At 45.7% G+C, this 72,089-nt stretch overlaps 1 protein-coding gene across 7 annotated transcripts; it reads left to right on the top strand.

Moving 5' to 3' along the window:
* The first annotated feature begins 21,670 nt into the window (after positions 1–21,670).
* LOC115166003 (solute carrier organic anion transporter family member 4A1) lies at positions 21,671–65,318 on the top strand. 7 transcript variants are annotated; one of them, XM_029719596.1, is made up of 14 exons: positions 37,654–37,747; positions 44,636–44,877; positions 52,440–52,510; positions 53,117–54,192; positions 55,441–55,531; positions 55,872–55,993; positions 56,121–56,232; positions 56,603–56,757; positions 56,999–57,269; positions 57,993–58,155; positions 62,652–62,830; positions 62,951–63,015; positions 63,119–63,267; positions 63,455–65,318. In XM_029719596.1, exons 4-14 carry the CDS (start codon positions 53,364–53,366, stop codon positions 63,632–63,634), a joined length of 2,316 nt encoding a protein of 771 aa, XP_029575456.1. In that variant the 5' UTR covers positions 37,654–37,747; positions 44,636–44,877; positions 52,440–52,510; positions 53,117–53,363; the 3' UTR covers positions 63,635–65,318. The 7 variants fall into 7 exon arrangements, with proteins under 7 accessions (XP_029575459.1, XP_029575457.1, XP_029575460.1 ...); XM_029719597.1 differs by lacking the exons at positions 37,654–37,747; positions 44,636–44,877 and adding an exon at positions 30,973–31,247; XM_029719593.1 differs by lacking the exon at positions 44,636–44,877.
* Positions 65,319–72,089: the final 6,771 nt, after the last annotated feature.

The raw sequence follows: 72,089 nt of genomic DNA, 5'->3' as shown, positions 1-72,089 counted from the left end.
CATGTGTTATTTCATAGTTTTGATGTCTTCACTATTATTCTACAATGTAGAAAATAGTAAAAAATAAAGAAAAACCCTTGAATGAGTAGGTGTGTCCAAACTTTTGACTGGTACTCTACATATTGTTTTATACGAGGCACTTTGTTGATGAGTAGCCTAGTGGTTAGAGCATTGGACTAGTAACCAAAAGGATGCAAGTACAAATCCCCGAGCTGACAAGGTACAAATCTGTCCTTCTGCCCCTGAACAAGGCAGTTAACCCACTGTTCCTAGGCCGTCATTGAAAATAAGAAATTGTTCTTAATAACTGACTTGCCTAGTTAAATAAATAAAGTAATGTAACCAACCATAGCAGCGTCGACGATTATGTTTACCTCCCAGCGTCCCCTGCCTACTTCTTTTTCCCAGCAGTGCTGTCCAGAGCTGAACTTACTGTCACTCATTGTGTGTGGTATGCTCTCATTGTATGTGATATAAAATTTATGGACTATATTGTGCTGATTTAGCTGATGTAGCATTTCTAGGAGTACAAAATACACTGCATCTGTCATGGGAGTTTTTGACTATCTTTTGTAGTGCCAGTCTCTCTGGGAGAGGTTTCACGACCTGCAGCATCTGCAGCATGTAGTTGAATGAAAATAAACTCCATTCATTCCCTCCTGTGGATACTCTGCATTTTAGACGACAACCAGAGGAACCAGAGAAATATGTGGAGAGAGGTGATTACACCTTAAAAAATAGCAGCATTGTGTCCGTGTAACAGCTACCTCCCAAAGGCTTGGCAGGACACAGTGGAGACACCTCCATCAAAAGGAGTGTGGCTTAGCTGGACAGGTCAGGCCACATCATCGGAGTCTCGTTTCACATTTGATGACGCTCCACTGTTTGTGAAACACTTGGAAAGCATTCGAAATAGCAATACACTGAAAGTACACACGTCAACATGATATCATACTCTGCAATGTCTGACAAATACAGATTCCGAAATAAATGTCTCATGACAATAGTAATAAGTTGTGAATAAAGTTTCACTATCATTAAATGGAAACCAGCCAAGTTATCCCTTTAACTACCTGATCCAAACAGAGGACGAGTTAGAAGACACATGATCTGGATGCATGAAAGAAAACAAGCTAAAAACAAGCACAACGAAAAGCATAACATCCAGCATCACTGCAAATTAAAATTCTAACAATTACATGGCAATTAACAATTACTCCTCCCCCTTTCAGAGTGAGGAGTTTGAAACAAATGAGAACACACTAAAACAATCCGTATAGTGCAAATACCTTCCAATAGTCAACACGAGTTTGTGATATTCATCTTTATCATTACAATTGATACCTTTGCTGTAAAACCTGCTGAGGATCTCATCATTATTGTCACTTGAGTTCAAACCCATTTGATGCGCAGGAATGAGATCCTCAGCGGCATGGACCGCCCATGTCTCCAAAAACGCAGCCATTGGCTTAACATTATTGTTTAGCTCGCTATCCATATTGAAAATAAGGAACGTTTCACGAATTCAAAAACGAAACAGTACAATTTTGTATCTTTATGTCTCCAAAACTATCATTGTCCTATTCACAGTATCTAGGAAGAGCAGGCCACAGTAAATCAACAGTTCAGCGGCAAACTCAAATAAGTCCAAATCCCACAATTCTGCAGTGGGCTTATGTGCCAAACAGAAAGAAGGGCCGCAGTGTCCATGTACGGCTTCCATTAGGTCGGGAGAGCTAAGTGTTTTTAAATGTTACAGTTAAATATTCAATGTTATGTCTATGTCCTCTTTCGTTGGCCTAGTCGTGTTAAATATTTTTAGAATGTACAGTTTTTCAAATTTGATTCAGAAGGAATTGTTCTTTAAATGTTGGTGAATGGAACCTGGAAGAAAATAATACAATTACGTTTCCCTGCGGTAAAACACATCACGTCAGGGTCACCATTATGTAGTTGAATGCAAATGATGTTGAATATGATAAATAATAAATGACATTCATCAATCTGACTTCAATATTATGTGAATAAATGCAACAGGCCCTGTACGTCTCTGGTGGATCAAGTCAAGGTAGCAAGCTTTGCATCACCTCTCAGTATGACTACAATGAACATGTGTCTATCTTTCACTGTTATTGAATTTAATTCATGTGGACACAGAGGTATATCACTTGAAAGTATTAATTCAAATTACAAACAACCATAAATACATTAATTTATATTGACATCCTAAAAAGTGGCACTATTCACTGCACTTCTCCCTAACCTTAAAAATCAACCATATTCATTTCACATTAAAACAATCTAATAAATACACCTGACCAGCCGTAGGGGGCACAAGGGGAAGTGGAGTGGTTTCTCTTACTTAGACAACCTTGTCCAAATTAAAACCTTCAACTGCTTTTTATTAAAGCTTTTTCTACTTTTTCTTTGCTTGATCTCCAAGGGGAGGCTATTCCATAGACAAATGCCTGTATAGAAAAACGTGCTCCTCGCAGTACTGTTTACTGTTGGGATTTATGCAATTAATAAGATGCTAGATACAAATTGCTAATCCTGACGACCAATGTTGTAGCATTCATGTATTGAGTCAAGTAGTTCAGGGATGTCAAGGTGGAACCCAAGCATATGCTATGTGTAGTGTAAATTATATTTACCAATAGACCTACTAAATTATGAAGGTATAGTCAAATAATTACTCTGTAAAACAAGGAATGCATTTACTCATTTCAACTAATAGAATGTATTAGTTACCACTTGTTAACACTAAAACAAGTACATAAAATACATTATACATTACAGAATAACATAGAATAACTGACTATCAACTAAATAAGACCTAACGAGATAACGTGTCTTCAGTTCAACATAATCTCTAAGAGAAATAACTAAACTCAGCAAAACAAATAAACATCCTCTCACTGTCAACTGCGTTTATTTTCAGCAAACTTAACATGTAAATATTTGTATGAACATAACAAGATTCAACAACTGAGACATAAACTGAACAAGTTCCACAGACATGTGACAAACAGAAATTTAATAATGTGTCCCTGAACAAAGGGGGGGTCAAAATCTAGAGTAACAGTCAGTATCTGGTGTGGCCACCAGCTGCATTAAGTATTGCAGTGCATCTCTTCCTCATGGACTGCACCAGATTTGCCAGTTCTTGCTGTGAGATGTTACCCCACTCTTCCACCAAGGCACCTGCAAGTTCCTGGACATTTCTGGGGGGAATGGCCCTAGCCCTCACCCTCCGATCTAACAGGTCCCAGACGTGCTCAATGGGATTGAGATCAGGGCTCTTTGGTGACCATGGCAGAACACTGACATTCCTGTCTTGCAGGAAATCACGCACAGAACGAGCAGTATGGCTGGTGGCATTGTCATGCTGGAGGGTCATGTCAGGATGAGCCAGCAGGAAGGGTACCACGTGAGGGAGGAGGATGTCTTCCCTGTAACGCACAGCATTGAGATTGCCTGCAATGACAACAAGCTCAGTCCGATGATGCTTACAAATTATCTTAGAAAGACAGGGTCCTGAAAAAGGGCCGTTTCTTTTTTTGCTGAGTTTATGTGTGTGATACACACAGGAGCTTGCTAACAAGTTCTCAAAGTATGATAGCTAACAAGTTCTCAAAGCCAGATTCTAATCTAATCAACTCAATTTAAATGATAGGAGTGCACCCCTGTGTCGCTCCCTTTTTGAACTATCCACCGTCTGACGAACAGAATAACACAGTTTCCCTGTAACAATAAATCTATAGCACTTACAGCACAATAGAACACATTCATAGCTCTCGATGAACTCATGAAACAATCCAAACATGAAAATGTGATTCACAGTAACATTAGTTAGTTTCATCAGACTTCACACCTCTCATTTTACATTTAAATTTTAGTCATTTCGCAGACGCTCTTATCCAGAGAGACTTACAGTAGTGAATGCATACATTTCATACATTCTTTTTCCATATTGGCCCCCTGTGGGAATCGAACCCACAACCCTGGCGTTGCAAACACCATGCTCTACCAACTGAGCCGCATGGGCGTCAGTGACCCCGGACTTCTGTGGGAACGTCTTATCCCCGAGATTGCCACGTATAAGGTGTGGCTCTCTCCAGTGAGATGCAACTACATGGCCTTCCATCTAAACAATGTATTGAGTCCAAACGCTGGGCCTCAGCGCCTGCAAGTACCACCTTCAAATTTTTTCACTACACCCTCTCATGTTCTCCATGGCTTCCCTTTCTTTCTCCTGCCACTCCTTTTTTTTATCTCTTCTTCCCTCTTCTTTAGAAAATGGTGCATCTCCTCAAACTGGATGCTGATTTGAGTCATTAGCTGACAGGACTCTTGAGTCTTGTTTTCTGTCATTTATTCTTCCTGTTGTTTGGTCAGGTGCTCTATGGAGCTATTGTCACAGAGTGAGGAACTGAATTGCCTCCTCTAGTTCCTCCTGGCCACGGCTGTCTCTTTGATACGTTTAAACATCTTCTCATGATGCTTCTCCCCATTCATGCATATGACGCAAACCAACTGTTGGTCTGTTGCACAAGTCAGTCTCCTTGTAAGAGAAACAATTATGAGAATAACAATATGTTAAGTCTTTCCAGAACATCCCCATAGAACACTGGAGAAATGTAATTACCAAATTCAAGAAGCGAATGAAAGGATAAAAAAGGCTGTTTTGTAAAAGGCTTTAATTGAAATGAATAGGAATCTCTGGATCAATGGACAATTTTCGATTTATTTAGGCTGAGCTTTCAGTGGTCAGACCTTCATCAGGCTTTTATTACCTTAACTTATCAATCCAATTTAGTTACAAAACTCACCCCTCTTCCCATTATGGACTGCTACCTTTTTTGTCTTATCTTGTTAACCTTTTTCGGCCATGCTCTTCAGAACATGGTTTTTTGAGAGGTTTCCCTCAGCTGTTGGGATTGTAGCGCGGCAATGAGGACAAAGTTTCTGTGTTCTCCGAAAGTTTGTAAAGCATTGTCTGCAGAATGAGAGACTGCAGGAAAGGCTAAATGGCAGGGCCGGCTCTGGCCTTTTGGGGGCCCTAAGCGAGATTTAGTTTTGGTTCCCCCCAAGAAAGGAGGGGTCGGGGAGCTCCCTAGTGGCCGGGGCCCTAAGCAACTGCTTATGTTGTATATGCCTGGAGCCAGCCCTGTTAACTGGATCAATGAAGAAAGACATGCAGAACAGGTTAGTTCCTCCATGTATGCGGCACAGGCCATCTCTCTCAGCTGATCCTTACCTAAACCTGGGTCAGAATAAGGAAATAGTCTCTCAAGCCACAATTAATTCATTTCCTTATGCTACTTCTCATTTTATGACTGTATAACTGATTAAGTAGATCAGCTGATGTTATGAAGCACTTTTACTTCTGCAAATTACCACAGTTTGGTTTGCTACCCAACATATCAGTATGAATTATTACACTCTCCTCTCAAGGAAGTATGATAATGTCACAATCATCAAACCAATTTGGAATCAATGGATTTATCTTTGCACAATAGCCTACTGTATGTGGTAACGAATAATCTGACATCTGCCAGGAATCTTCCAAGATCTTCAATTACTGGCAACAGCATACAGAAGTGCAACATCACACTCTAGTGGTAAACATGTAACATGTAAACATGTAGTAAATGTGACTTCAGAGAGAGTAGCTGAGGTTGTTACACAGCAAACATACAGTATAAGCTAAATACTTCACATTTTTCTGTCCTGGCCCTAAGACATGATTGATGTAACTTATTTGTATCTTCAGTTTGCCCCTTTCATGTACCAACCTATAGGTATTTTTAATGACATTGTGCACATCAACTGCACACTCAATTTAGGTTATCAAATCTAATCAAACTTTATTTGTCACATGCGCTGAATACAACAATGCAGTTTCAAGAAAGAGTTAAGAAAATATTTACCAAATACACTAAAGTGAAAAATAATAAAAAGTAACACAATAAAATAACAATTACGAGGCTATATACAGGGAGTACCGAGTCAGTGTGCAGGGGTACAGGTTAGTTGAGGTAATTTGTACATGTAGGTGGGGGTGAAGTGACTATGCATAGATAATAAACAGCGAGTAGCAGCAGTGTAAAAAACAAATGGCGGGGTGTCAATGTAAATAATCCAGTGGCCATTTGATTAATTGTTCAGCAGTCTTATGGCTTGGGGGTAGAAGCTGTTAAGGAGCCTTTTGGTCCTAGAGTTGGCGCTCTGGTACCACTTGCCGTGCGGTATCAGAGAAAACAGTCTATGGCTTGGAGTCTTGGGGCTTTCCTCTGACACCGCCTAGTATATCTGTCCTGGATGGCAGGAAGCTTGGCCCCAGTGATGTACTGGGCCATAAGCACTACCCTTCTGTCGTGCCTTACGGTCAGATGTCGAGCAGTTACCATACCAGGTGGTGATGCAACCGGTCAAGATGCTCTCGATGGTGCAGCTGTAGAACTTTTTGAGGATTTGGGGACCCATGCCAAATCTTTGCAGTCTCCTGAGGGGGAAAAGGTGTTGTTGTGCCCTCTTCACAACTGTCTTGGTGTGTTTGGACCATGATAGTTTGTTGGTGATGTGGACACCAAGGAACTTGAAACTCTCGACCCACTCCGCTGCAGCCCCCTTGATGTTAATGGAGGCTTGTTCGGCCCGCCTTTTCCTGTAGTCCGAGAATATCATTGTTGGGGATCAGGCCTACCACTGTTGTGTCGTCAGCAAACTTAATGATGGTGTTGGAGTCGTTTGGCCACGCAGTTGTGGGTGAACACAGAGTACAGGAGGGGACTAAGCAAACATCCCTGAGGGGCCACAGTGTTGAGGATCAGTTTAGCAGTCGTTTATGCAGGATTATACACTAAGTATACAAAACATTAAGAACACCTGCTCTTTCCATGACATAGACTGACCAGGTGAATCCAGGTGAAAGCTATGATCCCTTATTGATGCCACATGTTAAATTCACTTCAATCAGTATAGATGAAGGGGAGGAGACAGGTTAAAGAAGGATTTTTAAGCCTTGAGACAATTGAGACAAGGGTAAATGGTCAAGACAAAAAATGTAAGTGCCTTTGAACATGGTATGGTAGTAGATGCCAGGTGTAATGGTTTGTGTCAAGAACTGCAGGGTTTTTCAAGCTCAACAGTTTCCCATGTGTATCAAGAATGGTCCACCACCCAAAGCCAGATTCATCCAACTTGACACAACTGTGGGAGGCATAGACAACACTAATGCAAAGGGTAAAATAATATAGAACACCACACATTTTATATGAATACTTATCTGTTATCGCCGAAGTCTGAGACTGCCATTATTAGCACCCCATAATGAGAAGAGAGGGGTGAGTTTTGAAACTAAATTGGATTGATAAGTTAAGGTAATGAAAGCCTGATGAAGGTCTGACGACCGAAAGCTCAGCCTAAATATGTTGAAAATTGTCCATTGATCCTGAGTGTACAGAGATTCCATTTAATTTCAAGTAAATACTCAAGGCATAGACACCAGTAATACAAAGTTAGAGTAAAATAATATACCATTTTATTTGTCAAGTTCTTTGCCGACAAGTTACAATATGTGCAAGTGAGGAAGATGACAAACCCTTGTGAAAAGCCTCTAATCATCTAAATCATAAATTCTTAATTATAAAAAGTCAACAAGTATCATACAATTTGGTATACAGTCAGATCCATAATTATTGGCACCCTTGATAAAGATGAGCAAAAAAAGTCTGTGTATAATACTAATACTGAGATAAGTATTATACATTCCTGTCACAGTTGACTTGGACTGGTGTAAGGCGGAATCAGATGCAGGAGACAGGTGCTGGAGTTGAGTGTCCCTTTTAATAATTTGACACACAAAAAACAAAACCCCGAGGCACAGGGCGCTACAGACAGACTGCCTGGGAAAAACGCATTCCCGATATGGCGAACAAACTATAAATATTAGCGGCACAAAAAGGCACGGGGCGCAGCCCGGTAAATTCTCTCCTCCTTAAACTGTCAGATAACAAACCCGTAATAAAAACACGGACCACCGTCCTGAGTGGACAATCAACAATCCCGCACAAAATCCCAACTGAAAACACACCTTAAATAAATCCCCACTAATGACAACACAAAACAGGTGCGGAACAGACAGACAAAACTAAACGACAGAAACAACGATCGATGGCAGCTAATAGGCCGGCGACGACGACCGCCGAGCGCCGCCCGACCGAGGAGGGGCGCCACTTTTGTTGGATCCTGTGACAGTACCCCTCCCCTGACCCGGAGGGCGGAGGCGCCGGCCGATCCGGTCGGCGACGGTGGAAGTCCAGCAGCATAGAGGGATCCAGAACGTCCGCCGCCGGAACCCAGCACCTCTCCTCCGGACCGTACCCCTCCCAGCCCACGAGGTACTGCAGGCCCCCTACCCGACGTCGGGAGTCCAGGATGGCTCGGACTGTGTACGCCGGGCTCCCCCCGATGTCCAGGGGGGGCGGGGGGGCCTCCAGCACCTCACTGTCCTGCAGCGGACCAGCTACCACCGGCCTGAGGAGAGACACATGAAACGAGGGGTTAATACGGTAATACGAAGGAAGTTGTAACCTGTAACACACCTCGTTTATCCTCCTCAGGACTTTAAACGGCCCCACAAACCGCGGACCCAGCTTCCGGCAGGGCAGGCGGAGAGGCAGGTTCCGGGTCGAGAGCCAGACTCTATCCCCCGGGTTAAACACGGGGGCGTCACTGCGGTGGCGGTCAGCGCTCTCCTTGTGCCGTTCGCTCGCCCTCCTTAAACATTCCTGGACCGCGTTCCAGGTCTCCTGAGAGCGCTTGACCCATGCCTCCACCGCAGGAGCCTCCGTCTGGCTCTGTTGCCATGGCACCAGGACCGGCTGATACCCCAGCACCACCTGGAAGGGTGACAGATTAGTGGAGGAGTGGCGCTGAGAGTTCTGGGCCATCTCGGCCCATGGCACGAACTGCGCCCACTCCCCTGGCCGGTCCTGGCAATACGACCGCAGGAACCTGCCCACATCCTGGTTTATGCGCTCTACCTGCCCATCGGGTGGAACCCCGAGGTCAGGCGGATCGAGATCCCCAGCCTCTCCATAAACGATTTCCACACCCTGGACGTAAACTGGGGACCCCGATCAGATACGATGTCCTCGGGCACCCCATAGTGCCGGAAGACGTGAGTGAACAGGGCCTCCGCGGTTTGCAGGGCCGTAGGAAGACCGGGCAAAGGGAGCAGACGGCAGGACTTAGAGAACCTGTCCACAACGACCAGGATCGCCGTGTTCCCCTGAGACGGCGGGAGATCCGTAAGGAAATCCACCGAGAGGTGAGTCCAGGGCCGCTGTGGAACAGGGAGGGGCTGTAATTTCCCTCGAGGTAGGTGCCTAGGAGCCTTACACTGAGCGCATACTGAACAGGACGAGACATAACGCCGGACATCCTCAGCCAAGGTGGGCCACCAGTACCTCCCCTTCAGGCCCCGCACTGTCCGTTCCACCCCAGGATGACCCGAGGAGGGTAGAGTATGGGACCATCGGATCAGGCGATCGCGAACATCAAGCGGAACGTATTTCAGGCCCACGGGACACTGCGGCGGAGTAGGTTCTGACCGACCCGCCCGCTCGATGTCCGCATCCACCTCCCATACCACCGGTGCCACCAGACAGGAGGCGGGAAGTATGGGAGTAGGATCGATGGTCCGCTCCTCGGTGTCGTAGAGACGTGACAGTGCGTCAGCCTTCCGGTTCCGGGAACCTGGAATGTACGAGAGAGTGAAGTTAAACCTCGTAAAAAACATGGCCCACCTCGCCTGACGGGGATTAAGCCTCCTCGCTGCCCGAATATACTCCAGGTTACGGTGGTCGGTCCAGATGAGAAAAGGGTGACGTGCCCCTCAAGCCAATGTCTCCACACCGTCAAAGCCCTGACCACGGCTAACAGCTCCCGGTCCCCCACATCATAATTGCGCTCCGCCGGGCTCAGCTTCTTAGAAAAGAACGTGCATGGGCGGAGCTTCGGAGGAACGCCCGAGCGCTGCGATAGCACAGCTCCTACCCCAGCCTCGGACGCGTCCACCTCCACTATGAATGGCAAAGAGGGGTCCGGATGCGCCAGGACAGGTGCATTGGTAAACAGAACCTTCAGACGATGGAAGGCTCTGTCCGCCTCTGCTGACCATCGTAGCCGCACCGGCCCCCCCTTCATCAGTGAGGTAATGGGAGCTGCCACCTGGCCAAAACCCCGGATAAACCTCCGATAATAATTAGCGAACCCCAAGAACCGCTGCACCTCCTTCACAGTAGCCTGGGTTGGCCAATTACGCACAGCCGTCACGCGGTCACACTCCACCTCCACCCCCGAGGTGGAAATGCGATATCCTAGAAATGAGACGGCTCTTTTGAAGAACTCACATTTCTCAGCCTTGACGTATAGGTTATGCTCCAGCAGCCGCCCAAGCACTTTACGCACCAGGGACACATGCTCGGCGCGTGTGGCGGAGCAGATCAGGATGTCATCGATGTACACCACCACACCCTGCCCGAGCATGTCCCTAAGGACCTCGTCCACAAAGGATTGGAAGACGGCGGGAGCATTCTTTAACCCATACGGCATGACGAGGTACTCATAATGGCCAGATGTGGTACTAAATGCGGTTTTCCACTCGTCTCCATCTCGGATACGCACCAAGTTATACGCACTCCTGAGATCCAATTTCGTGAAGAAGCGCGCCCCGTGAAATGACTCCACTGCCGTAGCAATGAGAGGTAGCGGGTAACTGAAACCCACTGTGATAGCATTTAGACCTCTATAGTCAATGCACGGGCGCAGACCTCCCTCCTTCTTCTTCACGAAAAAGAAGCTCGAGGAGACGGGGGATTTAGAGGGCCGAATGTATCCCTGTCTCAAGGACTCAGTGACGTATGTATCCATAGCCACTGTCTCCTCCTGAGACAAAGGATACACGTGACTCCTAGGAAGAACCGCGTCAGCCTGGAGGTTTATCGCACAATCCCCTCGTCGATGGGGTGGTAATAGAGTCGCCTTCGTCTTACTGAAAGCGATAGCCAAATCGGCATACTCTGAGGGAATGTGCACGGTGGAGACTTGGTCTGGACTCTCCACCGTAGTCGCACCGATGGAAACTCCTATGCACCTACCTGAGCACTCCCCCGACCACCCCGTTAGAGCCCTCTGCCCCCACGAAATCTGGGGGTTGTGTGTGGCTAGCCAGGGGATTCCCAGTACCACTGGGAACGCTGGGGAGTCAATGATGAACAGGCTGATACGCTCCACATGACCCCCCCACGTCTGCATAACCAGTGGCACTGTGATCTCCCCTACTTGGCCTGACCCTAGCGGTCGACTATCTAGGGCGTGCACGGGGAAGGGGTGGTCCAGCTGAACCAGGGGAATCCCTAACCTCTTCGCTAACCCATGGTCCATAAAACTCCCAGCTGCACCTGAATCGACTAGCGCCTTATACTGGAAGTGAGGGGAAAAATTAGGAAAACAAACGGAGGTGTACAAGTGATCGACAGGGGGCTCTGGGTGTGGCTGGTGCGGACTCACCTGGGGGGCCGAAGCAGTGCTCTGCCTGCCCTCCGAACTCCCGGAGGGACCTCTCCAGCACCGGTCCACAGTGTGTCCTCTGTGTCCACATCGGGTGCAAGAGAGACCCCTCCCTCCGGTCCTCCTCGGTGCAGCCCCCCCTATCTCCATGGGCTGTGGAGCGGGAGGACTGGTAGGCGGAACGAACAGGCCCCGACTGGAACGTCCCCGGGCAGCCAGCAGGTTGTCCAATCTAATGGACAAATCCACCAGTTGGTCCAGAGTGGAGGTGTTGTCCCTACATGCCAGCTCCCGGCGGACGTCCTCGCGAAGGCTGCACCTATAGTGGTCTATCAGGGCCCGCTCGTTCCACCCCGATCCAGCGGCGAGAGTCCGGAATTCCAATGCGAAATCCTGAGCGGTCCTCGTCTCCTGTCTCAAATGGAATAGTAGCTCACCCGCCGCCCTGCCCTCCGGGGGATGATCGAAAACCGCCCGGAAGCGGCGGGTGAACTCCGGGTAGTCACCCCGGGCCGAGTCTGGACCATCCCAGACCGCATTGGCCCATTCCAGGGCTCGACCCGTGAGACACGAGACGAGGACGCTCACCCTCTCTTCGTCGGAGGGAGGGGGGCGGACGGTCGCCAGGTACAGTTCCAGTTGGAGCAAGAACCCCTTGCACCCAGCGTCCGTCCCATCGAACTCCCTGGGCGGTGAAATCCGGATCCCGCCGGCACCCGCTTCAGTGGGTGTGGGTAGGGGCGCAGGGTGAGGGACCGGAGCTGGTCTGGCTGGGGAGGCACCTCTCTCCCAGCTTTCCAACCGGGCCAACACCTGATCCATGGCCGAGCCTAGGCGGTGGAGGAGGCCGGCATGTTGGGAGACCTGCTCAGCCATGGATGGCGCTTCTGCTCCTGCTGACTCCATTGGAGGTGCGGGATTCTGTCACAGTTGACTTGGACTGGTGTAAGGCGGAATCAGATGCAGGAGACAGGTGCTGGAGTTGAGTGTCCCTTTTAATAATTTGACACACAAAAAGCAAAACCCCGAGGCACAGGGCGCTACAGACAGACTGCCTGGGAAAAACGCATTCCCGATATGGCGAACAAACTATAAATATTAGCGGCACAAAAAGGCACGGGGCGCAGCCCGGTAAATTCTCTCCTCCTTAAACTGTCAGATAACAAACCCGTAATAAAAACACGGACCACCGTCCTGAGTGGACAATCAACAATCCCGCACAAAATCCCAACTGAAAACACACCTTAAATAAATCCCCACTAATGACAACACAAAACAGGTGCAGAACAGACAGACAAAACTAAACGACAGAAACAACGATCGATGGCAGCTAATAGGCCGGCGACGACGACCGCCGAGCGCCGCCCGACCGAGGAGGGGCGCCACTTTCGTTGGATCCTGTGACAATTCCAAAGAAAAGGGGAATTGTATATGATTTTAGACTAATACAATTGCTCATGGAAAGTGATTTTGGAAGAATGAGGAAACAGCCTTCTACTTATTTTCGATGTGTAACTTATTAAATAGATCAACCAGTTTGCACTTTGCCCTGCTGTAGATCCCCCCACATTGTCTATGAATACTTACAGTGTCTGTTATCAGCAAAGACACAGAGACAGAAATGTTATAGCAGTAAGAAAGGAGGCTACATGTGCAACATCATATTCTAGTAGTTAATCATTCTAAACATAGACTTTAGTCAGAGGTTGTGTTACACAGCAAACATTCAGAATAATTTGCCCTGGCCCTAAGATATGTCATGTTTATCTTCAGTGTGTCCCCAACATTATTTTAATGACAATGAGGGAGACTAGGCACATCAATTCCACCCGTATAATTTACTTTGCAGGATTATACGCATGCTTGTGAACTCCTCAACCATAGCAGTAACCGAACAGAGAACAACCCCTTATCTGACCACAAAAACAGACCTCTGAGACTGGGATGCACCTGGTCTGCCTCTGACACACACAGTACAGCCACCTATAACATCCGTGAGAACATCACTTCGTAAGGAAGATGATGCTGCAGACTGCAACCACGTCCTCAACCTGCCAACCCAAACAGGACATGGTTGAATGACACCCAGACAGAGTTGCAGATTACTTCACCCTCACAACACAACAGTATCTGATGACAGACATGGACTATATACTGTAGCTCTACAACCCCTACACATTTAATTGGGTAAATATTTTCACGTGAATTGTGCAGGAAACACATACAGTACGTTGGTAGCGTAAAATACAAGCTGCTCCAAAATCCTTCTCATCTAGCCTAGCCCACTTCTGTAACCTACACTTTCTCCCATTTAATATATTTATCTTAAACTATATTGAAATGAATGACATCTCGAAGCAGTTTAGACTAATCGTTTCACCAAATATCGTAAGAAAGGTCACGAATTGGAGCCACGTCTCATACTCAAAATCGATACCTGTCATCCGCTAGATCCTGCATCACACCAACTGCGCCAGAAACAATAGTGCCATAGGGGGATCTATACGTGCTTTATTTCAAAGGGATATTCCTTACGTCACAACTTACTGGAATACGTTTGTCAATAATATCTGTTGGGAAAAAGTCTGGTTATTACCATAGAAATACTTGCTTGTTAACAAGGTGAAAGAGGTCTCTTTCAGAATGATCCATAAGTATTACCCTGCAAACTCATTACCTGAAGAAACTCACAAAAAAGACATAACTGTACTTTTTGTGTTGAGCATCCAGAAACAGTTTTGCATTTATTTTGACATAGTCTACGTGTAAATACATTCTGGAAAGATATTCATAGTTTTATAATTGTTCATATTTTTTGATGACTTGTTTTTTATGGGAGAATGTGCTGCTCGGTTCCTTAATTTTACCTCGTAAATTTAACTTTGCTAATGGAAAAATGTCATATTCATAAATGTAAATTCAATAATAAAAACCACTCTTCTGTGTTTTCTATAAGGAATTCGAGCAGTACATTAAGACAATTCTACATTATTCTAATAAGAAAGCTGTTAAAGCAATCAATATGTGTGTTTCTTTTAAGGTCTTTGTATAATCTGTAATTTGTTGTACCTCCTAGCATATGTTGTCATTGTCTGTTTATATACGTCTTATATGTATACTGGTTTTTCTGCAATTTTTTTTCTTTTAATAATAATAAAAATATAGCGCCATAGGGGGTGGAATATCATTGGACACCATCAGCCTCTTTGAATTCGCCTGCATGCCATTTTGCATACCTACACAACTATACTATACTACAACTATAACGCATGTGGCTTGATGTGAGAATGTACCATGTGGTTATTGTTTTACTAAAAACCCAAGTCAATAGGCTATATACCAACTTAACTGTCATAGATCCACAAGTAGCCTAAAACTATATGGTACAGCTCAAAGAATATATATATATATACTGTATATATGTATATATGAGAAAAGCACATTTTTTGTCCATTAAAATAACATCAAATTGATCAGAAGTACAGTGTAGTTCAGTGTAGTTCATGTTGTAAATGACTATTGTAGCTGGAAACGGCAGATCTTTTATGGAATATCTACATAGGCGTACAGAGGCCCATTATCAGCAGCCATCACTACATCACTCCTGTGAATCTCAACGTCAACAGTGAAGAGGCTACTCCGGGATGCTGCCCTTTTAGGCAGAGTTCCTCTGTCCAGTGTCTGTGTTCTTTTTCCCATCTTAATATTTTATTTTTATTGCCAGTCTGAGATATGGCTTTTTCTTTGCAACTCTGCCGAGAAGGCCAGCATCCCAAAGTCGCCTCTTCACTGTTGACGTTGAGACTGGTGATTTGCGGCTACTATTTAAGGAAGCTGCCAGTTGAGGAGTTGTGAGGCGTCTGTTTCTCAAACTAGACACTCTAATGTACTTGTACTCTTGCTCCTCTTTCTATTCTGGTTAGAGACAGTTTGCGCTGTTCTGTGAAGGGAGTAGTTCAGAGCATTGTCCGAGATCTTCAGTTTCTTGGCAATTTCTCGCAAGGAATTGCCCTTAATTTCTCAGAACAAGAATAGACTGACGAGTTTCAGAAGAAAGTTCTTTGTTTCTGGCCATTTTGAGCCTGTAATAGAACCCACAAATGCTGATGTAGGCCAGTTTTATTGTTTCTTTAATCAGAACAACAGTCTTTAGCTGTGCTAACATAATTGCAAAATGGTTTGCTAATGATCAATTAACTAACACAACGTGCCATTGGAAGACAGGAGTGATGGTTGCTGATAATGGGCCTCTGTACACCTATGTATATATTTCATAAAAAATCTGCCATTTCCAGCTACAATAGTCACTTACATTTACATTTACATTTACATTTAAGTCATTTAGCAGACGCTCTTATCCAGAGCGACTTACAAATTGGTGCATTCACCTTAAGATATCCAGTGGAACAACCACTTTACAATAGTGCATCTAAATCTTTCGGGGGGGGGGGGGTAGAAGGATTACTTTATCCTATCCCAGGTATTCCTTAAAGAGGTGGTGTTTCAGGTGTCTCCGGAAGGTGGTGATTGACTCCGCTGTCCTGGCGTCGTGAGGGAGCTTGTTCCACCATTGGGGTGCCAGAGCAGCGAACAGTTTTGACTGGGCTGAGCGGGAGCTGTGCTTCTTCAGAGGTAGGGAGGCGACCATTACAACATTAACAATGTCTACATTGTATTTTTGATCAATTTGATGTTATTTTACTAAAAACCCTAAAAACCCAAGTCAATAGAAGTTACGGCGGAATTCGAAATGATCGGGGATCTGTTTGTTAACTTGGCTTTCGAAGACCTTAGAAAGGCAGGGTAGGATAGATATAGGTCTGTAGCAGTTTGGGTCTAGTGTGTCTCCCCCTTTGAAGAGGGGGATGACCGCGGCAGCATTCCAATCTTTGGGGATCTCAGACAATACAAAAGAGAGGTTGAACAGGCTAGTAATAGGGGTTGCAACAATTTCGGCAGATCATTTTAGAAAGAGAGGGTCCAGATTGTCTAGCCCCGCTGATTTGTAGGGGTCCAAATTTTGCAGCTCTTTCAGAACACCAGCTATCTGGATTTGGGTGAAGGAGAAATGGGGGAGGCTTGGGCGAGTTGCTGTGGGGGGTGCAGGGCTGTTGACCGGGGTAGGGGTAGCCAGGTGGAAAGCATGGCCAGCCGTAGAAAAATGCTGATTGAAATTCTCAATTATCGTGGATTTATCGGTTGTGACACTGTTTCCTAGCCTCAGTGCAGTGGGAGTGCTGGCTGTTTGGTTGGTGGTGATGTCAGGTCCAGGGGCTGCCACCGATGGAACCGGGGGTGCCTCAGCCGGCTCATCAGGCTTCCACTCCCTAGTTGGCTCGAGAGGTTTCCTTGCCCTGGTTGGCTCAGCAGGCGCCCATCCCACGTCAGGCCTCAGCCGGATCGTCAGGTTTTACGCCTCAGCCAGCCGTAAGGCATCTACGCCTCATCTACGCCTCAGCCGGCTCATCAGGCTCCCACGTCCCAGCGGGATCATCAGGCTGTCATTCCTCAACCGGATCATCAGGCTCCCACGCCTCAGCCGGCTTCGCCAGGCTCCTTAGCCTCTGCCGGTTTGTCGGGCTTCTACACCCCAGCCGGCTGGTCCAGCACCCATGCCTCGGCCGGCCCGTCAGGCTCGTCCAGGTGGGACCTGGGTTGCGCCACTCGAGGCTGGGGTACTGTCACGCCTGTTCCCGCTCTCCCTCCCTGGTGCTCGAGGGCGCCAGGCTGCCCAGCATTACGCACTCCTGCCACCATCATTACGCACACCTGCTTCCCTCGTCACGCGCATCCGCGTTTCATTGCACTCACTTGGACTCAATCACTTGTGTTATTTCCTCCCCTATATCTGTCTGTTCCCCAGCTCTGTCCCCCACTTCAACATTAATTGTAGTATTTTGTTTTGTTAGCCGGTTCTGAAGCTCTTTCTGTCCTGTTCCTTGTCTGTGCAATTTTAAATGTTCACTCTTCGTACCTGCTTCTCTACTCCCGTGTCGGTTCTTACAAATAATATTCTACCCATGAGGCCACGAGGTAATTTGACTGCAGGAAAGGGCTACTGATTATATAATTGATTAAGTGTCTCTTTCCTTGTAGAATGTTGACAGCTGTATAGAACACATTGTATTGCTAAGATGCTCAAACTTAATAGATACACTCACCGACACAGGATAAACTTTAACCCTCATATTGGCCTTGACAAAACCGGTAAGTTGCCACTCACTATAGCTGCACTTCGCCACATGCTCATCCTTGAAAAATGCAAAAAGGTCTGAAATAGACCTCAAAGTTGACATACTGTACAAACAATTATGTAGGCTAAGTAATACAAAATAATTGTTTTACCTACTGCTCTCCTAACTAGCTAGCTAAAGTGTAGTCAATGGCTAGACAGAGAAAGGAGACGGAATTCATTCAATTAATTTCAATACAGCACAAGGTCTCTGATCGTGCTGATGAACGGTAGCTGACAGTGACGGCTAGAGATGATTTGCAGGAGATTCCTTCAGGAATTTTTTGTCTTGCTGAGGTCTTCCCTGTTGCTAATTAGCATTTCAAATTTTGGGGAGTAAATTGAGGCTTACATATTGGTAAAACTAACCTTGTCTGAGAGAGAATTACACGGTTATCAAAACGTTGCGCCAAGGTAAGCCTACACCAAACACATACTTAAGTGTTTTTAAAATTCCCCATGTAAAAAATGTATGGTGGAAAGACGATTGGAACCATTTCTGTGTTTGACAGCTAGGTTTTATGGGTATTATGACCTGTCTAATGTGGCAGACAATAAACTGTATGGTTTCCTGAGTCGTAGTGGGAGGACAACACAACATAAAAGCGTTTCCACCGCAATTTCTCGCGAAATTAATTTTACAGAAACAAAACGATCCCACCATGAAGAGCAAACAAATTGTCTCTCTGTATTTATAAGATTGTACTGACATATCCTGTTTCCATCAGCTGGGTTGTAACTTTTTTCATGCATCAAATCTGTAACGGCTGTCTAAGGAAGAAGTGGACCAAAATGCGGCAGAATTAGGGTTCGTCATATTTAATTCACGAACACTATGCATTTACAAAAAAACAACAAAACTGACAGCCAACACAGTCCTGTCAGGTACAAGCACACTGACATGAACAATTACCCACAACCCCACAAGGCAAAGTAGGCAACTTAAGTGTGACTCCCAATCAACCACAACCCTCTACAGCTGTGCTTGATTGGAAATCACACGGCCAAAATCAATGAAACAATAAAAAACACACTCCCTTCTGCCACGTCCTGACCCAACTACCCCCTCTACTGGTCAGGATGTGACAGTACCCCCCCCTCAAGGTGCAGACGCCGGGATGCACCTAAAAAAGGAAAACAAGAAAATCCCCAACAAAATTTAACATCTAAACAATAAGGGAGGGAAGGGAGGGTGGCTGCCGTCACCGACGGCACTGTGCTACACCCTCCCTCCCCAACCCACCTATCCTGGAGGTGGCTCAGGTGCAGGACGTGGACCTCGCTCCACCTTCGGCGTCGCCCACTTTGTTGGCGCCGATAGTTGCGCCGGGCAGACTGGCCACTGGGGCTGACCCTGGCAGACGGACCACTCTGGCTGGGTCGGAAGACATGCGGGCCACTCTGGCTGGGTCGGAAGACATGCGGGCCACTCGGGCTGGGCCGGAAGGCATGCGGGCCACTCGGGCTGGGCCGGAAGGCAGGAGGGCCACTCGGGCTGGGCCGGAAGGCAGGAGGGCCACTCGGGCTGGGCCGGAAGGCAGGAGGGCCACTCGGGCTGGGCCGGAAGGCAGGAGGGCCACTCGGGCTGGGCCGGAAGGCAGGAGGGCCACTCGGGCTGGGCCGGAAGGCAGGAGGGCCACTCGGGCTGGGCCGGAAGGCAGGAGGGCCACTCGGGCTGGGCCGGAGGGCAGGAGGGCCACTCGGGCTGGACCGGAGGGCAGGAGGACCACTCTGGCAGATCCTGACAGGCCGGGCACCCTGGCAGATCAGGGCAGGCGGGCACCTCTGGCAGAACAGGGCAGTCTGGCCACTCTGGCAGAACAGGGCAGTCTGGCCACTCTGGCAGAACAGGGAAGTCTGGCCACTCTGGCAGAACAGGGAAGTCTGGCCACTCTGGCAGAACAGGGCAGTCTGGCCACTCCGGCAGAACAGGGCAGTCTGGCCACTCCGGCAGTACAGGGCAGTCTGGCCACTCCGGCAGTACAGGGCAGTCTGGCCACTCCGGCAGTACAGGGCAGTCTGGCCACTCCGGCAGTACAGGGCAGTCTGGCCACTCCGGCAGTACAGGGCAGTCTGGCCACTCCGGCAGTTCAGGGCAGTCTGGCCACTCCGGCAGCTCTGGGCAGTCTGGCAGCTCTGGGCAGTCTGGCAGCTCTGGGCAGTCTGGCAGCTCCGGCAGCTCCGGCTCAGGATTCACCAGGCTGGGGAGACATAACGGAGGCCTGGCTCTGGGCGCAGGCCCTGGACTCACCAGTCTGGGAAGACCCGCTGGAGGCCTGGTTTGAGGAGGTGGCACAGGAGAGACCAGGGTGGAGAGACCCACTGGAGGACTGGACCGTGGAGGAGGCACGGGCTTGACCAGGATAGGAAGACATGCAGGAGGCTTGGTTCTGGGCGTAGGCACAGGACGTGCAGGGCTGGGAAGACATGCAGGAGACCTGTTTCTGGGCGCAGGCACAGTCTTTACCAGACAACCAGCACGCACCTCAGGACGAGTATGGAGAGCTGCCTCAGGTGACATTATTCCCACGACACGCTCATTAGGGCGAATGCCGTACTTTATGCACCACACTAACAGCTCTCTCATCTTTCTCTCTCCTAATTTCCCCATTAACCCCGTCACAGTCTCTGCCTCATATCCCTCGCTCACCTCCAATGTCATCCCGACTGGCTCTGGTTCCGACCTCAGTTCCACCGACTGTCCCGTGTGCCCCCCCAAAAAAAATTCTTGGGGCTGCCTCTCGCGCTCTCTCTCCTCGTAATAGCGCCTCTCCGCTCTTGCCGCTTCAATCTCCCACTGCGGGAGGCGATAATCCCCAGCCTGAGTCCATGGTCCCTCTCCGTCCAGGATCTGTTCCCAAGTCCATTGGTCCATCACGCTGTAGTCCTGCTGCTCCTTCCTCTTCCGCCGCTTGGTCCTGGTTTGGTGGGTAATTCTGTAACGGCTGTCTAAGGAAGAAGTGGACCAAAATGCGGCGGAATTAGGGTTTGTCATATTTAATTCACGAACACTATGCATTTACAAAAAAACAACAAAACTGACAGCCAACACAGTCCTGTCAGGTACAAGCACACTGACATGAACAATTACCCACAAGGCAAAGTAGGCAACTTAAGTGTGACTCCCAATCAACCACAACCCTCTACAGCTGTGCTTGATTGGAAGTCACACGGCCAAAATCAATGAAACAATAAAAAACACACTCCCTTCTGCCACGTCCTGACCCAACTACCCCCTCTACTGGTCAGGACGTGACAAAATCAGGTAATTCATCCATATGAAATGGTTGGATGGAAACCTGGTTAAAGAGAAGAATAAAACGAATGTATCTAAGTACACGGTGAGTTATCCTTTATTCTCGTTACAAAGTACTATTGGGTTACATTTGCACCACAGCCCTTACGAAAAAAGATGGCATTCAGAGTGCAGTATAACTGCAGTACACTGCAGTATAACTGCTGTCAATAGAAATGCCACACACACAAACTGAGTGTGTGGATGGTGGAAGAACATCACAGGGTCATATTTAAATGCGTCCAAAATAACACCGTTTCTTTTAACTGCAGTAATTTTGCAGTGTAACTGCAGTTATGTTGCAGTAAAACAGCAATTTAACTGCAGTACCCCGCAGATATTCTGCAATTACTGCGTCCAAAATACCACAGTTGACTGCAGTTACTGCACTTTGACTGCAGTTTCAAAACGGCAATATTTTTTGTAAGAGACAGAACGCACTGCCTCTGCAACGCAATGCTGCAAGGCAAATGCAGGGTTCTATTGGAAATTCATGTAGGCTACATCTTGTGTACCAAAACGCAATAACACTGTCTATCTAATCGAAATTTCACCGTCTGTCTAATCGAGGCGTAGAGACGCTGCCGCCAACTGGGAGGACCAACAAAAAAGGAAGGACGTCGTTACGTATCAATGTAGACATTTGAATCATTATTTCATCCACCCAATGGAATGGTCATCCGCCCAATGGCATGGTCGAGACAAGGGGTAGCAACCTAAAAGGACACTAACATGTAAGTATTTTACATTTTGTATCCGACACATCAGTCATTCCAGTTCCGTTTAGGGATACTCTCAGGACTTCTGTATCCCGATGGCCAGCATCAGCATGTTCGTGGTCTATGGCTGTCATTACTGTAAAGCCAAAGAACGTGGATGCCGTTACCCAGTGGCGCACATGTTTCACGCCAAGTCATTAATACAAGCTCTGCATAGCTCTGCATAGCCTAAACTGATTAAAGCATTGTTGTTCCTCAGTCACATCGGGCTTAATGATGGTTGATAGATAAACAAAAGCGTCGTACAGCATCAACAACATCTGGTTGTATCTAGCCTGTTTAATCCCTTACATTGCGTAGGAAGCATTACAAAGGCATTCTGTATAGGCTGTAAATTAGTTAGTTCATACAATACAGTCACCATACTGACTGATGGGCTGATAACCGACTGTTTGATTATTATTATTATTGACCATTATTTTACAATTAGGTGGATTTAACTGGCTACCTGTCCATTGGTATATGCCTTAGCACATATTCTATTTACAGGAGTATGAGAGGATTCACTCGAATACTTTTTTGGTTATTAGCGCATGAATTTGCTGCCGGATTTGCCCATCATGACAAGAGGAAGTGTTGAGGCGTGACACCGAGGAAAACAATGGAAGAAAACGAAATGGATATTATATAGGGCGAAACTAAACTTGTTGGCATAATTTCGCCGGGTATTATTATTCCGCTATAACAGTGCCACAGCAGCGAATTGTTTTTGGTCTAACTGTTGTAGCCTGAATAGCCTACATATCTGATCAATTAGCGGTCGACATGCAGGGAGGGTGTTTATATATAAGACACCTACGTCTTTTCTGCATAGGCCTACTGGGTTTCTGATCATGCTCCCATCCTTTGTCTATGCAGTCGCGCAACAAAGCCTTGCAGCGCACAACACAGGTTCATGCATGTTATTGTATTCACCCAGGTTATTATTAAAAAGGGTCAAACAGTAACACCTGCGTCTCTATGGTCAAACAGTGACACCTGCGTCTCCATGGTCAAACAGTAACACCTGCGTCTCCATGGTCAAACAGTAACACCTGCGTCTCTATGGTCAAACAGTAACACCTGCGTCTCCATGGTCAAACAGTAACACCTGCGTCTCTATGGTCAAACAGTAACACCTGCGTCTCTATGGTCAAACAGTGACACCTGCGTCTCCATGGTCAAACAGTAACACCTGCGTCTCCATGGTCAAACAGTAACACCTGCGTCTCTATGGTCAAACAGTAACACCTGCGTCTCCATGGTCAAACAGTAACACCTGCGTCTCCATGGTCAAACAGTAACACCTGCGTCTCTATGGTCAAACAGTAACACCTGCGTCTCTATGGTCAAACAGTGACACCTGCGTCTCCATGGTCAAACAGTAACACCTGCGTCTCTATGGTCAAACAGTGACACCTGCGTCTCTATGGTCAAACAGTGACACCTGCGTCTCTATGGTCAAACAGTAACACCTGCGTCTCTATGGTCAAACAGTAACACCTGCGTCTCTATGGTCAAACAGTAACACCTGCGTCTCTATGGTCAAACAGTAACACCTGCGTCTCTATGGTCAAACAGTAACACCTGCGTCTCTATGGTCAAACAGTGACACCTGCGTCTCTATGGTCAAACAGTGACACCTGCGTCTCTATGGTCAAACAGTAACACCTGCGTCTCTATGGTCAAACAGTGACACCTGCGTCTCTATGGTCAAACAGTAACACCTGCGTCTCCATGGTCAAACAGTGACACCTGCGTCTCTATGGTCAAACAGTAACACCTGCGTCTCTATGGTCAAACAGTAACACCTGCGTCTCTATGGTCAAACAGTAACACCTGCGTCTCTATGGTCAAACAGTGACACCTGCGTCTCTATGGTCAAACAGTAACACCTGCGTCTCTATGGTCAAACAGTGACACCTGCGTCTCTATGGTCAAACAGTAACACCTGCGTCTCTATGGTCAAACAGTGACACCTGCGTCTCCATGGTCAAACAGTAACACCTGCGTCTCTATGGTCAAACAGTAACACCTGCGTCTCTATGGTCAAACAGTAACACCTGCGTCTCTATGGTCAAACAGTAACACCTGCGTCTCTATGGTCAAACAGTGACACCTGCGTCTCTATGGTCAAACAGTAACACCTGCGTCTCTATGGTCAAACAGTAACCTGCGTCTCTCGAGTTGCTTCCTCGTACTTAGGCTAAATCAACATGGCAAAATGTCTTCCATGCAGTCTCCAAACGCTACTGTGTGCGAGTGGCGTGCCTGCATTGTGCACCTGCTCTTTTACAAAAGCACGTGAAATAGGCCCCAATGAATGCATACCAACCTACTAAAAGATGAACCTCATGTTTACTCATTATGTGCATCCTATGGTCTGTAACCTTTGGTAACCAGCATTTGCATATAAGCCTATAGCATACTGAATAAAACAGAAATGTCGACAACAAAAAAGAAGAAAAAAGAAATGTCCCCTATATCTTGTATGCCTGGGGATATATTGTCATTACACTATAACAGTCTCTGTGAGAATTTGATTTCAAATCTGAACCACTGCCAGACCAGACTTGACACATGACAGTTTTACACACTAAAACCCTTCTCTGTTTCCCTATGCTGTAACATTTTCATATTTTAAGAGTGATTCTCAGTAACACTCGATCCCTTGTCCCTTATACATAATTGACAGGGGTCTCCCATGTGAGCTTGTCCATTGTTAAGTGCCCATTGACTCTGGTGTGCATCCCCCCTCCCCCATCCCACAGGAGACCACTACTCACTTTAAAAACCACATGAAAAATTAGTCCTGTTGACCGAGTGACAGCAGTGGTTGCAGAGGGCAACGTGTTGAAGTTCTTAAACCAATCGCGGTTCCCAGACCCCCATACCCTCCCCGACCAATCCTACTGTATGCCACTATGTGGATGGAGAGAGTATCCTCTATGTGTCATGGTGTGGTTGCAATAAATTATATAGATGTTAATCATAATATGTTTTGATCCAAGGACCATACATTTTAGGGTCATAAAGAATAAGGTAGTGTAAAACTAAGTGTGTGTGTGTGTGTGTGTGTGTGTGCATGTGGGTGTGTGCGTATGCTATTATTGAATGTGTGTGTGTGTGTGTGTGTGTGTGCTGGTGAGGAGTTCAAAGGAAAGAATAAGACCTATATACTTCATATCCCCATGTTTCTTGTTATACTGTGTATGCATGACCATGCCTGCCATAATCCCATGCAATAGCAATGAGAACCGTATACGGTCTGGACTCTGGTTAGGCATCCCCAGCCTGGTTCTGGTTAGCAAGGTTCAGCCTCCTCCCTCTCCCTGCCACCTGCTCCCCATTTGAGCCTGGCAAACGGATATTGCCTGAGTGAGCTCCATTTGGCACAATAAGGAGAGGTAGCCACCAAAACAAACCACTTATCAGTGGTATGCTATCCAATAGTGTGTGTGCCTGTGTGTGTGTGCCTGTGTGTGTGTGTGTGTGTGTGTGTGTGTGTGTGTGTGTGTGTGTGTGTGTGTGTGTGTGTGTGTGTGTGTGTGTGTGTGTGTGTGTGTGTGTGTGTGTGTGTGTGTGTGTGTGTGTGGGAGAGAGAGAGAGGTAGGTCAAGTTAGTATGTGATGTAACGTACATCAAATCTAAAAGAAAACATGACTGAGTGAACTTTATAAGAATAGAAATACTCTGTACTCAGTTATTCTGTAAATATAGTTTACCAAACTATTAGTTACTTCACACCAGAAGAACTTAAGCTACGCTAAAGCTACCCCTAAGAAAAATATAGTTTACTCAACTGAAGTTAATTCACAAAAGAAGTTCACTACATCTAAACTATTTCGTGATATATTATCATATCTACATCTTAAATATCATAGACTACAAAGTGTAAGAACAGATCACTCTGGAGTCAGGTGTTAACAGAATGTGTAATTTATTAAATGCAAGTGAGAATTAGACATGTCTGATGTTGAAAGAGAAAGGAAATTCTTGCCTACTTCAACTATGTTTTCTTCTTGCAAAAAAAGTAGTGTGTAGTTCCAGTAGTTAGCTAAATCCGATCCATGGTAAAAAAGTAACTGAAAACACTACCGAGATTTAAATTTAGTTAAACTACCACCAAGCTATTGCAAAATGTAGTTAAATTACTAATTGAACTACAGTTGAAGTCAGAGGTTTACATACACTTAGGTTGGAGTAATTAAAACTTGTTTTTCAACCACTCCACAAATTTCTTGTTAACAAACTATAGTTTTGGCAAGTCGTTTAGGACATCTACTTTGTGCATGACACCAGTAATTTTTCTAATAATTGTTTATAGACAGATTATTTCACTTATAATTCACTGTATCACAATTCCAGTGGGTCAGAAGTTTACATACACTAAGTTGACTGTGCCTTTAAACAGCTTGGAAAATTCCAGAAAATGATGTCATGGCTTTAGAAGCTTCTGATAGGCTAATTGACATAATTTGAGTCAATTGGAGGTGTACCTGTGGATGTATTTCAAGGCCTACCTTCAAACTCAGTGCCTCTTTGCTTGACATCATAGGAAATTCTAAAGAAATCAGTGAAGACCTCAGAAAAAAAATTGTAGACCTCCAAAAGTCTGGTTCATCCTTGGGAGCAATTTCCAAACGCCTGAAGGTACCACGTTCATCTGTACAAACAATAGTACGCAAGTATAAACACCTTGGGACCACACGTTCTGTCTCCTAGAGATGAACGTACTTTGGTGCGAAAAGTGCAAATCAATCTCAGAACAACAGCAAAGGACCTTGTGAAGATGCTGGAGGAAACAGGTACAAAAGTATCTATATCCACAGTAAAACAAGTCCTATATCGACATAACCTGAAAGGCCGATCAGCAAGGAAGAAGCCACTGCTTTCATACTATGGTTTGCAACTGCACAAGGGGACAAAGATCGTACTTTTTGGAGAAATGTCCTCTGGTCTGATGAAACAAAAATAGAACTGTTTGGCCATAATGACCATCATTATGTTTGGAGGAAAAAGGGGGACGCTTGCAAGCTGAAGAACACCATCCCAACCGTGAAGCACGGGGGTGGCAGCATCATGTTGTGGTGGTGATTTGCTGCAGGAGGGACTGATGCATTTCACAAAATAGATGGCATCATGAGGTGGGGAAATTATGTGGATATATTGAAGCAAAATCTCATGACATCAGTCAGGAAGTTAAAGCTTCGTCGCAAATGGGTCTTCCAAATGAACAATGACCCCAAGCATACTTCCAAAGTTGTGGCAAAATGGTTTAAGGACAACAAAGTCAAGGTATTGGAGTGGCCATCAAAGCCCTGACCTCAAGCCTATAGAAAATGTGTGGGCAGAACTGAAAAAGCGTGTGCGAGCAAGGAGGCCTACAAACCTGACTCAGTTACAGCAGCTCTGTCAGAAGGAATGGTCCAAAATTCACCCAACTTATTGGGGGTAGCTTGTGGAAGGCTACCCAAAACGTTTGACCCAAGTTAAACAATTTAAAGGCATTGCTTCCAAATACTAACTGACCCACTGGGAATGTGAAGAAAATAAATTAAAGCTGAAATAAATCATTATCTCTAATATTGTTGTTCTGATATTTTACATTCTTAAAATAAAGTGGTGATCCTAACTGTCCTAAAACAGGACATTTTTACTAGGATTAAATGTCAGGAATTGTGAAAAACGGAGTTGAAATGTATTTGGCTAAGGTGTACGTAAACTTCCGACTTCAACTGTACATGTAGTTCACTACTCCCTAACACTGGATAATGGCTAGTTTGGTTGTCAGACAAGAATTTGCTCATTATATGTTATTTTTAAACGTACTGTATCCCCTTTTAAAGCTTTACTGTTATCTGCAATGCTTTGTCAAATACTATAGTGAAGATACAAGCTATTGCAATGCCTAGTGTACTGTAGAGAGATACCACTCTTCCCTGTCTTTATTACTTTAAATAGCTTGACATTGAAAGACAACTGTCAAACCGACTCACATGTTAGATACATTTTACAGTACTGAGCTGATGTGAGACTTGTTAGCACTATAATAAATCAAATCAAATGTTATTTGTCACATGGATTGTACACCACAGGTGTAGACTAACACTGAAATGCTTACCTACTGGTCCGTTTCCAACAATGCAGAGATAAATACAGCCTAATACCGAAGCATGCCTGTTCGATGTAATATATTCCCAAATAAATGTATTCTCAAATATTTCATTGTATGTGTTATGCTGTGTGTAATGAATTGACATGATTGATTGTTGCTGACACTGATGTTCAGATGAAGGGAATTAAACAGTGTACACTGCGCACCACCGTGGCACTCAACTCAGGGCGATGTTAACAAATTAGCAAAAACATCCTTCTCAATAACACTTGTGTCTGTAGGCACCGCACACTACAACAAAAGCTAGCTAAACCGTGGGAAAGCTAGGCTACTGCATGCACTCTCAGGAGTGACGTGTCGAGGCCCTCACTGTTTCCCACTGCCCTCCACTCTCCATGTCGTTGAACTGGCTGACCTATATCCTGTTCTGAGTGTTCCGTAGCTTCACTGTGAGGTCTGGTTCATTTAGCGCTGTGTTTATTTTTTCAGTCTTTCTTTTCATCTCTGTAGTTGAGGCAAGCTCAACCTCGGCAGGCAGTGAGCATCAGGGTCAGCAGACACGGGTAATTAATTAGCATCATCGACATGGTGGCCTCTCCTCACCCCTCAGAAAGCTCATTTAAGGGTAAGTCTGGCTTGGAGATGTCTGATTGGCTGACTGGAGGTCATTTCTTCCAGTTGGTTTCACCTGCGATCCGACACATCAACAGGAGATAGCGAGCCTGCCTGGAAAAGTAGGGCAGGAGGTTAATTTGTGTGTGTGTGTGTGTGTGTGTGTCGGTATGCGTCTTATTTTTGGATGAAATTGGACCTTTACACAGTGATCTGTACAGTAAATGGACATAATTTTCCTCCACTCAACAAACTCATACCTATCCCCATCAAAATCACCCCACCCCTATAGGCCTGAGGCAGCACATTACATCACTCAAACTACACACAGTCAGAGGGATAGGGACCAATCCTCCTTTAAAGCCTCCCAGTATACAGCATTTCTGGCTTTGATTGGCTTTGATTTAATTCATCACATATGTATGCACCCAACTCACAAATGTAGATTTGCATATGCATATGATAAACTATATAACATCTGAGGAAGGATGCATTGGTGTGTCCCCATTTATGACTCTCAGCCGCCAAAGACAAATAGTGCTGGGGTGCAAGCCAGGGGAGGAGAGAGTAAAAAAAGCCGTCCCCTCTCCTACTAGTGTTTCACGGTATACCGAAACTTCACTACTTTTTGATACTAGAACATGAAAAACATTTTGGTACTAGAATTTGTGTTACTTTCGGTGAAATGTGTCTCATGTCATATACTTATTGAGAGGATCGAGTGTCTAGTAATTTGTCTGAATCTTTTCAAGGTGGCAGTAGCTAGCCAGGCTACTTTGGCTTGGTCATGCAGCTGACACAGCGCAAGCCACTTTTGAGAAGCAAGTGAGAGGAGAGAGAAAATGAAAAACATCATACCTCCATGCCTGCAGCTTGTTGACAAAACTGGCTCCAGAAGCGAACTATGGGAATACTTTGATTACAGAGCAGATGATGAGGGGCCAGTCCACCGAAACAACTATGCAAAGGGTATTACAAAGCAGTGCAGTGTACTGTATCATTGTCGTTATTCAATTAAATTATAATTATTTTTGATTGACAATGACATGATCATACTGTATATTCAGTATGACATTCATGTGAGCATTATAGTATGAGGGCAGCAGGTAGCCTAGCGGTTAAGAGCTTTGGGCCACTAATAGGTCGCAGGTTCAAATCCCCGAGCCGACTAGGTGAAAAATATGTCAATGTGGCCTTAAGCAAGGCACTTAACCCTAATTGCTCCTGTAAGTCGCTCTGTATAAAAACCTGCTAAAAATGATTTTTATTTTTTATTTTAAATTACACAACCCTAAAGTCATGTGAAATTCACTATATTTAGACTACTTGGCATTTGTCTAGGCTTGCTATCAGTAACCACTAGCCAACCAACAGCCCTGGGTGGAGCATTGCACCCTGGGAAGTGAAATCGTAGTATGCTGTGTAAAATCCATTGTATTTATATGGTGTGTAGACTATTGCAGTATAGAAGCTTCAAAGAGTTTTTATGTCGTTTTGGAACTAAACTATTAATTTAATACATTAAATTATTTAGCTGAAAATAATTAATGAATCACATGAGAATAGGTGGAACCTCAATTGGGGAGGACAGGCTTGTGGTAATGGCTGGAGTGGAATATATGAATGGTATCAAATAAATCAAACATGGTTTGATGCCATTCCATTCACTCCATTATTATGAGGTGTCTTCCCCTCAGCAGCCTCCACTGTAATGAATCATAGGTCATTTGACCCAATATTAACCCATACAGGAGATAAAAAAATTAACCCTGGGTCTCTGATATGGTTTTGCATAGGGTACATTTAAGGTATTCTTCTGTTATTTAATATGGGATTTATTTTTTGCAAGAAATTGAATAAAGAATTGGCCGCAGGGTGATGTTAGCCCTGTGAGCAGCAAGTGGAAAGCCATTATTGGGTCAGTGCCTGCCTTGTCCAGTCTCATTAGCTCCAATAGAGTGAGCTGTGGCCTGTGGGGTGTACTGTTACTGCAATGAGCTGGAAGGCTGGGGGATTTTTCCACACATACCTTTCTGTACAGGAGGATATCACACACTGGTTGGCATATTATGGGTGTCAATGGAAACCGTCCATTAAGAAAGCTATTGATATTAAATACAGTTGGGGATATCTGTTCCTGGAGTCTCCCCACAGCCCAGTTACACATCTGACTCACCTGTTGTTCTGAGGCAGTACCAGGAAGTGCTGATTAGGCTTCAAGATCAGCCAAGAGGTTTCAAAGTTCACATTTCTTTCAACTAGGATGGAAAGGCCTCATCCAAAACACTGAATGTGCCAATCCCAAGGGAGACTGGGCAGGTCATAGGTTTGATATCAAGAGACAGCAATGTGCTGCTCAACTGCTGTGTAGGGAGATACAGGCTGTTAAAACTGCTGCTACTGCTGCTGTTAGGGGAAAGCTTTGGTAGGGAAGCTTTGGGGATTTAAAATGCATTTTAGCTCAGTGGATACAGTATGTTAGATACTGTACTAGTGGATGTACCTAACGGATCACCTGACAGAACTGGTCTCATCTGCTGTATGGAATACATATAAACAGAAGGGAAACGAAAAGACAGTCAGCACATCTTTAGGAGGAAAATAATCTAAAGGAAAAGGAAAGTAAAACTGAAGATCAGTTACTCTGACTTGGTATGTACAGTAAACAGTTTTTGAATAGGTCTTACTTACATTTTCCAAAATTCTAAAAGGAAATCTCTGAATACACTTGGCTGAATCAACTGTGGTTGAGGTACCTGTATCAAGCACAAATATGAAAGGCATCTAGTTTTATGGCACACAGTTGTATTGTATATGCATTCCATAATAGAGCAGGAAAGTGTAACAACATCAACTTACTGTGAGTAGGATTCCAAAGGGCACCCTGGACCCAGTGTCACTGCAGCTGCTGTCACTGTTGCATTTGGTAGGGTACAATGTAACGTGCGTAACCAGAGTACATTTGTATAAATTGTAAATAAGGAGCTGGACTACACATTTGGAAATGTAGGACCTATTTCCTACCTTGTGAAAAACTAAATCGTAATATTTCAAATTCTTCACTGGTCATGTTGATATTTCATGTAGCCTTATCATGCATAGCCTGCAGAAGCATCACGAAGAGAAGCTTAGTAGATACCTGTTAAATTGGCAGGTAATGTCCCATGATAACGGCATCTGGACAATGATAACAGAAAACTGCTGCCATAACCAGGATCATAAACGGATGAGTCCTGTCCGCCCCATGTGTTTCAGGTTGGCCCTGCCTTACGCTTCAGGCACCCAGAGGGAAAACTAGCCACTAACATGCACATAGGGGACTGATGCATAGACAGTGCGTAGGTACAGTGGGAGTGTGTGACAGATAGTCAGTTAAAGATGGAGAACTGGGACCTATAGTGTGGCGTATTGTTTGGAATGAGCGCGTGTAGCTGTATGGGATGCGTTACGGCTTGGATGTTGGAGAGGGACGGACAGACAGACACTGTGTCTCCATGCTGAGTTCAGGGCCTGGCGTTCTGGCAATGTCATACTGCCTAGCCTCAGCCCCAGTCAAGATCTCTGCTGGCCTGAGGGACAACCTGCTGACGCCTACTCACTGAGGGCCCGGCTGTCTGTCCCTGGCTGTCTGTCCAGCCGTCTGTCTGGCAGTTCTATACCTGCTGTGCCATGGCCTTTCTGTCTGTCACTTCTTGTTTGCAGCTCTGTCTACTGTATGATGTAAGTTGTAGTTTTCTTGTGGCTGCTATGTATGGAGTGTATCCCTCTGTCTTGCTAGTGCTTTTGGGGTGACTGTGTGCATCACCTGACTGATCATGATGTCCATAATGTGCACTGATCACCTCATAATTCATCATCAGGCACTAGTCAGAACAATGCTGCTCATCTATGAGGTCATACTGGTACTCCTACAGTATGTAAACATATTGGCTGTAATGGATTGAATACATGATGTAAGGCTTCAGTGCACATCATGATCAGAGTTATGTGATGCACACAGTTACAGTGCCTTGCAAAAGTATTCCCCCCTTGGCGTTTTTCCTATTTTGTTTCATTACAACCTGTAATTTAAATGGATTTTTATTTGGATTTCATGTAATGGACACAAAATAGTCCAAATTGGTGAAATGAAATGAAAAAATAACTTGTTTCAAAAAATAAATAAACCCCCCCCCGGAAAACTGGTGCGTGCATATGTATTCACCCCCTTTGCTAAGCCCCTAAATAAGATCTGGAGCAACTAATTACCTTCAGAAGTCACATAATTAGTTAAATAAAGTCCACCTGTGTGCAATCTAAGTGTCACATGATCTCAGTATATATACACACCTGTTCTGAAAGGCCCCAGAGTCTGCAACACCACTAAGCAAGGGGCAGCACCAAGCCAGCGGCACCATGAAGACCAAGGAGCTCTCCAAACAGGTCAGGGACAAAGTTGTGGAGAAGTACAGGGTTGGGTTATAAAAAAATATCTGAAACTTTGAACATCCCACCATTAAATCTATTATTAAAAAAGGGAAAGAATATGGCACCACAACAAACCTGCCAAGAGAGGGCCGCCCACTAAAACTCACGGACCAGGCAAGGAGGGCATTAATCAGAGAGGCAACAAAGTGACCAAAGATAACCCTGAAGGAGCTGCAAAGCTCCACAGCGGAGATTGGAGTATCTGTCCATAGGACCACTTTAAGCCATACACTCCACAGAGCTGGGCTTTACAGAAGAGTGGCCAGAAAAAAATAAGCAAACATGTTTGGTGTTCGCCCAAAGGCATGTGGGAGACTCCCCAAACATATGGAAGAAGGTACTCTGGTCAGATGAGACTAAAATGTAGCTTTTTGGCCATCAAGGAAAACGCTATGTCTGGTGCAAACCTAACACCTCTCATCACCCTGAGAAAACCATCCCTACAGTGAAGCATGGTGGTGTAAGCATCATGCTGTGGGGATGTTTTTCATCGGCAGGGACTGGGAAACTGGTCAGAAATGAAGGAATGATGGATGGCGCTCAATAGAGGGAAATTATTGAGGGAAACCTGTTTCAGTCTTCCAGAGATTTGAGACTGGGACAGAGGTTCAACTTCCAGCAGGACAATGACCCTAAGCATACTGCTAAAGCAACACTGAGTGGTTTAAGGGGAAACATTTAAATGTCTTGGAATGGCCTAGTCAAAGCCCAGACCTCAATCCAATTGAGCATCGGTGGTATGACCTAAAGATGTACACAAGCGGAACCCATCCAACTTGAAGGAGCTGGAGCAGCTTGGCTAGATGTGCCAAGCTTATAGAGACATACCCCAAGAGACTTGCAGCTGTAATTGCTGCAAAAGGTGGCTCTACAAAGTATTGACTTTGGGGGGGTGAATAGTTATGCTGTCATGGCTGTCAAAAGGAGCAGACCAAAGTGCAGCGTGGTTGTAGTTCCACATTTTATTTAATCCGTGAAACTTTGCAATAACTAAATTTACAAAACAACAAACCGTGACGCAGAGAGAAACAAACACTACTCAAAATATAATAACCCACAAAACCCAGGAAGAAAAACCCTACTTAAATATGATCTCCAATTAGAGACAACGAGGACCAGCTGCCTCCAATTGGAGATCAACCCCAAAAACAACATAGAAATAGAAAACTAGAACTAAACATAGATATAGAAAACATAGAACAAAACACCCCCTGTCACGCCCTGACCTACTCTACCATAGAAAATAACATCTTACTATGGTCAGGACGTGACATATGCATGCTCAAGTTCTCTGTTTTTTGTCATTTCTAGTTTGTTTCACAATAAAACAAATATTTTATATCTTCAAAGTGTTGTATTGTGTAAATCAAATGAAACAACCCCCCCAAAAATCCATTTTAATTCCAGGTTGTAAGGCAACAAAATAGGAAAAATGCAAAGGGGGTGAGCCAGTGTACCAAGCCAGTGTATTAGTGTAATGTTTGTGATGAGAGTCAGAACTTTAATTTTGTATTTAACTTGGCAAGTCAGTTAAGAACAAATTGTTATTTACAATGACGACCTAGGAACAGTGGGTTAACTTAACTGCCTTGTTCAGGGGCAGAACAACAGATTTTTTTACCTTGTTAGCTCAGGGATTCGATCTAGAAACCTTTTGGTTACTGGCCCAACGTTCTAACCACTAGGCTAGCTGCTGCCCCACAACTTACTGTAAGTGCTCAACTTGGGTGGTATTAGCCTACACAGCACATGCAATGGGTGTCGACCACCTCATAAAATGTCATATTATTTTTTGGAGGGCATACAGTATGGATGTACTGTAACTGTATAAAGATAAACAGTATGGAGAACAATACTACCCTGGGGCCAAACAGAGATGAAGGAATCTCAGGGTTTTAATAGTGTACTTTGTAGACTAGACACAATGGTTAGATCAGTATCGGAGATTGTTCTAATGGAAATAGTATGTTTGCTGTTGCCTGAACCTCCCAGGAACATTGAGCCAACGGGGGCTGAAAGACAACAATGTTAGTGGGCTGTTCCCTGGTTCGTTTTGTAGTGATTGGTTCAATTTGAGTTTTTCTTTCGGACATCTATGACGTTGCAGTCGGACCATACATTGTCTGATCTCAGCAGGCAAAACCAAATCGTGTGTGTGCTCTGGACCAATCTGTCACAAGACAGATACAGAAACATACAGTACTTCCCCAAATGATTGATTTTCAAATATGTTTTGTTGAATATTTTCCCTAAAAATTATGTTTGACAGCGTCAAGTTACAGGACCTTATTACCGAATTTAAACCTGATAATAAGTGTGTTACATCCATATTCCATCCTCTATGTTGTAGTTGAGGAACGGAGGTTGAATTAAGCATTAGTATTGAAAGTGCTTCCCTTCCAGGAACAACAGGTGAGAATGAGTAGGGTGGCTTCCTTACCCTGCTATTTTATGTGAGACAGTGGTTCTACCCAGAGCCACATATTTAGGGTGTGTTTGTAAATTCACTCTGGCAATCTACTCCCACGTTCAGAGCACTCTGGTTTGAGAGTATCAGAGCAAAGAATAATTGATGAATTTACAAACAAAAAACTGTCATTAAACCTTAAGATAACATGAAAACAGTATAACCAGCTCTGCTAAGGCGAGTGAAATGGTCCGAGTGAGGTGTTCTCTCATTTGTGACTAAAATTAGCTATCAAGCTAGCCAACGTTAGCCAGTTAGCTTGGGTGCATGATTGCTGTTGTGAGGTCAGATTGCTCGGATCAACTCTACTTCTCGGCCAGAGCGTCCAGTGTGCACTCTGAATTTACAAACTGACAATCTGACAACACTCTGAATTTAGGAACAGCCCAGAATGCACTCTTGACTATCCAGGGTAAATTTACGAACGCACCCAGAGTTGGGCCTTTGAGGTTTCTGAATTATGATGCATTTGCATGGCACTACAACATTCTATGACAGCCATGTTAACTCCCCATTAAAATTACATGGGGGATATTTAAACAATGCTATGGAACTGAATGTCTAGAATAAGAACAATATAAACAATTCTAAAAGTTGTCCCAAATCTAAATATATGGCTCTGGTTCTACCTCTTGGCTCTGCATGCAATAGCCATGTGAGCGCCTCCAACAACACATCAAAGGAAACTGTTTACCAAAGAGGAGGAAACCCTCCTCACTCCAAAGCAAACACTGCTGCTATTCATAAGAATGAGCTGCTATTCATAAGAATGAGGACCGGTAGCCCCTTTGCTTATTCATCTGAGCTCCCTCATTTTGATCTCACTTTGATATAGAAATGAAAAGACTCGAAGATCCTAATATAAATGGAACAGGTCTGTAAAACACTAGAAGGTTTGCCAAATCTTGTGTTTAGGCCTTGTTTTTCTTCATATATCCGTTGCACTGGGATACGCAAACAACTAAATAACGGACATCACCCCATGGCTCATTGTGAACATTGTACCCTGGCTCAAGTGCGTCCTTCCAGCTCCAGACTCGTTCCCATAGTCTAATCTAGAGTCTTACTCTCTCTCTCTCAAGCTATCTGAGGGAAATGGGGATATCTCCACTTGGCCATCAATCAACTGCTCAATACGATTTAATTAGGATTTAATCAAATGTTCTGGTCTGGCTCACCACCGCATACTCTTATATCTGCAATCATCATGACCATTGTTGCTGAAGCCAGATAGTACTCGTCTTTCTCTGTTGTTTTAACAGCAGTAACAGACCACCAGTGCTATCATTTCATGCAGAATTATGAGGACAATATTACTACTACTGTATATGGCATGTAGCCAAAAACCCTGATGTCATAAACATCCTCAAAGCTGTGAAAATCAGGTTTTTGATATTACCTTTGTGGACTGAGCGCAGCGGTTCTGGCAAATAATTGCTAGTTTTGAGGATCCTGAAGGCAGCAGCAGATGATTTAACCTGTAAAGTGGCACTCAGGGAAAATCAGGCAAAACCTGAGGGTATATCTTAAAGGTGATGTGGTAAAGGGTGTATTTGTTTGTGTGTGTATTTTAGCGAGGGAGAGAGAGAAACACCACACAAACACACACAACACTGTTATAATTCACTTCAGAAGAGCTGAAGTGCTATTCAGTTCACTGTTAGGATAACGTTTCCCTATATACCGGTCCTGAAACGACGCCACACAAACAATGGCTGTGTGGCTGGCGGTCAGACTAGGCTATTTCATTCTCCTATTCACACACAACATTCACATTCATTTGCTGCTCTAGTGAATAATGAGTTTGCATTTACAGTAGTTACCGTTGTTTACAATTCACCCTTTGAGCTATAACCACAGAGATGTGTGATCTAAAACGAGATTATACTGCAGTTATTATATTATATCATATATATTATATTATACTGTATTCTACAGCGGTAGTGTGTGTGTAGCTGTGTGCGTGTCTGGGTCGGGTAGGGTGGTCAGTGGGAGGTGGTGGTAAGCCCTAGCCAATTATCCAGGTGGATTAGGTACTGTAGTGGTGGGCTGTCCCACATGGCTGTCATCAGCAGGATCTGTACGTCAGGATTGGGCGTTGTGCTGTCTCAGTGTTAGCCTTTAAGAGGCTTGGAGAGACTGGGTTAGAACCTGGGATACCTCCGTCTCTATCTCTCTCCCCGACTCAGTTTCCCTTACCCTGTGAGGAAGAGTGGAGGTAGGATGCAAATAATGCTTAATATTTCGCTTTCTACTTAGTATTTATTGTAATGCTTCATTATTGGTATTGAAGAGTAATTGAGAAAACAGTATGGTCAATCTGAGGATTTTATTTTATTCTGTGTGAGTTTAATCTTCAATCTGATTATATTGTTAACTAAATGATGTTATACTGAGGAGAGGAGGGTTAGCATATTATATGAAAAGGTGATAAATAGTCTACAGGTCCTGCGTAGCTTCCAAAGCTGAGGAAGAAAGGATTTTCTCGTCTCAAAATAACAGATAACAGCGATATGCTTTAATTGCATACTTGAAACGGTTGTTAGCTTTTCTTTCCTAGTACTTGCTCACCAAACATTAAGAAAAGGAGGAGCCAAAAAAATGATAAGGTTTTAGTTGATCATTCAACAAAGCATCACATGTTTATGGCTCTGAAGAATGTTGTCAGACCAAACTGTTTCTGCAGGTATCCTGAAAGTTCTAAAGCAGTTGGATTATATGGAATAGAATGTTTTCAAAAATGTAAACCAAAAATGGTCTGTACAAACCAAGCAACAAGGAGTATGTTTAATAAGGTATTTTTTATGTTTGAAATAATGATTTGGTCATAAAAATATCCAAGTGTTATCTGACTAAAGGCTTTCAGTTCTTTTTCATTGCTGTTGGAATAGGTTTAATGAGATGGAGTCTGAGCTGCATAATTTGATTTAAGCAGTAATAGATGAGAGGTCATGTGATATGACAATTGTATCATGGCTGTGACAGCCACGAGGCGAAGCCTAGTGGTTTAGCCGTAGACCACCACAGCCATGATAAAAATTTCATAACACATGGCCTCTCATATATTATTGCTTTTATACAACAGGTTATCAGCATTAAAAAGCAAGATTCTTTCCCAAACCATGCATTTTTCTACAAAATGTGATGCTACATTCACTAACACTGGTTGTCAAGTGCAATTGTAGGCGCTTTCTGGTCATTAGTTCTATTCGTATTGGCTGCCATGTAAAGCAAAACGACCCAAGCGCTGGTTGATAGTTCCAGAACTTTACAGGTTGCTATGGCAAGCAAAAATGGTTGCTATGGAGGCTCTTCCCCCTTGCTAGATAGCCAACTACACAGCTACCACACAACCACTGAAGCTGGAAAGACAGCAAACTAGCTGCATTTTGTTTCGTTTTATCAGTTTTTCTATAGAAAATTCTTTGTATCCATAAAAGTTATGCAGATACATGATTTTGACTGGCTGAGAAAAGCTGCCCGTCTGTCATGCCCCGATTCCTAACACATTCGTTATTATGGGACGCAGTGGAGATCAAATTTGGACATAATGTCTAGATGCTTTTTACAGTGGACAAGTTTATAAATTGCATGGCTTGGCAGATGAGACAGTGGATCTGTAAAGGTAGTAGTGTGTTGCTAGGTAATGACGTAAACAATGGCACTTTATGAATGTACTAGCCATGTGTATATTGTCTCATTTGCATTTACATTACATTTTAGTCATTTAGCAGACGCTCTTATCCAGAGCGACTTACAGTAGTGAATGCATACATTTCATATTTTTTTATTTATTTTCGTACTGGTCCCCCGTGGGAATCAAACCCACAACCCTGGCGTTGCAAACACCATGCTCTACCAACTGAGCCACACGGGACCATAAAAATGGGTTGTTTGGATTCTGGATGCTAATTGGTTGATACAGTATACGGGAGTTGTGGGACAATGCTCCTGCAAAATATCATGCCCTGTTAATGTCATCATTCCACTGTCCTGTCCACTGTCCTGTCCACTGTCCTGTCCACTGTCCTGTCCACTGTCCTGTCCACTGTCCTGCAGCCCAGGTACAAAATTCATAATATATTTTGGTTTACAAAAGTTTGGGGTTGTATAAACTTACCTGTCTGCCCACAGGTAAGTTTGCTGCTTCAGTGTCTTTAGATATTTTTGTCAGATGTTACTATGGAATACTGAAGTATAATTACAAACATTTCATAAGTGTCAAAGGCTTTTATTGACAATTACATGAAGTTGATGCAAAGAGTCAATATTTGCAGTGTTGACCCTTCTTTTTTAAGACCTCTGCAATCCGCCCTGGCATGCTGTCAATTAACTTCTGGGCCACATCCTGAATGACGGCAGCCCATTCTTGCATAATCAATGCTTGGAGTTTGTCAGAATTTGTGTGTTTTTGTTTGTCCACCCGCCTCTTGAGGATTGACCACAAGTTCTCAATGGAATTAAGGTCTGGGGAGTTTCCTTGCCATGGACCCAAAATATCGATGTTTTGTTCCCCGAGCCACTTAGTTATCACTTTTGCCTTATGGCAAGGTGCTCCATCATGATGGAAAAGGCATTGTTCGTCACCAAACTGTTCCTGGATGGTTGGGAGAAGTTGCTCTCGGAGGATGTGTTGGTACCATTTTTTATTTATGGCTGTGTTCTTAGGCAAAATTGTGAGTGAGCCCACCACCTTGGCTGAGAAGCAACCCCACACATGAATGGTCTCAGGATGCTTTACTGTTGGCATGACACAGGACTGATGGTAGCGCTGACCTTGTCTTCTCCGGACAAGCTTTTTTCAGGATGCCCTTAACAATCGGAAAGGGGATTCATCAGAGAAAATTACTTTACCCCAGTCCTCAGCTGTCCAATCCCTGTACCTTTTGCAGAATATCAGTCTGTCCCTGATGTTTTTCCTGGAGAGAAGTGGCTTCTTTGCTGCCATTCTTGACACCAGGCCATCCTCCAAAAGTCTTCGCCTCACTATGCGTGCAGATGCACTCACACCTGCCTGTTGCCATTCCTGAGCAAGCTCTGTACTGGTGGTGCCCCGATCCCGCAGCTGAATCAACTTTAGGAGACGGTCCTGGCACTTGCTGGACTTTCTGCAATCTTACTGGCAGCAATATCCTTGCCTGTGAAGCCCTTTTTGTGCAAAGCAATGATGACGGCACGTGTTTCCTTGCAGGTAACCATGTTTGACAGTCGAAAAACAATGATTCCAAGCACCACCCTCCTTTTGAAGCTTCCAGTCTGTTATTCGAACTCAGTCAGCATGACAGAGTGATCTTCAGCCTTGTCCTCGTCAACACTCACACCTGTGTTAACGAGAGAATCACTGACATGATTTCAGCTGGTCCTTTTGTTGCAGGGCTGAAATGCAGTGGTAATGTTTTTGGGGGATTCAGTTCATTTGCATGGCAAAGAGGGACTTTGCAATTCATCTGATCACTCTTCATAACATTCTGGAGTATATGCAAATTCCCATCATACAAACTGAGGCAGCAGACTTTGAAAATTAATATTTGTGTAATTCTCAAAACTTTTGGCCACGACTGTACAGCTTCCGCCAGATTATTAGAGCTGTTGTATATAGTCTTCGGTTATTATTATATTACTTAGTTTGATGAGTTTGCATGAGAAATATTTCATATTTATAATTTATTTTCTTCACATTCTGAGCTGAGAGAACACTGCATCACCATGATGCTGGGCATGCATGGCTGATCCTCCTGTGGAGCTGAACTACAACTTAAAGATGGTTAGGCGTTGTCCACCTGCGTGAGGCCCTTTCTGACCCCTGCGTTAACTGTGCCGTCCTTCCTGCGAAGGTGAGGCAAGCGCGGCTAGCCAGAATTGAGTGCCTGGTTTTCACAGATAATTTACCAGCGTCCGTCGTTGTTCGCAAGGTCCCACCCAGGACCACCAAAAGAGGGAAAGCACATAAAACTGACGCCCCCCCCCCCCCCCCCTCCGGTAAAAAAAGTTTAAAAAATAAGAGCCTCACTTGGAAGGTAGATTCCATATCCTCTGAGATAGAGCAGCTACAAACGCTTTTGCATTCCTTCAAGCCCCCTGAGCTGGGGCCCTCTACCACACCCTCCAGCATGGGGGACGCAACAGAGGACTCAGATAGCCGGGATGATGACCTGCTGTCCACTCGGGCATCCAGTGTTGTGGAGCCATTAAGTCTCAAAGCTAAAGATGGGACAGAGGAGTCATTCCGAGGCTCTGATCACACAGATTCAGAAGGAAGCTCTGCCTCACTATGCGTGCGTGCGGCCTTAGCTAGGCTAGAGCTTGATGACCCTCAAGCCACAGCCCCTGCCGCTAACCAGTTCTTTAAGAAGGCCCTGGCATCTACACCGTTCAGTGTGCCACCTTCACCGGCTTTTCTTACAGAGCTTCAGAGATGCTGGGTGACCCGCAGGCACTTGCCCAACACGGCAAGGACAGTAGGACGCTATCTTGCCATATGCGATGCAAAACAACATGGGCTGGACCATATGCTTGAGGTGGATGAATGCATAGCAGAGCTAATGCTCTCCGCAGATGAAGCCTTGAAAGATGACGCCCGCTGCCCAAGACCTCAGTGCAGGGCCACAGAGGAGCTACTGTCACGTGCCAACAACACAGCAGTCTGTATGGCCCACATTGGGAACTCCTTCTCAGTGCTCATGCTAGCACAGAACAGGATGCTCCAGCCAGAGCACGCAGACCTGGACCTCTGCAACCTAGATGACACATCTCTTCAAGCGTTTGCATGACCAGAGAGCTAGGCAGACTAATGTCCACCCTTGTTGTGACTCGTTGCCAGGTCTGGCTCGCCTAAGCCCCAATGTCCAATGACTCCAGACGCACACTGAGAAAGCTCCCAGTGTTCCCCGGACTGCTTTTCAGCCCTGCGGCTGAGCGGGCCATCGAACGCAGAAAACAGATGACTTAGGCTACACCACTGTGGAACCCACAGGCCAGAAACCAGGCATCACAGTCGTGGCAGAGGGAGGCGGGACGCACGTGAACCTCGCCGTTCTCACTTGGCCCAGCCGTACACACACCCTTGGTCCTACCACCAGCCTAACACAGGTGCTCGCCAGCCCCAGACGGCGATGCAGCCACCCCCCCAACCCCCAAGGGGCCGGGGCTGTGGTCATTGTCAGTGCCCCCCCTACCCCACAAACAGGCGTGGAGGCAGAAACTGAATGGCGGGGCTCGGCCATAGGCCGATATACCCAGCAGCACCTGACCTACTGGGTATCCCACTCCTCAGACCCATGGGTGGTGATGACCCTCTCACAGGGGTACAGGCTGCATTTCCGACGCCGACCCCCACCATTCTCAGGGATCAGAATGACTTGAGACACAGAACCCCTGAAAGCTTGCACCCTCAACCAGGAGATTACATCACTCCTGGGGAAGGGCGCGATCACAAGAGTAAAAGCATCAGAACAGCAAGATGGCTTTCACTCAACCTATTTCCTGGTTCCGAAGAAAGATGGAGGCTTCTGTCCAGGTCTGGATTTAAAATGGTTCAATGTTTCCCAAAAAGTTCTCCCCTTCCACATGTTGCGGACAGTCGACATTCTCCAGACCTTAGCCGCGGGGAAATGGTTCACGTCCCTTGACTTACTATCACATTCCGGTGTGACCAGAACACAGACATTTTCTGCGGTTCGCCTTCCAGGGCCAGGCATACCCGTTTCCGGTATTACCCTTCGGTCTCTCCCTGGCTCCTCGCGTCTTCACAAGATGCCTGAGCGCAGCCTTGAGCTCCCTCCACCTACAAGGGATCAAGATCCTTCCTTACCTCAGCAACTGGCTCATCTGCGCCCCATCTCGCGAGTGTGCGACCGAGGGCACAGCGCTGACTCTGAACCACATTATTGGCATGGCTCTGAACTCCCGCACTATCAGGGCATGTATAACACCTCAGCTCGTGCACAGCATTCTTCTTTTTCTGCAACAATTTCAATTGATTGCATTGGTGAAGGTACGAACGTTCCAACAACAGATGGGCATGCTCGCGGAGGCCTCTGTGGTGACACCGTTAGGCCAGTTGTCTTTAAGTCCACTACAAAGATGGTTCAACGATCTCCGCTTGGACCCCAAGCGGAACAGAAACACCAACATACTGGTGACAAGGGCATGCTACTCTACTCTACGGCCGTGGAGGAAGAGAGCCTACCTGACTACAGGTGTCCCTCTCAAATCAATTCCGTCAAGGCGGGAGGTAGTGACGACCGACGCTTTGCTAACAGGCTGGGGAGCAGTGTGGCAACACAGGTCTGTATGGGGAGAGTGGTGCCCCCGCTGGAGGAAAGAGCATATCTACGTGCTAGAACTTCAGACAGTTTACCTAGCTCTGACTCACACTCTGACGGTTCTCTATCACAAGCATGTCCTGATACAATCAGACAATACAGTGGCTTGCAAAAGTATTCACCCCCCTTTGCATTTTTCCTATTTTGTTGCCTTACAACCTGGAATTAAAACAGATTTTTATGTTTATGTTTTATTGTGAAACAAACAAAAAATAAGACAAAAAAACTGAAAACTTGAGCGTGCAAAACTATTCACCCCCCAAAGTCAATACTTTGTATAGTCACCTTTTGCAGCAATTACAGCTACAAGTCTCTTGGGGTATGTCTCTATAAGCTTGGAACATCTAGCCACTGGAATTTTTGCCCATTCTTCAAGGCAAAACTGCTCCAGCTCCTTCAAGTTGGTTGGGTTCTGCTTGTGTACAGCAATCTATAAGTCATACCACCGATGCTCAATTGGTTTGAGGTCTGGGCTTTGACTAGGCCATTCAAAGACATTTAAATGTTTCCCCTTAAACCGCTTGAGTGTTGCTTTAGCAGTATGCTTAGGGTCATTGTCATGCTGGAAGATGAACCTCCGTCCCAGTCTCAAATCTCTTTGTCAGTGGGCAAACGTACAAAATTAGCAGGGGATCAAATACTTTTTTCCCTCACTGTATATGCAAGCCTCAGAACACTACAGAAAGTCAGAGCAGCTGTTTCTGTGATTTGGTGGGAAGTCAATAGGCCTTGCATTATCCAAGCAGAGGCTTTCACACTGGGTTGTGGATGTCATCACTCAGGCCTACAAGGGAGTAGGGCTCCCTGTCCCAGAAGCTGTGATATGTCACTCAACCAGAGGTGTCCTGGGCTGCGACCAGAAGTGTCCTGGGCTGCGCTGAGAGGCGTCCCCCTGAATGAGATATGCGCTGCTGCTATCTGGTCGTCGCCCTGCACGTTCTCAAGATTTTACAAAGTCAACGTCGCATCCTTCCACACCATGGGCTCTGCCATTCTTCCAGTGGCACGGGTGCATTAATCAGAGGTTAGTAGTGCTATTCCTTGTGACCTTGTTGGTATGAGTCATCCGTACTTTCAACCGTACTGACGGTCTGAAAGGTATGAAGTACAATGGAAGTTCCGAATGTAACTATGGTTTTACGTCAGTACTTTCCTGTCACTCGTAATCTTTTGGGCAAGAAGATCCTCTGAGACAGTGTGTGGTTTGACGTACGGTTTTATATGAACCGCGGGGGCAGGTCCTCCCATGCTGTCACGTCACCGTCGTGACTTTGTTGTTATTATTACTTGACCTGCGCGGAATGCAAGGGATATAATCCATACTTTCAACCATACTGACGGTCTTCCAGGTATTCGTAGAACCATAGTTGCATTCGTAACTTCCGCTACTAACGTAATTAGAACAGTAAAAATAAATGTTTTGTCATACCCGTGGTATACGGTCTGATATAACCAATCAGCATTCCGGGCTTGAACCACCCAGTTTATAATGCACTTTAATCCTCGGGATCTCATGATTTATTGCTTAATTCTACAACAGGTGGGTCTAATCCTGGATGCTTATCGCATTCTAGCCAGTGTATATTCCACAAGTTACCACCGGCAAAAGCTATGACGTTGAAATGCCTATTTACTCTGTTCCATCTCAATGCTCAATCCACTGTCTCATCAGCCCAGCCAGGCAATTTATAAACTTGATCTCCACTATAAAAAGCATCTTGACATTATCTCCCATTTCTTTTTGATTTTCAAAATCGGAGATTTGTATAAACCTAGCTGTCTATTTCAATATTGAAATTCGATCTCCAGGTGTTCCATAGTAATGAACATTTCAGGAGTCGGGATGAGACAGACAGGCAGGCAACTTTTCTCAGCCAGTCGAAATAATGAATCAGCTGGTATAATTTTTATGGATATATACAAAGAAATGTCAATAGAAAACAGGTCAAATGAAATGAAATGCAGCTAGTTTGCTGTCTTTCCAGCTTCAGTTTGAAGTGATTGTGTTAGATATGCTGTTGGCTAGCTCCGCTAAACAATAGTGTCCTGACAACAGAGTACATTTTCTATGCCAGGCAAAATCGTACATCATTAGCTCATTGTTATGGATGTATCCAAATAAATGTCACTAGAAAACTGCTTAAACAAACGCAAATGTAGCTACCTTGCTGTTATTCTGGCTGCACTGTTTGACGTTACTGTAAGTTAGTTGACTAGCTAGCAAGCAAGGGATAAGAACGTTGCCAGCCAGTATGGCAATGGAACATTTAGAACAAACAACTGGGTCGTGTCCATAGATACAGAACAAAAAGACTGAAAGACTGGGTCCCATCTCTGTTGCGACCCATTGTTATTTCAATATGTTGGTAACCCGTTTATAAAAGTGTTAATACCCTCTAAGCCGGTGTTTGGAGGATATATTGGCACGGTTTTCCGGGCCCTCGACTTCGTCTCGGGCCTAACAACACCCATGCCAATATGTCCTCAGAACACCAGCTTCTCGGGCATTGCCACTTAAGTATATCATTGGCAGGATAGGACATAACAATTGGAATTCCAAACCACCCGTTGTATAACAGCTAGTAAGCTCATAGTCCGTGTTGGTATTAGGTAGAACGGCGCGGCCCCTCCTCTCTGTGAGGAAAACAACCTGTGGTTATCTAGGTTACCCCATTGGCTCACAGCAAAATCTTTTTCAAACGAAATGTTCTTGTTGTGTGCTTGTTTTAGTAAATTACAAAACTACATTTAAGAAAAGTACAACATGTCTAAAGATTGCATTTCAACTTTGTCTGCTCCAGAGCGTTTTCACTACTTAGAATTTTTTTAATTACAGAACTAGCAGCCACGTGAGTGAGTGCCAGCTACCTACCTACCGGAACATTAAGCTAGCCAAGACCAGCAACACAAATTAACAGACTATACAGCTACAAGTAGTGAGTGGAGTTACAAACGGACTATACCTAACAAGTTAAATGGTAATTGCTGTGACATCTGTTGCACAGACAGCTTCTCCCACTCTCATTTAGGCCAGAATTGAGGGGGGAAAGTTGCTAAATCCTATTAAAACCGTTGATGGTAAAACCAGGGCAGCCGGAAAAGTATACGGATTTGTTGTTTTTTTACCAAAACTGGACAGGTCTGAAAACTCGCTAAATACAGAAACAAAGTTGATAAATTGGCAACACTGTGCTTAATGTCAATCACTCCTATGCCTTATATTTTAGTGTTTGCATTGTTTAACAGTGTCATGTAAGCGTAGGGCTATTGATGCAGAAACCTATTGTGGCTGTGGTCAGCTGTCTGAACCATGGACACACACATACACACACAGCCCTTCACAGAGTTAGGCATACATTTCAGTACTTCTCTCCGCCTTACCATCCATTTTAATTTGTTTACTCGGTGTGGGGAATGAGAAGTGGAGGCGAGGTAAGGTGGGTTAAGAGATCGAGAGGTCAGACGATGCTCTGATGGGTGACCTTTGGTTCACTTGTTAGCCTGTGCTCTCTACCTTTTGTTCCACAGCACCGTATGTAATCACTTTGTTTATTTGTATACATTATTACCTTCATATGGTACCATTGTTTAATCCGAGATATTATTCAAAGTGTTTCCACTGTCATTCATGGAGCACAATGAGAGTCAGTAGAGTACAGTATATAGGGAACAGTCACTGACTAGATATGTCTTCATGTAAAATGGGGGATTTTGATTGTCACATGGTTGAGTTGTCAACTAATGTGAATTTCAACATGAAATCAGCAGAAAATTGCACCCGGTCATTGGATTTAGGTTAAAAGTTAGGTGGAAAAATATGAAATTCCCTTAGAAATCAAATAAAATTATATTTGTCTCATGCTTTGAAAACAAAAGGTGTAGACTAACAGTGAAATAAATGGGCCCTTCCCAACAATGCAGAGAGAAAGAAAATAGAGAACTAATACAAAAGTAAAACACTTAATATTAAATGTAAAAGTAGATACACAATGAGTAACGATAACTTGGCTATATACAAGGTGTACCAGTATCAAGTCAAAGTGCAGGGGTACGAGGTAATTGAGGTAGATATGTACATATAACTAGGAGTAAAGTGACAGTTAATAAACAGAAGCAGCAGCGTATGTGGCAAGTCAAAAAATATAGTGCAAAAAGGGTCAATGTAGATAGTCCAGGTAGCTATTTGGTTAACTATTTAACATATACTGCTCAAAAAAATAAAGGGAACACTTAAACAACACAATGTAACTCCAAGTCAATCACACTTCTGTGAAATCAAACTGTCCACTTAGGAAGCAACACTGATTGACAATAAATTTCACATGCTGTTGTGCAAATGGAATAGACAACAGGTGGAAATTATAGGCAATTAGCAAGACACCCCCAATAAAGGAGTGGTTCTGCAGGTGGTAACCACAGACCACTTCTCAGTTCCTATGCTTCCTGGCTGATGTTTTGGTCACTTTTGAATGCTGGCGGTGCTTTCACTCTAGTGGTAGCATGAGACGGAGTCTACAACCCACACAAGTGGCTCAGGTAGTGCAGCTCATCCAGGATGGCACATCAATGCGAGCTGTGGCAAGAAGGTTTGCTGTGTCTGTCAGCGTAGTGTCCAGAGCATGGAGGCGCTACCAGGAGACAGGCCAGTACATCAGGAGACGTGGAGGAGGCCGTAGGAGGGCAACAACCCAGCAGCAGGACCGCTACCTCTGCCTTTGTGCAAGGAGGAGCAGAAGGAGCACTGCCAGAGCCCTGCAAAATGACCTCCAGCAGGCCACAAATGTGCATGTGTCTGCTCAAATGGTCAGAAACAGACTCCATGAGGGTGGTATGAGGGCCTGACGTCCACAGGTGGGGGTTGTGCTTACAGCCCAACACCGTGCAGGACGTTTGGCATTTGCCAGAGAACACCAAGATTGGCAAATTCGCCACTGGCGCCCTGTGCTCTTCACAGATGAAAGCAGGTTCACACTGAGCACATGTGACAGACGTGACAGAGTCTGGAGACGCCGTGGAGAACGTTCTGCTGCCTGCAACATCCTCCAGCATGACCGGTTTGGCGGAGGGTCAGTCATGGTGTGGGGTGGCATTTCTTTGGGGGGCCGCACAGCCCTCCATGTGCTCGCCAGAGGTAGCCTGACTGCCATTAGGTACCAAGATGAGATCCTCAGACCCCTTGTGAGACCATATGCTGGTGCGGTTGGCCCTGGGTTCCTCCTAATGCAAGACAATGCTAAACCTCATGTGGCTGGAGTGTGTCAGCAGTTCCTGCAAGAGGAAGGCATTGATGCTATGGACTGGCCCGCCCGTTCCCCAGACCTGAATCCAATTGAGCACATCTGGGACATCATGTCTCGCTCCATCCACCAACGCCATGTTGCACCACAGACTGTCCAGGAGTTGGCGGATGCTTTAGTCCAGGTCTGGGAGGATATCCCTCAGGAGACCATCCGCCACCTCATCAGGAGCATGCCCAGGCGTTGTAGGGAGGTCATACAGGCACGTGGAGGCCACACACACTACTGAGCCTCATTTTGACTTGTTTTAAGGACATTACATCAAAGTTGGATCAGCCTGTAGTGTGGTTTTGCACTTTAATTTTGAGTGTGACTCCAAATCCAGACCTCCATGGGTTGATAAATTGGATTTCCATTGATTATTTTTGTGTGATTTTGTTGTCAGCACATTCAACTATGTAAAGAAAAAAGGTTTTAATAAGATTATTTCATTCATTCAGATCTAGGATGTGTTATTTTAGTGTTCCCTTTATTTTTTTGAGCAGTGTAGTATTTAGAAGTCTTATGGCTTGGGAAGTAGTTCAGGGTCTTGTTGGTTCCAGACTTGGTTCCAGACAGGGTCCTGCTGGTTCCAGTGCATCGGCACTGCTTGCTGTGCGGTATCAGAGAGAACAGTCTATGACTTGGGTGGCTGGAGTCTTTGACAATTTTTAGGGGCTTCCTCTGACGCCACCTGCAATAGAGGTCCTGGATGGCCTCCCAAGTGGCGCAGTGGCGCGGCGCAGTAGCACGGCATCGCCGTGCTAACTGTGCCACTAGAGATTCTGGGTTCAAGTCCAGGCTCTGTTGCAGCCGGCCGCGACTGGGAGACCCATTGTGCGGCGCACAATTGGCCCTGCGTCGTCTGGGTTAGGTGAGGGTTTGGCCCGGCAGGGATGTCCTTGTCCCACTAGCAACTCCTGTGGCGGGCCAGGCGCAATGCACGCTGACATGGTCGCCAGGTGCACGGTGTTTCCTCCGACACATTGGTGCGGCTGACTTCCGGGTTAAGTGGGCATTGTGTCAAGAAGCAGTGCGGCTTGGTTGGGTTGTGTTTCGGAGGACGCATGGCTCTCGACCTTCACCTCTCCCGAGTGCGTACGGGAGTTGCAGCGATGAGACAAGACTGTAACTACCAATTGGATACCACGAAATTGATGAGAAAACTGGGTAAAAAATAAAAAAATAAAAAAACTAGGTCCTGGATGCCAGGGAACTCGGTCCCATTGATGTACTGGGCTGTACGCACTACCCTCTGTAGCACCTTGCGGTCGGATACCAAGCTGTTGCCATACCAAGCGGTGATGGAGCCAGCCAGTCAAGATGCTCTCAAAGGTGCAGTTGTTTAACTTTTTAAGGATCTGAGGGCCCATGCCAAATCTTTTCAGCCTCCTGAGGGGGAATAGGCGTTGTTGTGCCCTCTTCACAATTGTGTTGGTGTGTGTGGACCAGTGGTGTAAAGTACTTACGTCAAAAATATTTTAAAAGTACTACTTTAGTAGTTTTTGGGGTTATCTGTACTTTACTATTTATATTTTCACAACTTTTACCTTTTCTTCACTACGTTCCTAAAGACAAAAAATAAAATGCCGTCTGGTTTGCTTACTATAAGGATTTTTTTTATTATTTATACTTTTACTTTTGATACTTAAATATATTTAAAACCAAATACTTTTAAAGCTTTTTCTCAAGTACTATTTTACTGGGTGACTTTCACTTTTACTTGAGTCATTTTCTATGAAGGTATCTTTACTTTTACTCAAGTATGACAATACGGTACTTTTTCCACCACTGGTGTGGACAATGATGATGTGGACACCGAGGAACTTGAAGCTCTCGACCCACTCCACTACAGCTATTTCGATGTGAATGGGGGCGTGCTCCCCTCCATTTCCTTTAGTTCACAATCAACTCCTTTGTCTTGCTGACGTTGAGGGAGAAGTTGTTTTTCTGGCATCACACTGTCTGTTCTCTGACAGTCTCCTCCCAATAGACTGTCTCATCGTCATCGGTGATCAGGTCAACCACCGTCGTCGGCAAACTTAATGATGGAATCGCGCACAGCCGCGCAGTCGTAGGTAAACGGGGAGTACAGGAGGGGACTAAACAGTACCCCTGAGGGGCTCCCATGTTGAGGGTCAGCATGGCAGATGTGTTGTTGCCTACCCTCACCACCTGTGGGGGGCCTGTCAGGAAGTCCTTTGCTTAGTGATGAGCTTGGAGGACACTATGGTGTTGAACGCTGAGATGTAGCCAATGAACAGAATTCTCACATAGGTGTTCCTTTTGTCCAGGTGGGCAGAGCAGTGTGGGGTGTAATAGAGCAGTGTTTCAAATCAAATCAAACTTTATTTGTCACATGCACCGAATACAACTGGTGTAGACCTTAATTGAAATGCTTACTTACAAGCCCTTAACCAACAGTGCAGTTCAAGAGGAGTTAAGAAAATATTTACAATATATATATGTTTTTAAGTAACACAATATTTTCATGAGGTATTCTACCACAGGCGAGCAATACCTCGAGACATCTTTAATATTAGACATTGCGCACCAGTAGTTATTGACAAATAGACACAGACCCCCGCCCCTCGTCTTACCAGACTTCACCACCCAGCTCTATATTTTCCATGTCGTCGTTCAACCACGTCTCAGTGAAACATATGATATTACCGTTAGTTTTTTCTTCCCCTTTGTAATCCGTGATAGCAAGCTCTGCCAGATCCGACGAGCATCAGAGCCGGTGTAGTAGGATTAGTCCTGTATTCGATCTTAGTCCTGCTTTGCCTGTTTGATGATTCGTCGGAGGGCATAGCGGAATTTCTTATCAGTGTCTGGATTAGTGTGGCGCTCCTTGAAAGCAGAAGCTCTAGCCTTTAGCTCAGTGAGGATGTTTCCTGTAATCCATTGCTTCTGGTTGGGATATGTACGTAAGGTCACTATGGGGACAAAGTCATTGATGTGCATATTAATGAAGCCGGTGACTAACGTGGTAATCTCCTCAATGCCATTGGATAACAAAGAGACACACGCCTCCTCCCTTGAGCTTACCTGACGTTGCCGTTCTGTCCTGCCGATGAATAGAAAAAAATAGCTTGATGTATATTATCCATGCCCTTGTTACACCACTGTCCCGTTGATAGGATAGTCTTGAACGGATCTCGTCCAGTTTGTTGTCCAGTGATTGTACATTCGCCAATAGAATGGAGGGTAGAGGCGGTTTATGTACTCACCGATGTAGTTTCGTCAGGGTGCCCGCAAGTTGGCCTCTCTTATGCAATTGTTTCATTTTCTGTGTCACTGGGATTAGGGCCTTTCCAGGGGGAGCAGTATGTCCTGCGCCTCCGACTCATTGAAGTAGAAATCTTCATCCAAATCGAGGTTAGTGATCACTGTTTTTATGTCCAGAAGCTATTTTCGGTCATAGCGGAAACATTATGTACCAAAAAAGTTAATATCAGCGCAGAAAAAACACACAAAATTGCAGAATTGGTCAGTGGCCTGTACAACGAATGCTATCCAATACAGCGCCATTTCTCATATGTTGATGACTTTTGGCAAATTCAATCAGTTTTCTACAATGATTCGACGGCAACACATACAAAAATGTGTTGATATGATGTGGAAAAAGCGTTGGTTCAACCAGTTTTAGCCCACTGGGCTGTGTTTGTTGGGGGAAACCTGTGGGTCTGGGCAGATAACAGAAAGCAGTAATAGTTGTGCTAAAGCTACCATGCAGAGCTAATGCCGTTAGTGTTTTGTTCTGGTCCTCTGGACCACTCCAATGCCCTGGCACCATCACAGGAGGGTAATAGTCAGTATAGTACAGTAACATGAGACCTGGCTAAACCCAACCAGAGACAGATGTCCTCTGTCAGCAGGCACTAGGCAAAGGAATTGGATTAAATGTGTTGTATTAGAATCATGATTTTTTTATCCCAACATTTTCATATTTTCAAAATATGTCCTGTTCTCTCCTCTCTTTAGGATGAAGTTTCCCAGAGGCTCCAGAATGGCACGTCCTGTCCATTCTCCGATATAGTGGACCTCCTGCAGAGCTGTGCTTTCCACATGCAGAGACTTTGACAGCTCCATGGCATAGGCACATACCGGGTACAGACAGTAGCCTACAGGAGAACAGCATCCTTATCTTTTAGCAGTCTCTCCCTCCCCCAAAATACTACCCTGTCTCCCAGGCCAGACCCTGTCTCTCAGAGAGCCTCTCCCTGGGGCCATGCCCATCCTACTTAATGCCGACACCTCCTTCAGCTCCAAGCAGGAGCTCCTGGACCTCCAGAACGGCCCCATGGGCCCCTCCCTGGATACACCCAGCCCCTTGAACTCTCACGAGGATAGCCCAGTGGGCTCAGGCCCCGGCAGCCCTGCTGGAGAAGGCCCTGCTGGCCACCTCATCCTCACCAGGGCTTCTGCCCCTCTGCCTGGACAGCTTTACGGGGTTGAGGTGCCCACAGAGACCCCCCTGGGCCTCAAATTCATCCCCACGGACTCAGAAGGGCTGTGTGGCTGGGGGGCCCTGACGCCCCGAGCCATCCAGACCTTCAACACCCCTCGCTGGGTGCTCTTCTTCCTCTGTGTGGCTTCCTTCCTCCAGGGCATGATCATCAACGGCTTCATCAACACCGTGGTGACCTCCATAGAGAGGCGCTTTGACCTGCGTAGCTACCAGGCCGGGCTCATCGCCAGCTCCTACGACATCGCTGCCTGTGTGTGCCTGGCCTTCGTCAGTTACTTTGGTGGGACGGGGCACAAGCCTCGTTGGCTGGGCTGGGGGGTGCTAGTCATGGCGCTAGGCTCTCTGGTGTTCGCCCTGCCTCACTTCACCACTCCCCCATACCAGGTCAGCATTCCTGAGCGGACAGGTGTGTGCACAGATAACCGTACCAGCCCTTGCCATGATAGCGAGGGTGGGGGCCTGTCCAGCTACCGCTTTGTCTTCATGCTGGGCCAGTTCCTGCACGGGGTGGGAGCCACTCCCCTGTACACTCTGGGGGTCACCTACCTGGACGAGAACGTCAAGTCCAGCTATGCTCCAGTGTACATTGGTGAGTCACTAAGCACAACGCTGACTGTAGTACCATTGTAATATCTAATATTTTTTGGAATGTGTATTTTCTCAGGTGTACTATTCAGATTTAATGTGGTGCATATATTTGTCATCAATCAGAGAATAGTTTTAATTGTGTTTAATAATGTTACAATATTTGATTTTAATGTAACTAAAAATGTACTGTGTCAAAGGAACTGTGAACTGTAGATGACTTACTTGATTTGCTTATGGTCTAAACCAGGGGTACTCAACTCTTACCCTATGATGTCCGTAGCCTGCTGGTTTTCTGTTCAACCTGATAATTAATTGCACCCACCTGGTGTCACAGGTCTAAATCAGTCCCTGACTATAAGGGAACAATTAAAAAATGCAGTGGAGTTGAGTTTGAGGGGTCTAGACTTTCTTCATGCTACTCTTGAAGTGTGCTGCCAGTATTTGTGGCTGTTGTGATGGCTGATATCCTGTGTGATCTATAACCCTGTGGTCACTTCTAAATTAGGTGTGTCCACAGAATGACTGCACAGAAGCAGTAACCAGGATGCTGTGAGACAAGTTATAATGACAGAAAAGTAGTCAGGATGAGAGCAGAGCCTGCTTCACTGGTGTAATAGGTGAATAAATTAGACCTTCGAGATGTCACACATCGGAGAAAGACTCAGTAAAAAAGAGGTCTTAGATGTGAAAGTGAGGGTTATATCTAATGGCTCGGAAAGGCAGTCTAAAACAATAACAGACTGTTACATCCCTGTTGATTGAGCTTGATTGTAGGTGAAAGTTGTTGAAATTGGATGTGTGCGACGTTATGTCTCCACCTGAGCTTCAGCAGACAAGCCACAGAAACCCCCGCCACATCTGACGTTCCCTATTGACCTACCATCAAGGAGGATCAATGTCACACCCAGAATGAGGCCTACAATTTTGACCCTTTCAGGCTCCCTTAGACTTCCCATCTTTCCATTCAGCAGTTTCAACACAGACATCAATAATATGCCCTTGAATTGGGCCTCTCCCCCGCTATCCTAATTTCAAAGGCAACAGAGGCAATCAAAGACAATGTCCACCTTGCTGACCCCAGTGAGGATTCAGTGAACACACTCTGTTTCTGCGAGCTTATCTATCACAATAAAACAACACAGATGAAAACCAAACCATCAAAGCAGGAACAATTAGGTATTTTTACTCAGTTGAAAGGAAGTAGGAAGTCCCTAACTGACACACGCAGCTCTCTTCTCTGTTTCCTTAGGGATCTTCTATACAGCAGCCATCGTGGGTCCAGCAGCAGGGTACCTTCTAGGAGGACACTTTCTCAACATCTATACAGAGGTTCACATGACGTGAGTACCTCAGTTATTCTGTCTCCACCTACCATACACCTGGACTAACCTCAGGGAGTTAGCTACTTAACGTAGCTGTACTTACCGTTTCTAGATCAGTTAGACCCATAGACTGTATAAAAATAGTTCACCTTAAAATTGGAGATTGCAGCAGAGCAACATCTTTCTACAGATAAAGAATAGTGCCATCTAGTGGCCATTTGTAGTGTAACCTTTGCTCAAACCCCCCCCCCCAAAAAAAGCTATCAACTTAATTATTGCCCCTAGCACACTCTTTCTCCCTCTTTGTCTCTTTCTCATCTTCTTCATTCCTTCTTCTGTGCCCCTTCCCTGTGTGTAGGACGGAGTTGACTCCAGAGAACCCTCTGTGGGTGGGGGCCTGGTGGATTGGCTTCCTTGCAGGAGGGGCAGCAGCGCTGGTCATTGCCCTGCCCATCCTGGGCTACCCACGCCAACTACCAGGTTACTTTCCAATTTATTGTCACTTATCCAGCAACACAGAACACAGAACACTAAACAATCAGATCAGCAACTAACCCAATCTTTGCCATCAACATGAATATCTCTATTTTCCCCCTTCTCTCTCTAGGCTCTCAGAAGTATGTCGCCATGCGTGTGTCTGAGGCCCACCAGCTGAAAGATGGCAGTCAGGCCAGTGCATCAGACCCTCAGTTTGGGAAGTCAGTGAAGGACATGCCTAGGTAGGTGACCATACACTCTAGGGCACTAGAGGGACCACCAGAAAGCCCTACACTCTTACTTCATAACTCTCACACAGATATCAGACTTATATACGATAGTGTAATCCCTCCATGCATAGCTACAGTGTTTATTATGTGTCCTGTACCCCACTTGGGCTCAGAAAGCCAGCTGGTTCTCCATGGCAACAGAGGATTACTGAGAGGAAACAGGACAGTGATTACATCGTATAACATGGTAGTAAAGTATTTATTTTCACTGTGGCTGTCATTTCCAGGGTCAGGGATGGACCTTTAATTAAGAAGATAAGGTCTTACTAAAGAGATCTCTCTTGCGCGCTCTCTCTCTCTCACTCGCTCTCTCTCTCTCCAGGTCAGTGTTGCTCCTGCTGAAGAACCCTCCCTTCCTCTTCCTGTGTCTGGCGGGGGCCACGGAGGCCACCCTCATCGCTGGCATGTCCACCTTTGGCCCAAAGTTCCTGGAGTCTCAGTTCAGCTTGAGTGCATCTGAGGCAGCCACATGGTTCGGTAAGAGACTACTGAACCAGACAACTAACATTACCCCATACGCAAACATGCACTTATAGCAGATTGTATATTTGAAACACCACCTACCCCCTCCACTATATTAGGACCCTACCTCATCTACCTCTCTTCTTTTAGTCACACTACTACCATTTAGCTATTTATGCTTCCATCCTCTTCCATCCTCATCCATCCTCGTCCCTCACATACACATGGGTATTAACCTTCCCTTTACTCCCACCAGGCTACATGGTGGTGCCCGCGGGCGGAGGTGGCACCTTCCTGGGCGGCTACATCGTGAAGAAGCTGAACCTACGTTGCCGTGGCATCATCCGTTTCTGCATGGTGTGTGCCCTCGTCAGTCTACTGGCCATATTCATCTTCCTCATCCACTGTCCCAATGTCCCTATGGCCGGGGTGACCGCTCCCTACCCCAGCAACCTGCCACCGGGCCATCAGTACAACAAGAACTACAATGAACAGTACTATGAGCAAGCCAACAACCTCCGCAACAGGTAAACCCAGACCAGGTGCATTGAACAGACAGACCATTGGTGTCCATTAGAAGGATCATTTGACATTATTTCTGTAATGTTACATTATCATATGGTAAGGATATTTAGCTGAAAATCAGGACGAGCTCAATTGAATTATGAAAATCTTAAGAGACTAAATAAAGCATACAGAGTAGCCCACAGTAAACAACACCAATGACTCAACATTAAAGCAGCACACATTAACACTGAGTTGATTACACATTAGTTGATGCCCTCTAGCTGTGGAATACTAATTAACAGAGAGGAAGCAGAGGGATTGTACAACCCACCAGGGGAGGAGAGGAGGGTATGCTGTTTGACAAGTATTTTACAGTTTAAAACTTTTACTTTGTCAGCCGCATGTCTATGCACAATGTGATAGACAAGACATTCCCCCTCAAGCAAATTCATATATTTAGCTAGTCAACAACTAGACCAGCTCCTTATTGTCCTATTCCAGTTCCATTCCACGAAACGATCAACAGTTAGCCATGGTACAAGTCTGTTTAGGTTACATACCGCCGAATAGTTTTGCAATGACAAAGAGTTTAAGGAGTGGAATGTTAGCTAAACAGACTGGTTTGCAGGCTAATTAACATTAATAACACAGTAGAATAAATACTACTGCATACAGAGCAAGACATTAATCATGGATGTCATAGAAAATAACCTTTCAACTCTATTTCTCTCTCCGTCTCTCAGCTCTTTGTTACACCCCAACCTGACAGTGGGGTGTAATGCAAATTGCAACTGTTTACGAGAGCTCTATAACCCAGTCTGTGGAGACGACGGTGTGATGTATTACTCCCCATGCCATGCAGGATGCAGCACAATCAACCACACAGAGATCTCAACAGGCAGACAGGTAATGAACCAAACCTTCAGCAAAGATCTCACTTTGGTTAAAACTCTAATTGTAAAAATCGATGGGCAGGGTCTGTGTAACAGGTCTCTGTTAGATGAAGATGAAGGAATGAAGATACATTAAATAAATTAGTTAAATTAAATACATTAGTTAATGAAGATGAATGATAGCCAGTATACAGTTGAAGTCGGAAGTTTACATACACTGTAGCCAAATACATTTAAACTCAGTTTTTCACAATTCCTGACATTTAATCCTAGTAAAAATTCCCTGTCTTAGGTCAGTTAGGATCCCCACTTTATTTTAATAATGTGAAATGTCAGAATAATAGTAGAGAGAATGATTTATTTCAGCTTTTATTTCTTTCATCACATTCCCAGTGGGTCAGAAGTTTACATACACTCAATTTGTAATTGGTAGCATTGCCTTTAAATTGTTTAACTTGGGTCAAACGTTTTGGGTAGCCTTCCACAAGCTTCCCACAATAAGTTGGGTGAATTTTGGCCATTCCTCCTGACAGAGCTGCTGTAACTGAGTCAGGTTTGTAGGCCTCCTTGTGCGCACACGCTTTTTCAGTTCTGCCCACAGATTTTCTATAGGATTGAGGTCAGGGCTTTGTGATGGCCACTCCAATACCTTGACTTTGTTGTCCTTAAGCCATTTTGCCACAACTTTGGAAGTATGCTTGGGGTCATTGTCCATTTGGAAGACCCATTTGCAACCAAGCTTTAACTTCCTGACTGATGTCTTGAGATGTTGCTTCAATATATCCACATAATTCTTCCACCTCATGATGCCATCTATTTTGTGAAGTGCACCAGTCCCTCCTGCAGCAAAGCACCCCCACAACATGATGCTGCTCTTCGGCTTGCAAGCCTCCCCCTTTTTTCTCCAAACATAAGGATGGTCATTATGGCCAAACAGTTCTATTTTTGTTTCATCAGACCAGAGGACATTTCTCCAAAAAGTATGATCTTTGTCCCCATGTGCAGTTTCAAACCATAGTCTGGCTTTTTTATGGCGGTTTTGGAGCAGTGGCTCCAAAACCAGTGGATGAACCAGACTTGTGGAGGTCAACAATTTTTTTCTGAGGTCTTGGCATTATTTTTTTTGATTTTCCCATGATTTCAAGCAAAAAGGCACTGAGTTTGAAGGTAGGCCTTGAAATACATCCACAGGTACACCTCCAATTGACTCAAATTATGTCAGTTAGCCTATCAGAAGCTTCTAAAGCCATGACATAATTTTCTGGAATTTTCCAAACTGTTTAAAGGCACAGTCAACTCAGTGTATGTAAACTTCTGACCCACTGGAATTGTGATACAAGTGAATTATAAGTGAAATAATCTGTCTGTAAACAATTGTTGGAAAAATTATCCATGTCATGCACAAAGTAGATGTCCTAACCGACTTGCCAAAACTATAGTTTGTTAACAAGAAATGTGTGGAGTGGTTGAAAAACTAGTTTTAATGACATCAACCGAAGTCTATGTAAACTTCTGACTTCAAATATAGCTTGCACTCACTCACGTGGCTGCTAGTGCTGTTTTGAAAAAAGTAGTGAAAACGCTAGACATGTTGTACTTTTCTTAAATGTAGTTTTGTAATTTACTAAAACAAGCACACAACAAGAACATTTCGTTTGAAAAAGATTTTGCTGTGAGCCAATGGGGTAACCTAGATAACCACAGGTTGTTTTCCTCACAGGCGGGCGGGGCCGCGCCGTTCTACCTAATACCAACACGGACTATGAGCTTACTAGCTATTATACAACGGGTGGTTTGGAATTCCCATTGTTATGTCCTATCCTGCCAATGATATACTTAAGTGGCAATGCCCGAGAAGCTGGTGTTCTGAGGATATATTGGCACGGGTGTTGTTAGGCCCGAGACGAAGTCGCTTAGAGGGTGTTAACACTTTTATACAACGGGTTACCAACATATTGAAATAATGATTGACATATTTTCATTAAAAACTTTGTTTTTTAATTTATTCATACTATTTCATCCTTCCACAAGATATAGTCCCGATACAAATCTAGGGTTGCTACCCAAGCCATCTGGTCATTCGTTCTATCAGTTCGGTTGCCAGAGATGCGACCCAGTCATTCAGTCTTTTTGTTCTGTATCTATGGACGCGACCCAGTCGTTTGTTCTAAATGTTCCATTGCCATACTGGCTGGCAACGTTCTTATCCCTTGCTTGCTAGCTAGTCAACTAACTTACAGTAACGTCAAACAGTGCAGCCAGAATAACAGCAAGGTAGCTGCATTTGCGTTTGTTTAAGCAGTTTTCTAGTGAAACTTATTTGGATACATCTATAACAATGAGCTAATGATGCACGATTTTGCCTGGCATAGAAAATGTACTCTGTCGTCAGGACACTATTGTTCAGAGGAGCTAGCCAACAGCATATCTAACACAATCACTTCAAACTGAAGCTGGAAAGACAGCATACTAGCTGCATTCCGTTTCGTTTGCCCTGTTTTCTATTGACATTTAATTTGTATATATCCATAAAAATTATGCCAGCTGATTAATTATTTCGACTGGCTGAGAAAAGTTGCCTGCCTGTCTGTCTCGTCCCGACTCCTGAAATGTTCATTACTATGGAACACCTGGAGATCGAATTTCAATATTGAAATAGACAGCTAGGTATACACAAATCTCAGTTTTTGAATATCAAAATGATGTCAATTAGCCTATCAGAAGCTTCTAAAGCCATGACATCATTTTCTGTAATTTCCCCAAGCTGTTTAAAACTCTTTAAGGATAGGGGGCAGCATTGGGAAGTTTGGATGAAAAGCGTGCCCAGAGTAAACTGCCTGTTACTCAGGCCCAGAAGCTAGAATATGCATATAATTAGTAGATTTGGATAGAAAACACTCTAAAGTTTCCAAAACTGTTAAAATAATGTCTGTGAGTATAACAGAACTCATATGGCAGGCAAAAACCTGAGAAAAATCCAACCAGGAAGTGGGAATTCTGAGGTTTGTACTTTTCAAGTGAATGCATATCAAATATCCAGTGTCTGTGGGGTCAGATTGCTCTTCCTAAGGCTTCCACTAGATGTCAACAGTGTTTAGAAGTTGTTTCAGGCTTCTATTGTGAAAGGGGAGCGAATAAGAGCACTCTAAGCAGATGCCCAGGTGAAAGCCTTTAGTTTAGTCACGCCCGTGACCTTGAGCGTGAGCTCCGTTCCCTTTCCTTTCTAATGAAAACAGTATTGTCCGGTTGAAACATTATTGAATATTTATGATAAAAACACCCTACGGATTGATTAGAAACATCATTTGACATTTTTCTACGAACTCAAATGGAACTTTTTTGACTTTTCGTCTAAACTTTGTGCCTGCGCTTTGTGCATTTGGATTACTGGACTAAACGCGAGAACAAAAAGGAGGTATTTGGACAGAAAGATGAACTTTATCGAACAAAACAAACATTTATTGTTTAATATGGAGACCTGGGAGTGCCATCAGATGAAGATCATCAAAGGTATGTGATTCATTTTAATGCTATTTCTGACTTTTGTGACACCTCTCCATGGTTGGAAAATAGCTGTATGGTTTTTGGGGCTAGTCGCTGACCTAACATAATCGCATGGTGTGCTTTCACCGTAAAGCCTTTTTGAAATCGGACACAGCGGCTGGATTAACAAGAAGTGTATCTTTAATCGTATGTATAACACTTGTATCTTATATCAATGTTTATGATGAGTATTTCTGTAATTTGATGTGGCTCTCTGCATTTTCACCGGATGTTTGTTTGAGACAATGCATTTCTGAACATAACACGCCAATTTCAAATGAGGTTTTTGGACATAAAGATTAACTTTATCGAACAAAACAAACATTTATTGTCTAACATGGAGTCCTGGGAGTGCCACCAGATGAAGATCATCAAAGGTTAGTGATTCATTTTAACGCTATTTCTGACTTTTGTGACACCTCTCCTTCTTTGGGAAATGGCTGTATGGTTTTTTGTGGCTGGGCGATGACCTAACATAATTGCATGGTGTGCTTTCACCGTAAAGCCTGTTTGAAATCGGACACTGTGGTTGGATTAAGGAGAACTTTATCTTTAAAATGGTGTATAATACTTGTATGTTTGAGGAATTTTAATTATGAGATTTCTGTTGTTTGAATTTGGCGCCCTGCAATTTCACTGGCTGTAGGCCAGGTGTTCCGCTAGCGGAACCCCCTTCCCAGAAAGGTTAAAGGTATAGTCAACTTACTGTATGTAAACTTCTGACCCACTGGAATTGTGATACAGTGAATTAATCTGTCTGTAAACAATTGTTGGAAAAATTACTTGTGTCATGCACAAAGTAGATGTCCTAACCGACTTGCCAAAACTATAGTTTGAACAAGAAATTTGTGGAGTGGTTGAAAAACGTTTTAATGACTCCAACCTAAGTGTATGTAAACTTCCCACTTCAACTGTACATGTTGACTTTGACTGACTGTCTCCTCTGTCTGGTGTGTCCCTGTGCAGATGTACTCGGGCTGCAGCTGTGTGGTAGGTGGGAATGTGACATCGGGGCACGAGGGCCTGGCATGGGATGGGAAATGCACCAGCTCCTGTAGCCACATGCCAGCCTTCCTCACCTTCCTCTTCATCATCATCTCCTTCACCTTCCTGTGTAGTATACCAGCCCTCACCGCTACCCTCAGGTGGGTACGGATCAGTCAGACTAAAGAGAGAGAGAACTCAGTGGTATAGTCCTATTATAACCAGGCATGAGAGAGAAACCTGTGTGTGAACTCTGTCTCTAAACTGCTCTCCCCCTCCAGGTGTGTTCCAGACAACCAGAGGTCCTTTGGACTGGGGATCCAATGGATTGTGGTGCGAAGTCTAGGTACTGTATGCTCTTGCTGAATTTGATTTTATTTGATTAATGGCCTTGTAGCCTAACATTCCCAACAACAAGCATTATATGATTTGATATGTTCTTCCTGAAGGTGGGATCCCAGGCCCGATAGCATTTGGCTCTGTGATCGACATCTCATGCCTGCTGTGGGAGGACCAGTGTGGAGAGCAGGGCTCCTGCCATCTCTACCAGAACTCTGCCATGAGCCGCTACACCCTTATCGCTGGCATCATCTACAAGGTAACTCAAGGCCTACAAGTTGTCTGGGCTGTTATCTAAGCCTGTTGCAGGTGGAGGATTGTGTTCAAGGATTTTCTTTATATTTGTAACCATATCAAATGTTTGTTTAACTGAGAGAGAATTCTATTCTCCCTACTTTAACTATAGTGCATGTCTCATTCCCTCCCTCCCTCCCTCTTTCTGTCAGGTTCTCGGCACGCTGTTCTTCCTGCTGGCCAGTGTTCTGTACAAGCCCCCTCCAGAGTCGCCCCAGAGCAGCTGTGAGAGCACCGACCATGGGCCGGGGGACAGCGGGGGCGAGACGGGGGACCTCCCCATCAAGGACCTTCCACCAGAGATCATCGCCAATGTACACACCAGGTTATGATGACTTCAGACCCCACCCACCCTGCACTACAGTGTGTATCACCCCACATCTCACCGCACGTGTATGTTGGTGTGTGTGGCGTACCACTGCTTCCCTCATCACTGCCAGCCTATGCCTGTCTCATAGCCACTCCCAACACATAGACACATCACCCCAGGGCATGTCTCACCTACTGACCCCACGTTCATCCCATCGGCCTGCCCTCCACTGCCAGCCCACTGAACTTGGGGTGTGTGTGATGTGATGAAAGACTAAGGTCACAGATAGGGTCAGAGGTTAGTCTGAGAAGTAGCTAAGAGGTTTCTCCTGATGGCTTTTGGGATTTGAACCAGTCCAAAATCACATTTTTAAATGAAGATTTTAAATGTAAAATGGCATAGAAAGTATGTTTTTTTGTTTTGTTTCCCAGTCAGGTCTAAAGGATGTGACATAGGGGCTGTTTGTATAGCTTATGTCATGCCATGAGTATGAAGCATTCCTTATGAGTGTTGAAAGAGGCATTTACACCCGTAAAACAACCCTGTTGTCTCGTCCTATCACAGATACAAGTTTTTTTTTAATCTACACCGAAACAGAATTGAAATACAAAGAAAAACAGAATTTTCATATCATATAAAAACTATAGACCAAGAGTATTTAAAGGCACTTACTGTTATTATAACTATACCTATTGAAACAAATAACACACATAGATTTTAACAAATGGAAGAGCACACACCTATTTATGACAGCCTTTAGCACATGTATGACATTGAATGACCTGTAGCAGGCTGCCATTTAACAGAAGTGAAGACAAAACCCAAGAGAGGCCGTGAAGATGATGATGCTATATCATCCTGTCCACGTGTCATACAACAAGACAAACTGTTTTGTATGAAAGGGTAATACCAAGACCCTTTTTCACAACCAGACACATTGCTGCGCTTTAAAACTAATCAGCTCTGATGAACTTAGACAATTGTATTATATGAGAGTTATTCTGGCAGTGTATGCTGGTTGTAATAAATTGTAGGAACAATGCACTAATGGAATGAGTTGCCGTAAAAACAAGAACAATGGGGCCTCTTATCCAAACCGCCAAGTGTGCCAAAGTAGCATTGCCCCAATCTCTCTTCTGTTTTGTGATCTAATTCATTCAGATCATTTATTTATGATGGAAATTAAAAGCACAGATTGCTCATATAGTCTTTCAATTTGTTGTTTTTCGCATGATTTGATATTGTCCAGACATATTTGTATAAAGAGGCTGTAGTTAATGATTTATACTGAAAAATGGACCCATAGAAGTTTACCATGACAAACAATCTCCCCTAGAACTACCCTGTTCTATAAAGTGTTAAAATTGAGTCTTTGTTGTTTAATGTAACAGTAATGACACTTTACAACTTGTGTTGGTAATTTGCATTTCTCATGTTTTAAATGTATTCATTCGTTATGAACCCAAATGCCTCCAGATCAGCTCTCCCCCCATTCTCCAATTGGGGAGAGCGGGGCTTGACCATCTTTAGAGAGTATGTGTAACCATAAACATTCCTAGTCTTATTGTTATGCCTCCTCACTCCCTAGCACTTCGTAAAATTAGACTTTTGGATTTTGTTTTGGTACTTTTGTAATTGAAATGGAAACGTATGAGTTTTATTAAAATGTTTCTTAAGATGTCATGTTTTTTTAAACAACAGGTGAACAGCGAAATCATTTGTTTTGTTTTGTATTTTTTATCAGTATTTGATGTGTCTGCTCACTTCAAACTCTCTCGCATGTACCACATACATTACCAGTCAAAAGTTTGGACACACCCACTCGTTACAGGGTTTTTCTTTATTTTTTACTATTTCCTACTTTGTAGAATAATAGTGAAGACATCAAAACTATGAAATAACACATACGGAATCATGTAGTAACCAAAAAAAGTGTTATATTTTATATTTTTCAAAGTAGCCACCCTTTGCCTTGATGACAACTTTGCACGCTCTTGGCATTCTCTCAACCAGCTTCATGAGGTAGTCACTAGATTGCATTTCAATTAACAGGTATGCCTTGTTAAAAATGTATTTGTGGAATTTCTTTCCTTAACGCATTTGAGCCAATCATTTGTGTTGTGACAAGGTAGGGATGGTATACAGAAGATGGCCCTATTTGGTAAAAGACCAAGTCCATATTATGGCAAGAAAAGCTCAAATAAGCAAAGAGAAACGACAGTCCATCATTACTTTAAGACATGAAGGTCAGTCAATACGGAACATTTCAAGAACTTTGAAAGTTTCTTCAAGTGCTGTCGCAAAAACCATCAAGGGCTATGATGAAACTAGCTCTCATGAGGACTGCCACAGGAAAGAAAGACCCAGAAAGACCTCTGCTGCAGAGGATAAGTTCATAAGAGTTACCAGCCTCAGAAATTGCAGCCCAAATACATTTTTCACAGAGTTCAAGTAACAGACGCATCTCAACATCAACTGTTCAGAGGAGACTGTGAATCAGGCCTTCATGGTCAAATTGCTGCAAAGAAATCACTACTAAAGGACACCAATAATAAGAAGAGACTTGCTTGTGCCAAAAAAACACGAGGAATGGACATTAGACCGGTGGAAATCTGTCCTTTGGTCTGATGAGTCCAAATTTGAGATTTTTGGTTCCAACCGCCATGTCTTTGTGAGAAGCAGAGTAGGTGAGCGGATGATCTCCGCATGTGTGGTTCTTACCGTAAAGCATGGAGGAGGAGGTGTGATGGTGTGGGGGTCCTTTGCTGGTGACACTGTCGGTGATTTACTTAGAATTCAAGGCACACTTAACCAGCATGGCTACACCACAGCATTCTGCAGCGATACGCCATCCCATCTGGTTTGCACTCAGTGGGACTATCATTTGTTTTTCAACAGGGTGGCTACTTTGAAGAATCTTAAATAAAATATATTTTGATTTGTTTAACACTTATTTGGTTACTACATGATTCCATGTGTGTTATTTCATAGCGTTGATGTCTTCACTATTATTCCACAATGTAGAAAATATTAAAAATAAAGAAAAACCCTTGAATGAATAGGTTTGTCTAAACTTTTGACTGGTACTGTATATGCACATAACCAAACAAATGACAAATGCATATGACATATGTCCCACAGTTCTCTCTTACTCTCTATCTCTTCCTGTATCTTCTTGTATCTTCCTCAAACAAACACACACATTCTCTCATCCCCTCACCCAGCCAGCAGAACTGTCACGACTGTGACGGATGGTGGCGCCCCTCCTCGGCCGGGCGGGGCTCGGCGGTCGTCGTCGCCGAACTACTAGCTGCCATCGATCCTTGTTTTGTTTCACTTTCGTTTGGTTAGGTCTAGGTAGGCACGCACCTGTTTTGGGTTAGTCATTAGTGGGGGGGGTTATTTAGGTTAGCGTAGGATGTATGGTTTTTGTACGTGATTGTATTTCATTGTATGCTGTGCGTGGTGACACGCTGTTTGTTGTACATTTTCAGTGGTGCGTGTGTTTTGCGCAAGCTGTGTTTTGTCCCTTGTTTTTGGGGCACTTTGTTTTGTAGTGCGCTCTGTACGCTGTTTGGGTTGGCTTGTCGTTTAGCCATTGTGCCTATTAAAGCCAATACCCTGAATCGCTGCTTCCTGCACTTGATTCCTCCTCACCCACTACACACACGCGTGACAGAAATCACGTACCCAAAACGTAATGGAGTCAGCAGGAGCTTCAGCGCCAGCCATGTCCATGGAGGAAACCGTGGATCAACACTCTACCCTGCTCCACCGGCTGGGTAACGCCATGGATCAGGTGTTGGCGCGCCTGGAGAGCTGGGACCGACGCGCTCTCGGCCCCTCGAACGCGGCAGTTCAACAGCCTGCGCCCCCCCCAGCACCCACAGCTCCCAGTACCAGTGGGGTGAAGCTCGCCCCCCCCAGGGAGTACGATGGAACGGCCGCTGGGTGTAAGGGCTTCTTACTCCAGCTGGAGTTATACCTGGCGACCGTTCGTCCCCCTCCCTCGGGGGAGGAGAGCGTCAGCGTCCTCGTCTCCTGTCTCACGGGTAAGGCCCTGGAATGGGCAAACGCCGTGTGGGACAGTCCGGACTCAGCCAGGGACAACTACCCAGAGTTCACCCGCCGCTTTCGGGCAGTATTCGATCATCCCCCGGAGGGGAGAGCGGCGGGTGAGCGGCTGTTTCACCTGAGGCAGGAGACGAGGAGCGCGCAGGATTTCGCTCTCGAGTTCCGGACCCTGGCCGCGGGAGCAGGGTGGAATGAGAGGGCCCTTATAGACCACTACCGTTGTAGTTTGAGGGAGGACGTCCGCCGGGAATTAGCCTGTCGGGACACGACTCACACACTGGACCAACTGGTGGATCTGTCCATCCGACTGGACAATCTGCTGGCCGCCCGCGGACGTCCGACCCGGGCCCTGCTCATTCCACCCTCCAGCCCTCCTGCTCCCACGCCTATGGAGATAGGGGGGGCAGCAGCCAGGAAGACTGGAGGGGGGGGTCGCTCCTGCACCTCATGTGGTCGCAGAGGGCACACTGTGGACCGGTGCTGGGGAGACTCCCCTAGGAGTCCAGACGGCAGGCAGAGCGCTCCTTTGACACCTCAGGTGAGTCAGCACCAGCCTCACCCAGAGCCCCCTGTACGTCACATGTATGTGTCAGTGTCTTTCCCTTGTTTCTCCCCTCACTCCCGGTTTAAGGCGCTAGTCGATTCAGGCGCAGCAGGGAGTTTTATGGACCGTGGGGTCGCGGCTAGGTTAGGGATTCCCTTGGTCCAGTTGGACCAACCCTTCCCCATACACGCCCTAGACAGTCGGCCACTAGGGTCGGGGCTGGTCAGGGAGGTCACTGTACCTCTGGTCATGGTAATGCGGGGGGGTCATGAGGAGCAAATTAGTCTTTTCCTCATCGATTCCCCAGCGTTTCCAGTGGTTCTAGGGATTCCCTGGCTAGCCACTCACAACCCTAAGATTTCGTGGGGACAGAGGGCTCTTAAGGGGTGGTCAAATGAGTGCTCGGGCAGGTGCATAGGAGTTTCCATCGGTGCGACTACGGTGGAGAGTCCAGACCAAGTCTCCACCGTGCACATTCCCTCAGAATATGCCGATTTGGCTATCGCCTTCAGTAAAACGAAGGCGACCCAATTACCACCTCATCGACGAGGAGACTGTGCGATAAACCTCCAGGTGGGCGCTGCCCTCCCTCGTAGTCACGTTTATCCCCTGTCTCAGGAGGAGACAGCGGCTATGGAGACATACGTCACTGAATCCTTGAGGCAGGGATACATTCGGCCATCTCACTCACCCGTCTCCTCGAGCTTCTTTTTCGTGAAGAAGAAGGAGGGAGGTTTGCGCCCGTGCATTGACTATAGAGGTCTAAATGCCATCACAGTGGGTTTCAGTTACCCACTACCTCTCATCGCCTCGGCGATGGAGTCATTTCACGGGGCGCGCTTCTTCACGAAATTGGATCTCAGGAGCGCATATAATCTGGTGCGTATCAGAGGAGGGGACGAGTGGAAAACTGCATTTAGTACCACATCTGGCCATTATGAGTACCTCGTCATGCCGTATGGGTTAAAGAATGCTCCCGCAGTCTTTCAATCTTTTGTGGACGAGATTCTCCGGGACCTGCTCGGTCAGGGTGTAGTGGTGTACATCAATGACATTCTGGTCTACTCCGCTACACGCGCCGAGCATGTGTCTCTGGTGCGTAAAGTGCTTGGGCGACTGGTGGAGCATGACCTATACGTCAAGGCTGAGAAATGTGAGTTTTCCAAACCAGCCGTCTCTTTCTTGGGGTATCGCATTTCCTCATCAGGGGTAGTGATGGAATGTGACCGCGTCTCAGCCGTGCGTAATTGGCCGACTCCCACCACGGTGAAGGAGGTGCAGCGGTTTTTGGGATTTGCCAATTACTACCGGAGGTTTATCCGGGGCTTTGGGCAGGTGGCGGCTCCCATTACCTCACTGTTGAAGGGGGGCCCGGTGCGGTTGCAGTGGTCCGCGGAGGCGGACAGGGCCTTTAGTCGTCTGAAGGTTTTGTTCACCGACGCCCCGGTGCTGGCGCACCCGGACCCCTCTTTGCCCTTCATAGTGGAGGTGGACGCGTCCGAGGCTGGGGTAGGAGCTGTGTTGTCCCAGCGCTCGGGCGCCCCCCCCAAGCTCCGCCCCTGCGCCTTCTTCTCTAGGAAGTTGAGTCCGGCGGAGCGTAACTATGATGTGGGGGACAGGGAGCTGTTGGCTGTGGTCAGAGCCCTGAAGGTGTGGAGACATTGGCTTGAGGGGGCGCGCCACCCTTTTCTCATCTGGACTGACCACCGCAATCTGGAGTACATCCGGGCGGCGAGGAGACTGAACCCGCGTCAAGCCAGGTGGGCGATGTTCTTTACGAGATTTCGGTTTAACATCTCGTATATCCCAGGTTCCCGGAACACTAAGGCCGACGCACTGTCTCGTCTCCATGACGCCGAGGAACGGTCCACCGAGCCCACGCCTATCCTTCCAGCCTCCTGTCTGGTGGCACCGGTGGTCTGGGAGGTGGACGCGGACATCGAGCGGGCGTTACGGACGGAGCCTACTCCTCCGCAGTGTCCAGTGGGTCGTAAGTACGTTCCGCTCGGTGTTCGCGATCGGCTGATTCGGTGGGCTCACACGCTTCCCTCCGCGGGTCACCCAGGGGTTGAGCGGACGGTGCGTGGTCTTAGTGGGAGATACTGGTGGCCCACCTTGGTGAAGGACGTGAGGCGCTATGTCTCCTCCTGTTCGGTGTGCGCTCAGAGTAAGGCTCCCAGGCACCTACCTAGAGGGAAATTACAACCCCTCCCGGTTCCGCAACGACCATGGTCCCACCTAGCGGTGGATTTCTTGACCGATCTCCCGCCGTCTCAGGGCAACACTACAATCCTGGTCGTTGTGGACCGGTTTTCTAAGTCCTGCCGTCTGATTCCGTTACCCGGTCTTCCTACGGCCCTGCAGACCGCGGAAGCCTTATTCACCCACGTCTTCCGGCACTACGGGGTGCCCGAGGATATCGTCTCAGATCGAGGCCCCCAGTTCACGTCCCGAGTGTGGCGGGCGTTTATGGAGCGGCTGGGGGTTTCGGTCAGTCTGACCTCGGGGTTTCACCCCGAAAGTAATGGGCAGGTGGAAAGGGTAAACCAGGAAGTGGGCAGGTTCCTGCGGTCCTATTGCCAGGACCGGCCAGGGGAGTGGGCAAGGTTCGTGCCATGGGCCGAAATGGCTCAGAACTCTTTGCGCCACTCCTCCACCAACATGTCACCATTCAAATGTGTGTTGGGTTATCAGCCGGTCCTGGGGCCATGGCATCAGAGCCAGACGGAGGCCCCTGCGGTGGAGGAATGGGTGCAGCGCTCAAGGGAGACCTGGAACGCTGTGCAGGAATCCCTGGGACGAGCCAGGGAGCGACAGAAAGCGAGCGCTGACCGGCACCGCAGCGAGGCCCCCGTGTTCACCCCAGGGGAGAGAGTCTGGCTCTCGACCCGGAACCTGCCCCTCCGCCTGCCCTGCCGGAAGCTGGGTCCGCGGTTTGTGGGGCCATTTAAAGTCCTGAGGAGAATAAACGAGGTGTGTTACAGATTACAACTTCCTTCTTATTATCGTATTAACCCCTCGTTTCATGTGTCTCTCCTCAGGCCGGTGGTAGCTGGTCCGCTGCAGGAAAATGAGGTACGGGAGGTCCCTCCACCCCCCCTGGACATCGGGGGGGCCCCGGCGTACACAGTTCGATCCATCTTGGACTCCAGACGCCGGGCGAGGGGCCTGCAGTACCTCGTGGACTGGGAGGGGTACGGCCCGGAGGAGAGGTGCTGGGTACCGGTGGAGGACATACTGGACCCAGCGCTCACCCGGGAGTTCCACAGCCTCCATCCGGATCGCCCTGCGCCTCGACCTCCGGGGCGTCCTCGAGGTCGGCGACGGCGCGCTGCGGGAGCCGCGCGTCAGGGGGGGAGTACTGTCACGACTGTGACGGATGGTGGCGCCCCTCCTCGGCCGGGCGGGGCTCGGCGGTCGTCGTCGCCGAACTACTAGCTGCCATCGATCCTTGTTTTGTTTCACTTTCGTTTGGTTAGGTCTAGGTAGGCACGCACCTGTTTTGGGTTAGTCATTAGTGGGGGGGGTTATTTAGGTTAGCGTAGGATGTATGGTTTTTGTACGTGATTGTATTTCATTGTATGCTGTGCGTGGTGACACGCTGTTTGTTGTACATTTTCAGTGGTGCGTGTGTTTTGCGCAAGCTGTGTTTTGTCCCTTGTTTTTGGGGCACTTTGTTTTGTAGTGCGCTCTGTACGCTGTTTGGGTTGGCTTGTCGTTTAGCCATTGTGCCTATTAAAGCCAATACCCTGAATCGCTGCTTCCTGCACTTGATTCCTCCTCACCCACTACACACACGCGTGACAAGAACCCACAACTATATGGGGACAGCCAAATATTTCAGCTTTTTTAATTCCAC

Source organism: Salmo trutta, chromosome 28 (genome assembly GCF_901001165.1).
Source record: "Salmo trutta chromosome 28, fSalTru1.1, whole genome shotgun sequence".
In the NCBI taxonomy this organism is placed as follows: Eukaryota; Metazoa; Chordata; class Actinopteri; order Salmoniformes; family Salmonidae; genus Salmo; species Salmo trutta.
The sequence above is the reverse complement of the archived record's forward strand: the minus strand, read 5'-3'. Positions and strand labels throughout refer to the sequence as shown.

Coding starts and splice junctions, on each gene's coding strand:
- LOC115166003 (XM_029719599.1), top strand. CDS start 53,364: ATGCCCATCCTACTTAATGCCGACACCTCCTTCAGCTCCAAGCAGGAG. Junction 54,193..55,440: donor CTATGCTCCAGTGTACATTG/GTGAGTCACTAA, acceptor CTGTTTCCTTAG/GGATCTTCTATACAGCAGCC. Junction 62,831..62,950: donor GCCCTCACCGCTACCCTCAG/GTGGGTACGGAT, acceptor CTCCCCCTCCAG/GTGTGTTCCAGACAACCAGA.